Source organism: Lycium barbarum, chromosome 9 (assembly GCF_019175385.1).
Source record: "Lycium barbarum isolate Lr01 chromosome 9, ASM1917538v2, whole genome shotgun sequence".
NCBI lineage: Eukaryota > Viridiplantae > Streptophyta > Magnoliopsida > Solanales > Solanaceae > Lycium > Lycium barbarum.
In genome coordinates this window covers 28321064-28383781 of record NC_083345.1, presented here as the reverse complement: position 1 = coordinate 28383781, position 62718 = coordinate 28321064, and the positions used below count along the sequence as shown (strand labels likewise).

General features: G+C 34.2%; 2 protein-coding genes across 3 annotated transcripts; one reads left to right on the top strand and one right to left on the bottom strand.

The window, feature by feature from the left end:
- Window positions 1-20166: 20166 nt before the first annotated feature.
- Window positions 20167-28049, top strand: LOC132610825 (protein NETWORKED 1D-like). Of its 2 annotated transcripts, none has more exons than XM_060325230.1 (5): window positions 20167-20343; window positions 20762-20928; window positions 21027-21274; window positions 21792-26182; window positions 26801-28049. In XM_060325230.1, the coding sequence occupies exons 3-5, from the start codon at window positions 21172-21174 to the stop codon at window positions 27875-27877; spliced, it is 5571 nt and encodes a 1856-aa protein (XP_060181213.1). In that variant the 5' UTR covers window positions 20167-20343; window positions 20762-20928; window positions 21027-21171; the 3' UTR covers window positions 27878-28049. The 2 variants fall into 2 exon arrangements, with proteins under 2 accessions (XP_060181213.1, XP_060181214.1); XM_060325231.1 differs by having other exon boundaries at window positions 20167-20386.
- Window positions 28050-32876: 4827 nt separating this feature from the next.
- On the bottom strand, window positions 32877-41396 carry LOC132610826 (sulfate transporter 3.1-like). Its single transcript, XM_060325232.1, has 12 exons — window positions 40858-41396; window positions 40059-40266; window positions 38892-39063; window positions 38264-38329; window positions 37759-37872; window positions 36775-36891; window positions 36096-36222; window positions 35104-35390; window positions 34221-34411; window positions 34042-34124; window positions 33440-33516; window positions 32877-33326 (listed from the first exon to the last, which is right to left on the bottom strand). The coding sequence occupies exons 1-12, from the start codon at window positions 41204-41206 to the stop codon at window positions 33144-33146; spliced, it is 1974 nt and encodes a 657-aa protein (XP_060181215.1). The 5' UTR covers window positions 41207-41396; the 3' UTR covers window positions 32877-33143.
- Between the last annotated feature and the right edge of the window lie 21322 nt (window positions 41397-62718).

Genomic DNA, 62718 nt, shown 5'->3' with positions numbered 1-62718 from the left:
CTTTTAGCCGAAGTAAGATAAGGGAATTTTGTGATTATTCTTCTCCCCAGACGTTGGGATAATCCCCGTGCCTGCCATCTTTTTTTCCCTCTTCCATTCATGTTTTGGCAAGTTCTTATATGCCCTTTGTGTGGATTACTTTTCATTACAAAAATTAAGATGTATGCCCTGATTCAGAGGAAATTGATGATGGGATGAAGAAGAAAACTAAAATACACTCTCAGTGAACACCAAAAATTATGTACTGTGGTATCTTTCAAGAATTCTTGATTCTTCGCTCATTTTCCCTGGAACATAATATGATCTAGGAATGCTCATTGCTTGTTTAGTCTTGGATATGGACATGCATTGTGACTGTCTCTGCATTTTGAAATAGGAACTTTACATTGTGTCTGGAATTTTCAGATTATTGTTTGATGCTGCTTTAAATGGTTAAGCTCTTGAATGCAGCTTATAAACATCATTAAAAGACATTAGCTAGGTGAATTAACTTCAGACATATAATCTTGGTGAACTGGACGTAGAAACCTAGTAATATATGATTACAGTTGTAGATATGGGGCAACTTGGGCCGTGCTTCTGGAAGCCCAATTTTGGGTCGAGGCATTTGCATACGCTAAAGCAGCAACTTCTATTTTTTTTGTTTCCCTTGATGTTCAGTATGCATTCAGGTCCCGACTAATTACGCCATGTAAGGCCTATTTAAGGGGTTTTTCATATCCAAGGCTTGAATTCGAAATCTCTAGTTAAGGATCGAGGAATCCTATCCATCTGACCACGATCGTTGTTGGTGAAACTTCCATCTTCAGTATTGCTTCAATGTTGTTGTAACGAATTACATTAGATACGAGTGATTGGGCGAAGGTTTTGACTACAATCCTTTTCCTAGCAATATGCTTTTAGCTTTTGGAGATAGCATCTGGCCATACTCCATATCATGTCTGTCAAAACGGCTCTAAACCTGCCAAAGGGGAGTTTCTACTTTCGTTTTTCTTCCTTTTTAGACATTGGTTTTTTTGTTTTGTTTTGCAACTTCTCTTTGTGTTTCTTTATATTATTGTTATTAGGGCTGAAAATCTAGTTAACAACTTATGGGTCCTTCGGTAGCCCAGTAAATTTTGGCTTGGATCCTTTATGTGCCAAAAAATTTATCAAATAATTATGAAAATAGATTTTGGATTCAGTAAATCAAATGAGCTGTAGTAGATCAATCTCCTACTCGAACTTATAATGTTCTAAATTTGGATCCGCCTAAATAATCTCATTAGTGAAAGGTTTTTATTGCTTTTCCTCGAATAATAAGTACTTTGTCACTAATTTCACCGTAATTTGAAATGTCAACCATTACGTTAAGTGGAAGTGGAGATGATAATTCCTCGTGACTCATCTAGATGAGGTTTCGTTGTTTTTTACGTGGTATCTTTTATTCTTCTTTGTGGTTATTGTTATGTTGTTTCTTTGGTAATGTCTGTATTATTTGGATAATATTTTAAAAAAGTAACTAATCATGACAGTGGGGTGACATTTTCAAACTTTTTAATTATCTTGGAGTTCAATTTACTAATCCTTCCTTGATTCCTTATTTTGCCGAAGTACCAACTACAAATAAACAACGACCTTCGTTTCTCAGTTCAGTGGCTGTCTATTTCAGTACCAAAAAAAAGAATTTCACAGCTATAAGTTAAATCAACCTTAGTGGCTTCTAAATCATAATCACAGTATTTGAAATGTCTTCTTCGTGTAGTCCAAAGCAAAAAGAGTAATAGCCACCTATTTTACACTTCAATATTAGTAAAGAGTATTAACAAAGCACATGGCCAATCATCAATCATTCTCCTTTTGTTACATTAGGGCATTAGGCACCAAGAAAGATTTGTCGACTTAGCAACAACTTAGCTTTGTGAATTTAATACTCCAATCATATTAAAACTATGGAAGGATGAGTTTAGTTATCAAAAAAAAATTATGCTTACGAATCATCATCTTGAATATAAAATTGGAAAAGAGGAATAGCTGGTAAGCCAAAAGAAATTAATTTAGATTTCTTTAGGCTCCCATTGAGTTTGATGAAGTATTGATTATCTAATAATTGGTTGGTCTTCAATATCTAATGATGACCCATTTTTTGCCTTGAATATAGGTTAACTCAACTTCTTCCCTACACTCCCAAACAAGGAAACAACACATAGAGAATAACTCTAAAAGCCTGGGCCCAATTTTTTTTTTTTTTTTTGCTTATAAGCTATTTTTAGCTTATAAGCTGCTTTAGATAAGCTAAGCTAAATGGGTCTAGTTATTTTTTTGGGCTTATTTTAAGTACAAAATGGCTTATAAACTAGCCAGCCAAACACTCAAAAAAAGCTGAAAACAGCTTATATTCAGCAATTTATAAGCCAATCTGAATGGGCTCTAATTCTTTTCCCTTTTGCCAGCTGATACGGAGTATATAAGAGTCACTGAACTTGCTTTATTTAAGTCACATACTTAAACTTTTGATAATTAATGAAATGACATTTTTAAATAAAGCAATACAGCTAAATGATAAATTTATTATAATTTTTAAGATTAAAAAAATAAAGGATAAAAGATGATAATGTATTTGCACATCATAATGGAATTTTGGGAGATACCTCAATCATGAACACGAAGTATATGCGGGACAATTGGATCAGTTTTCCATAACCGAAAAAAATGTTAAAATCAATCAAATCTTTCTATAACAGTCTCTTTGAAACAACATTTCACTGTAACAATTAATTTATTTTTATATTATATTTTTCCTCTTTATAATATTTTCTTAAACCTCTAACAACAACACCCATCACTATAGCAAATTAAGTATACATTCTCGGTCAAATTACTACTCTATAGCAACATTACTCAAATATTGGCCGATTTTATTATTTTCCACTTCCGCTACTACTTACTAGTCATTAATTTCATGATAAAAGAAGTAATAGTATTGTTTGTTGTATAAAATCACATACAAAAATAGAATCTCTAAGATAACTAATAATGAGTCTAATATTTTGAACAAATATTTTGGAATCTTTAGTACTTCGGTTTTGGCAAAGAATATTACATCAAGCATACTTAGGTCAATAAAGATTTTTACATCAGAGAATCTGTATATATTTGTATTCCATTTAGACAAAAGTTCTCATCTTTTAAGGTCAAAGTTTAGAGCATTTATGTAAGGTAATTATTACTAATTAATTAATTAATTAGTACCATTCATACCATATGAAATCTAAATGTGAAGCTATTTCTTTTGAGATTTTAAATTGAATAACTTTTTTTTTAACTTTTCTGTAGTATTAAGAAAAAATGAATTATTTTGTTATAGAATGGCCAAATAAGATTTGTTTGTCACATGATTTACATATGTATAATAACTAATCGCTATAAAAAGTAGTTCGGAATCTTATAAAAGAGAATTTAGAAAAATTACAAGGATAACACATCCTGGATTTGATATGTTCTGCTTCTCTTATATGTTAAGGGAATTTAAACATATTTAGATATAAAAAGTTTTGTTTTTAATCCTATTTTTACAATATAACTTTCCCATAAAAAATTCTAAAGGGGATTCAAATGCTTTGAGCCATTGCAGATAGGAGAATGCGTAACGGTGAATTGTTAGCACATATATTGAATTAGCATATTTACTGTGATAAAATGGTGAGTAGCCAGTTGAGGCGTTTTGATATGCTATTATTTCAATTTAATATTGGCTTCTATAGAGGATGATTTAAGTAGATTCGTCTGGTAAAAAGGCACCCTCTGAGGCAAAGAAAGCAATGATGTATGACATGTGCGTGAATGAATCATAGTTTTCCTGGGCTGGTCACGGTGCTATGATTGAACCATCTAGGCAATCACCAAATTTCCCTACCTTACTATTAAAGTCATTATCCAATATCAAGTCTAAAATAAGCTTAATAAGCAATTCAATTCCGTTTGGAAAAAAGAAGGGGGGATATTCATTGGTTTTGACTTTTTTTAAAAATTCCAAGTTGTTATAAAATAAAGACTATAAAGTAAATACAATAGAGAGAAGTATATAGAGAGAAACTAATTGTCTGTATAACTTCTAAAAATGAACTCCTATTTATAGGAGAAAATAAGTGAACAATTTGGTGGCTATAAGTGAACAACTTGGTGGCCACACATACTTCGTGCCCAAGAATTTTGGTGGGCATCTAACTTACAACACTTCCCCTTGGATGTCCATTAATTAGATGATGCGCCTCGTTAAAACCTTATTAGAAAAACCCCTGCGGGAAAAAAATCCTAATGTGGGAAAAAAAAAATCCTAATGAAGGAAAAAGAGTATGCATATCTAGTAATACGTTTTGAGAGCTGCCTCATTAAAAACCTTACCAAGAAAACCCAATGGGACAAAACTTGGTTAAGGAAAAAAGAGTACAACACGTATTTCACTCCCCCTGTCAAAGACCAAGATTCAGATGTCGGAGTCTTCGCATTCCAATCTTGAATATCATCTTCTCAAGAGTTGACGTAGGCAAAGATTTGGTGAACAAATCTGCAGAATTGTCACTTGCACGGATTTGTTGCACATCAATACCACCATTCTTCTGGAGATCATGTGTAAAGAATAACTTTGGTGAAATGTGCTTCGTTCTATCTTTTATTATGAAACCTCCTTTTAATTGAGCTATGCATGCAACATTATCTTTATATAATACTGTGGGTATTTTTTGAATCACACTTCAAGCCACATCTTTCTCTGATGAAATGTATCACTGATCTCAACCACACACATTCTCTACTTGCTTCATGAATAGTGATTATCTCAGCATGATTTGAAGAAGTAGCAATAATGGACTACTTTGTAGATCGCCATGATACAGTAGTACCTCCACATGTAAACAGATAGCCTGTTTGAGATCGAGCTTTATGTGGATCAGATAAATAACCTGCATCTGCATAACCAACAAGATCTGTGCTACCTTCGTTAGTATAAAACGGACCCATATCGCTAGTTCCCTTCAGATATCGCAATAAATGCTTAACTTCGATCCAATGTCTTCGTGTAGGAGAAGAGCTATATCTTGCTAGCAAATTAACAAAGAACGCTATGTCAGATCTTGTAGTGTTAGCAAGATACATAAGTGCACCAATTGCACTAAGATATGGTACTTCAGGACCAAGAAGCTCTTCATTTTCTTTCTGAGGTCAGAACGGATCTTTACTCACTTCAAGTGAGCAAACAACCATTGGAGTACTTAAAGGTTGCGCATTGTCCATGTAAAATAGTTTTAAAACTTTTTCGGTATAAGCAGATTGATGGACAAAGATCCCGTCTGCTAAATGTTCAACCTGCAAACCAAGACAAAGTTTTGTTTTCCCGAGATCTGTCATCTCAAATTTTTTCTTTAAATATTCAATTGCCTTTTGGAGCTCTTCTGGAGTTCCAATTAGGTTTATGTCATCAACATAAACAGCAATTATAACAAACTCTGATTTTGTTTTCTTAATAAAAACACATGGACAAATGGCATCATTTATATAACCTTCATTTACCAAGTACTCACTGAGGCGATTGTACCACATGCGCCCTGATTGTTTTAGACCATACACCGATCTTTGTAATCTAATTGAATACATCTCCCGAGTCTTTGAACTAATTGCTTCAGGCATTTTAAATCCTTTAGGAATTTTCATATAGATTTCATTATCAAGTCAGCCATAAAGGTAAGCTGTAACCACATCCATCAGATGTATCTCAAGGTTTTCATGTACAGCTAAACTGACGAGTTATCGAAATGTTATGCCATCCATAACGGGTGAATATGTTTCTTCATAGTCGATATTGGGTCTTTGAGAAAATACTTATGCAACAAGGCGTGCCTTGTATCTCACAATTTCATTTCTCTCATTCATTTTCCGCACAAAGACCCATTTGTGGCCAACTGGTTTTGCACCATTAGGCGTTTGGACTACCGGTCCAAAAACCTCACGTTTGGCAAATGAATTCAATTCTGATTGAACTGGCTTTTGCCATTTTGGCCAATCATATCTTCGTCGACATTCTTCGACAGATTGAGGTTCTTGATCCTCAATGTCTTTCATAATATTCAGTGCAACATTATATGCAAAATCATTATCCACCATAATCTTCGATCGATTAAAATCTATCCCATCACCAGAAGAACTCAATGATAGTTCTTTACTCACTTGAGTCTCGGGTTCCCTAATATCTTTAGGATTAATCAGATCTTGAACATCTTCATGATATTCTTTCATAGTATCATTCTGATCATTTTTCATGTTTCTTTTTCTAGGATTTTTATCCTTAGAAGTTAGAACCCAATGGCCTACCACGCTTCATGCGTGTATGAGATTCAGAGGCTATGACACTAGTAGATTTTCCCTTTGGAACATCAATTCGGATAGGCACATTCTCTGCACGGATATGTGACTTAGTTATTCTTTTCAAATCAGTAAATGCTCTGGCATTTGATTTGTTATTTTTTGCAAGTGAATGATCTTCTGGATCTGCTGTTCACATATAGGGGCACGTGGATAAAAAATGAGATAGTGATGAAACTCTCCACACAATTTCTCTTTTGATTTCTTTTCTCTCTCCCCCTAATTGTGAAATATTTGTTTCATCAAATCGACAATTTGTAAATTGAGCAGTGAATAAATCTCCCGTCAATGGCTCAAGATAGCAAATAATAGAGGGTGATTCAAACCCAACATATATTCCTAACCTTCTTTGAGAGCCCATCTTAATGCGTTGTGGTGGTGCTACCAGCACATATACAACATAACCAAATATTTGGAGATGAGCAATATTTGGTTCATGACCAAATACTAATTGTGACGGGGAGTATTTATTATAATGAGTCGGTTTGAGACGAATAAGAGATGTTGCATGTAAGATAGCATGACCCCAGACGGTAGTGGGCAACCATGTTTTCATAAGTAGTGGTCTTGCTAACAATTGTAGTTGTTTAATAAATGACTCAGCAAGGCCATTTTCAGTGTGAACATGAGCTACAGGATGTTCAACTTTTATCCCAACTGACAAACAATAATCATCAAAAGATTGAGACGTAAATTCTCCGGCATTATCGAGGCGTATAGCCCTAATGAGATAATCCGAAAATTGTGCCCTTAAGCGTATTATTTGTGCCAATAATTTCGCAAATGCCAGGTTGCGAGACGATAGGAGGCACACATGAGACCATCTTAAAGATGCGTCTATTATGACCATAAAATATCTGAATGACCCACAAGGTGGATGAACAAGTCTGCATATATCCCCATGTATACGCTCTAGAAAGACAGGGGATTCAATGTCAACTTTCATTGGTGATTGCTTAGCTATCAATTTACCCTGATAACAAGCCGCACATGAAAATTCACCACTTTCAAGAATCTTCAGGTTCTTAAGTGGATGCTCGTTTGAATTTCCAATAATTTGTCTCATCATTATTGATCCAGGGTGACCTATTCGGTCATGCCAAAGCACAAAAATACTTGAATCATTAAACTTCTGGTTTATGATCGAGTTTGCTTCAATTGTACTAATTTTTGCATAATACAGACCAGAAGACAAAGTTGGTAATTTCTCCAAAACATATTTCTAGCCAGAGACATTCTTTGTAATGGCAAGATATTCATTATTTATTTTATTTAATGTCTCAATGTGATACCCATTACAGCGGATATATTTGAAACTTAACAAGTTTCTTGGGGATTTAGAAGAGAATAATGCATCTTCTATAACAAGTTTCGTCCCCTTAGGCAGAAATATAATAGCTCTTTTGGAGCCTTCAATCAATTTTGAATTGCAAGAAATTGTATTAACATTTCCCCTTTTCCTACGCAAATGAGAAAAGTATTTCTCATCTTTGAATATGGCATGCGTTGTTCCACTATCAATCACACAAATATCTTCATGATTGATCATTGATCCAAATAAAATTTGAGGAATTTCCATATATTCTTCAAAATGAAAGAATAGACAAAGTGAACATGAAAGTAGATATTAAACAATTATTAAACAAAGCATTACACAAACTTTATTTACATAACTATTCTAGCTAATAGTAACAACATGGATGAAAATATCTAAACTATTACAGATCCATCACCGATCAGATGATCTATTTTTCCTTCAGGAAGTTCAAAGAAATCTGTCACATCTAGATGCATGGGCTCAACATTATCTTCAGAAATTAAATTTACTCAACATTATCTTCAGAAATAAAATTTACTTCAGCATTCTTTTCTGCCTTTTTGAGGAAGGCTTGATAAAGCTTAACTAGATGCTTTGGCGTACGATAGGTACGTGACTAGTGCCCCTTTCCTCCACATCGGTAGCATTTATTTTCTGAATCTTTCTTTTGCACAGCTTCATGCTTTTCATCCTTCTTTTTACACTATTGGTGGTGAAGGGTATTATTTGGTGCAAGACGAGAATCATGATTAAAATTTCTTCCTCGACCACAGCCATGACCATGATTGGGGCCACGCCGAGAATGGCGAAAATTAGCCTCATTCACTTCAGGGAATGAGGTAGTACCAATAGGTCAGCTTTTATGATTTTTCGTTAATAATTCATTATGTTGTTCAGCCACTAGAAGATGTGAGATTAGATCAGAATATTTCTTGAACTTCATCTCTCGGTATTGTTACTGCAGGAGCATACTCGAGGCAGGAAAAGTGGAAAATGCTTTCTCCAACATATCATGATCAGTGATATTTTCACCACATAATTTCAACTGAGAAATAATTTTACACATGACAAAATTATACGCCCAAATAGATTTAAAATCTTGTAGCCTCAAATGGATCCAATCAAAACATGCTTATGGAAGCACAACCATCTTCAGGTGGTCATATCTATCTTTTAAATTATTCCACAACATAAGAGTATCTTTAGCAGTGAGATATTCCATTTTTAAGCTCTCATCAAGATGATGGCGAAGGAATATCATTGCCTTGGCACGGTCTTGATTCGATGCCTGATTTTTATCTTTGATGGTGTCTGCCAGACCCATCACATCCAGATGAATTTCGGCATCAAGTACCCAAGACAGGTAGCTTTTGCCAGATATATCTAAGGCAACAAATTCACGTTTAGAAAGATTTTCCATTAATTAAGAAAAAAAAAGTCAATACCTTCGAGGCTTTCAAAGTATTTGCTCGAGATGGCAGAGTCTCGTGCTGATAACGTATTATAAAATAAAGACTATAAAGTAAATACACCTGAAAGAAGTATATAGAGAGGAACTAATTGTCTCAATAACTTCTACAAATGAACTCCTATTTATAGGAGAAAATAAGTGAACAATTTGGTGGCCATAAATGAATAACTTGGTGGGTCACACATACTTGGTGCCCAAGAATTTTGGTGGGCATCCAACTTACAACACAAGTCACAATTTTATTACCACTTTATGTAAAAAAAAAAATACAGTTTGTAGAGGGGAGGGAGGGGATATCCTGGCCCTCTAGAGTAATTTGTGGGTCTCAAGCAAGCATCAAGCCCCTTCTATTTGAAAACAACAACAACAAAACTTAATCCTATAGTGGTAATAAAGCTAAAGAGGTCAAGGTGGCTCCAAGTTTAGCACACTTGGTCTCTTTCTCCTGACTCGGAAGGATGGCAGTTGCAATCTATCAACATTAAGTAAATCAAATGTCATCTATCAACATTAAGTAAACCTTTGATTTGTCATGGCATAATATCGAACCATATATAGATATGTGTATCTTGTAGCTGGTGACTTAAAGAAACCATTTTGTCTGCAACTTGATTGTCCTCTCTATAACAGTGTTGAAATGAGATTCCTCTATCATACATCAGCCTTTGAATTTTTGTAACTGTTTCTTCAATCAAGGAACTGTCCATTCATATCTTGGGTGCATTTAAGTAGGAGTAAAGAGTCGGTTCCCCCCCCCCCCCCCCCCCCCAAATGAATGTTATGCCTTGCCAATACACCATTCAAGTCCAAACAATATAGCAACAACCTCTGCCTAGTTGCTGCTTCCTTGGCTAGAGGGGGGTCGTATACCATCAGGGCTTTGCCAGAGTGATCCCTGACCACCCCTCCACCACAAATGCTATCCTTGTAGCTCCCATCACTGTTGAACTTGACAAAGAGAATAGTCGGCTTTATTATAGCACTCTTTTGGAAAACCTTTCCACTAACTTGAGATTATAGAGTTTGCATGTGTCCTCCCATGTATTTTCAACAACTACCCAATTTGAAATGTTATGTAGTAATTTGGACTATGTTAAAGAGATTAGGCTTTTGGACCTCATCACTGATGGCTTTTTACCACCAAATTAGCTAGCATACCTCGACCCCCACAATTCTCAAACAATGATAGGTGTCATGATCCTGCAAACATAAGCAGCTAAAAAAATTTCGCACTTAAAATTTCAGCACTTAAGAGCTTGTTTGGCCTAACAGCGAAAAACTACTTATTTTGAGAAGTGCTTTTTTTAAAAGCGCTTTTAAAAAAAGTACTTTTCGTGAGAAGCATTTTGTGTTTGTCCAATTCATTTGAAATGTGCTTATGACGACTTTTAAAAAACAGATTGTGTTTGACTAATCTTCTTAAAAAAGTGCATTACGAAAAAGGACAAGACGTTTACCATTAAGATTGTTTTACAAAGAGAAATTATTTTAAATATCTATTATGGAAGACTTCAATTAAATTTTTACTTTTATTTAATTAAAATTTAATAATGCATATTAAAATTTTCAATTAATATAATACATAGATAAATAAAAAATAAATATTAAATATTGATATAATATCAACACGATGATTTAAATATACTAAAAAACTACAACCAAAAAAAATTTAAAATCATTCCACAAATTAAAATTTAACACAGAGAATTATTGATTAGAAATTAATGGATTAATGAGGGATATGCTCGGTAAATATGTATTTATGGCAGAGATATTGTTGTTTAGAAAAAATTAATTTTCTGCTTCTGGTTCTCTCCAACCGCAGAAAAACTACTTCTGCTTCTACATAAAAGCAGTTTTACTAATTAGCCTAATACCTCAAATATCCAAAATAAGTGTTTTTTCTCGGAAAAAAAAGGCTTTTGGCCTCAAAACCGCTAGGCCAAATAGGCTCCTAGAGAGCATCATCCTTGGGTTCAATCTAGAGAAAGGAATCCCAATCATTCCAACCAAAATACTCCACAGCTTCTGGGCAAACTGTCCCTTATAGAACAGATGCTCACAGTTTTTCTCTCCGGGAGTCATGAATGGTTCAGGGCGGCAACAACAAGTAACACTCAAATCAATACCAAATCTCCCAATTTTGTCTACTGTTGCCACTTTATTGTGTGCTGCTCACCAGATCATAAAAGTTATTTTGTAAGGAACATCCCTGTGCCAAATATTTTTGTCAAAGACTGAGATCTCAATTTTCTGTCTCAAAGAGTTCCAGGTAAAAAAAAAAAAAGAAAAAAAAACTGATAATTTACCATTTGTGCTAAGAGACCACACTGCTATGTCATCTAGGTCCTGATTGAGAGCAATTTAAACAATATTCACCAAGGTCTTGACTGTTTTAGGGGTGGGTTTAAAAGTGTTGTCCTGTCCCATCACCATTTCTATACACCTTACAGACTCTGGTGTTGTCATATTTTGCATCATCAGGTAGGTTGCTATTAAGGGGACCAAAGTTTGTCCAATTGTCATACCAAAAGCTAAGATTGCCTCTTCCTACTTTCCACAGAATATATTGCTCAACTTCAAACTTGATCATAGATACTGCTTGCCAACTGTGGGACTGGCCAACAATCCATCTCTTAAACTCAAGGTGGTGGATGTTGCAATATTTAGCCCTGCAAAACTGAAACCAAATAAAGTTAGTAGTTCTGAGTTTCCACCATTGCTTTGTTGTGAAAGCTTTGCAAATATCATCAACTCTTCTAAAGTTAGCCCCTCCCTCTCTTTCTAAGGAAAACATAGTTTATGCCAAGCTATCTAATGACGTCTAGTGTTGTTGTCTTATCCATACCAGAAGAATCTTGCAAGGTATCTTTCAGTGTCTTCAATGGCTCATTTAGTCGGGTGTACTGCTGCTAAGGTGTAGATGATCAAAGCCAAGAGGACATGACTGATGAGAATAACTTTTCCTCCAGTGGATAGAAGCTTCAAGTGCCAGCCTCTGACCCCGTTGATAACTTTGGGGACCATAGAAGAGAAGAATTCATTCTTCTTTCTCCTAGAGTATAAGGGACATCCCAAGTACTTAAAGGGGAGTGGTTAAAATTTCATCCCTTTAAGTGTCTCCAATCTATTGATGGTTTCCAAGTCTGTCTTAGCAACAGAGAAGCTACATTTTGTCTTGTTGATCTTCTGGCTTGATATAGACTCATATTTTGCCAAAGTTTTAAGGATTAATCTAACAGATGTTCTACCACCATTGCAAAATAAAATGGTATCATCTGCAAAAGCAAGGTGGTAAATTTGAGGGCCTTGGGTGTTCATAGAAAAACCAATAAACCTCTTGATCCTATTCAGCTTGTCGAGGGATTGAGAGAGCAATTCAACTGATAACACAAAAAAGGAAGGGAAAAGGGGGTCACCCTATCTATGTACCCTTCCTGATTTGAAAAAACCATGCCTTCCTTCATTTATAATATGAGAGTACCAGGTTGAGATGAATCTCAACACAATATCCACCTATCTTTCATCAAAGTCCAGTTTCCTCAACATGTTGTAGAGGAAAGACTAGGACACCCTATCATGGGCCTTAGCCATATCTAGTTTCATCATTAAATTTTCCCCATTTATTGGTTTCCCAATATCATTGACAATTTCCTGAGCTAAGATAATATTTTCAATTATTTCCCTCCGCTTCACAAAGTCACTTTGATTTGGGGAGATAATTCTAGGAAGAGCAGTGAGCAATTTAGAGATGATTTTGTAGGACACATTACATAAGATAATGGGCCTTAAGCCAGTAAAATGTTGGGAAAATCAACTATAGGAATCATGACCAAACAAATATGAGTGAAGAACTTTAGGAGAGGGGCACCTTTAAAAAAAGCTTTCACAGCAAAGAAAATATCATCAAAGATGATGGACCAAGAGCTTTGGTAGAACTTGTCACTTAGTCCATTAGGGTCAGGGGCACTGTCAGGGTCAAGTTAGAAAACAACTTTTATCTCTTCTCTGATTAGAGTGGAAAACAACATTCTATTGTCCTCTTCAGTAACTAACCTCTAGATCACATCCAAGGAATTGGGATCCTCATATTAGTTCAACAATTAATTTTTTATTGACAGTAAGCTGAACTTTAAAAAAGTTCAATCTAACTAGTAAATACATTCTAAAATATTAATCAAAATTCATTTAGTTTGAATTTTGAGAAGAATATTGAAGTTATATTGTAAAGTGAAAAATAGATCACTAGGATTTTAACCTTGAGGTTGTGTTAAATTTTTCCTAACAACATATACAAAAGTAAACAGTATGGTTTAGTTCAATTTTTCAGTTTCCCATGAAACCCCTAAACACATATAAAGGGTAAAAACTTACTCACACAAGGTGTTCACACCAAATCAATATAGCTTATCATGGTTAAGTGAACTAATGAAGTAAACATTCATGTTAATAAACATTCATGTTAATTTATGATTAAGTAAAAGAACTCAATATTAAAATACATGACATGTATGTATTGATTTGGTGTAAACACCTAATGCTACGCAAAATGTTCAATTTTCAAAAGATCATTCTCGGTTGTTATTCAAAAGGTCCTATATTGAACATTTTGAGGCAATTATAGTTCATAGAAGGTAATTAATTCTCTTTGGTCAATAAAAATAGATTTCAATGTTTTTTTTAATGAGTTTAACCAATTTATCATGAAAGGTACATAAAAAAAATAGCGTGTTGATAATCCTGTAAATATAAGTTATCTTCCTTCGTATGTAAAAGGAGTATAAATAATCAATTAAATTTTGGAATGCTTCATGACGTGGTCGTGCTTCTTTTTTGAAGTACTGTATTTTCTTCATCTTCTTTTTCTCCCCACTAGGAGATACTGTATATCACTGGATTTGCTTTATTTAAGTCACATGACCACATTCATTTTTTTAATAATTAATGAAATGTTCTTTCCTAATAAAGTACTAACTAAACGATAAATTTTAGAATTTTAAAAAGAAGATAAAAGATCATAATGAATATGGAGGGAAGTGAATATATATGGCAAGAGCTTAAAGTTAATTATACACATAGACGATTATAAGTTTTTGAATATATATGCATTAATTAAACGAATTCAAATCGTTAATCCCCTCCAAAAAGAGTATAATGGTTCTATACATCAATTAAATCAAAATCTTAGCTCCATCTTTGTGTGTATGAGCTGTTCACCTTTTAATTCGCAGGGTCCAAGATAATCTTATTTGAGGAATGCATATAAAAGGATATAAATCATGAATATAGCTGTGAGAATGCATTATTAGCATACTGAATTAGCATATTTCATGATAGAATGGCGAATGTTAAACGTATAAAATTAACACTATGCTTATAGCTTGTTTAACAATTTTTTTGATTTTCCATTCGGTGTCTGGTATTTGTATTGACTCGACTAAATCTGAATTTGTATTGGAAAGTCCCACATTGAAGGTAAAGTCTAATAAAAACGATTTCACATTCAGGGTTTGAATTTGAAATTTTTAACTAAGAATTAGACGTTTTGATATGTTATTAATTTAAAATATTAATGGCTCGTATTATAGAGGATGATTTACTTGAAGATGAAGTAATTTTTTCTGAAAAAAAGACAGAAGCAATGATGTAGGCATGTGCGTGAATGAATCATAGTTTTATGGGGAGGACAATTTCCCTACGGGATGAAAGCAACTCATATGAGTGACCCATCTAGGCAATCACCTAACTATTCATACCTTTCTATTAAAGTCATCATTCAATATCAATTTTGAAATTATTTTAACAAGTCATTCAGTTCCGTTAAACAAGTATTTTAAAATATTGATCGACGTTCATGTAGTTTGAATTTTGAACATAAAAAATAATCAAATACTTTACGATGAAGTGTACTTGATTTCTCAAATCTGGATTGTTTTAATTTCTCTCTATGTTAATTGAAGATCAAGAAGATTAGAATGGTAAAAATGTTAACGGCTCTATCAATAAGTTTATCAGTTAAGTTGATCAATTTGTTTGAATAATAGACTTTATGCTTTTTGAAGTTTGTTTTTGAGGAACAATACAATTGTGTGCTCATCTTTTATTCCATCGCGAATTATTTGATTCTTGTTGATGAAATGGACAACTCAAGAATCAAGACTTTGAGTTCCTAATTCTTGTCCCATTTCATTATTCACTTGACATTGCCCAAGAGGCAACTTGAAAGATAAAAGCACCAACAAGGCTTGATGTAAAGATTGAATAAGATTTTTTCACCTTAATCAGTAATTTCTGTTCGAGCCTTAAATATGAAAAAAAAAAAAAATTCACCTTAATCAGTAATTTCTGTTCGAGCCTTAAATATGAAAAAAAAAATCATTTCAGGAAGTGTTTTGCCCTTAATAAATCTTATGTGATGCGAATTCAAATTAGCTAGAGCCCAATACAAATACTAAACATATAACGGAAAATAAAATTTAAAAAAAGTTAAAAAAACAAGAGGGCATGATAAACGTGGGCCATATAGAAATGAAGAAGAATATTGTGACGATTGAAGAGCCGTGAGCGTTGCCACCGGCCAAGCCGCCCCACTTTTTTTTAAAGCACACCAACCTGTAGCTGTATGTATTCTACTTTCTTCATCATATTCTATTTCCACATAAGCACATTTTGGCACCAACCGTAGAGTGGGTAGATGCTGACCAATATTTCTTATTTATCAGATTTTAAATCTTATACTAAGACCTCTCTATACCGCATATAATAATAACAACACCTTTTTATAACAGTTAAATTTTTTTGAAATAAATTTTTTATGTTATATTTTAATTTTCTATAATAATATTTTATCTATAACAGCAATAACTAAGTGACCAACTTTATAACAACGCGATCTTTATAAAATCACCCTGCATATAATAACTATCTTCTTTTTGATAATATAATTATTAACCATCTTTATAAAAATAGAATATCTATGACTACCAATAAGAAGTGTAGAGATTTTGGCCAAATATTTGATCCTCTACTATACCATTTATGACAAAGATATTATATATATATATATATATATATATATATCATTAAAGATTTTTCTCCTTATATAAAGTGTGATTAAGCTAAAATTTAGCAATTAAAAATAAAAAAGTAGATTTTATGAATCTTTTTTGCTATAACAATGAAGTATTATTTAAATGTCAATGATGTTATAGGTGTATTGCAACCATTCTCTATAACAGAAAAAAAAAAATCGGATCCAACAATGCTGTTATAAAGAGGCTTGATTGTATATTGATCGTATAAAAATATTTCTATAATTTGATCATGCGAAAAGAATGAAATTATCTACTATAATAGATTAAACTATGTCTATAGTGTAAAAAAAAAAAAAAACAATTACTAATAATATTTTATAATTAGTATTAATAGATAATAAAAAAGGTAAATTACCTATTATAATATATTAGACTATATTGCTAGTAAAAATTATTTTACCGGTACTACAGTATAATTTAAAACACCACTTTAAAGAATGGGGTATCTTTTGATATATTTTATTTCATCATTTCAACGATGCATTTAATTTTTGCGTACAATTTATTAGTCTATTGTCTGCTGCTTCTTATGTCAACGTTAACATTTTACTAACGCAACTTTTCTCTCTCCTCATAATGCACACAGTGAATTTTATAAATTTCTTTATTTTTTACACTAGAGAAACTAATACAAGTGGTACACACACTACATATAGTGTCTTATAGCAACCACGAGGTCACAATTGTTACAAATTCAATTCTAGTGACTTTTTTTATTAACGTTTTTAATTTTGAACTTTTTTAATTTCCCGTTGAGAAGCACTGGAAATAGGAGGAGTTGGACAAGTTGGAAATTCCGAATTGTTTTTTTAAGGATGGAATTATTCGCCATTAATTAGAAGATATCTTGAGTTCTAATCTTAAAAATGAAAAAGAAAGAAATTGCGAGAAAGTATTTCTTTCTTTAGAAAATCCATAAGATGCGAATTGAAATTAGTAAAGCAGTTATTACTATAGAAACTTCCATGTGATACTAATTAAAATTAGTAAAATTAGCGACTACTATAGAAAATTTCATGCGAAAAGAAATTAATAAAGAAAGTGAGTATTAATGGATGGTTTATTATATAAAAAAAATGGTTGAATAGATGCGGAGGAAATGAATTTTTAGTCCTTTACAAACTCTTTTTAGTTTTATGATTTTTTTACAAGAGATTTTCATTTCTTTCACATAAGAGATCTGGAAAAAGCACATAAGAGATCTGAAAAAAAATATTTGCTTTAATTCAAATTGTAAGAGGCCAATAGATCTTATTTTCCCAATAAATGTGTAGTTATTACTATTAGAGTCAAAATTTTGGGTCATTATATACAAAACATCTTCCAAATTTGTCCAAACCGAAGGGTAATCTTGTCTTTTACATGGTTCCTCATACAATAAATGAGAAAATACACAAATACTCCCCAAAGTATACTCGAATTAATTATAACGCACCCAACTTTTGCGGGTGACCTATTACCCCAGTGACCTTATTTTTTCTGTATTTTTGTACCATTTTTCGGCTGACGTGGCACAAAAAAATTTGATGCCCAGTTGCCACTCTCCGCCACATTGGTGCCACGTCACTGTCACGTCAGTGCCACTTTTTTTTTTTTTTCATTTGATTTTTCTTTTATTAATTATATTTACATTAATTAACCTCTAATTAACCATTAAACCCTCCATTAATTTTATCTTCTCCATTACTAAACCCTTCTTCTTCTTCTTCTTCTTCTTCTTCTTCTTCTTCTTCTTCTTCTTCTTCATTTCAAGAAATTAATCAACCCATATTCTTCCTCCATTAACACAACACACACACATTCAAGCCATTTTCTTCCTCCATTAACACACACACACATTCAATCCATTTTCTTCCTCCATTAACACACACACATTCAGCCCATTTTCTTCCTCCATTAACACATGCATTCAATTTCATCATTAATCATAAATATCTTTTCAAGAAATCAACAAACCCATTTTCTTCCTCCATTAAGTTGAGGGGGCATTTGACTATTTTCTCAAATAAACGATGAAGAAATTGCACGAACTGCCACAAATATTGGTTTGCTTTATTTCTTCAAAATAAACAATGAAGAAATTGCACGAACTGCCCTTCAAATGGACTGGTTGCTCAAAAATGTTTATTGCACGAACTGCCCTTAATTGTTTATATTGTTTATTTCTTCAAAATAAACAATGAAGAAATTGCACGAACTGCCCTTCAAATGGACTGGTTGCCCTTCAATGTGTGTGTGTTAATGGAGGAAGAAAATGAGTTGAATGTGTGTGTGTTAATGGAGGAAGAATATGAGTCGATTAATTTCTTGAAATGAAGAAGAAGAAGGGTTTAATGATGAAGAAGATAAAATTAATGGAGGGTCTAATGGTTAATTGGAGGTTAATTAGTGTAAATATAATTAATAAAAGAAAAATCAAATGAAAAAAAAGAAAGGAAAAGTGGCACCAATGTGGCAGTGACGTGGCGTCGATGTGGCAGAGAGTGTTGCACACTCTCCACTGTGCAACTGAGCATCAATTTTTTTTTGTGCCACGTCAGCTAAAAAGGGTACAAAAATACAGAAAAAATAAGGCCAGAGGGGTAATAGATCGCCCACAAAGGTTGGGTGCGTCATAATTAATTCGAGTATACATTGGGGGGGGGGGGGGGGGTATTTATGTATTTTCTCGACAATAAATGCATAAAATTGGAGATGAATTGATTAAATGACCCTTAAAACATATAACAGATTGCCTTTGTATTATGTCAAAATTTATACATGGGGTCGTAATAGGGTCATTTGTCATTTTTGTAAGGGAAAATGGTCAAATATACCCCTCTACTTTAGTTTAATAGTTAAATATACTATTCATTAGTCAAAGTAGACAAATATACCCCTTCCGTTAGTCAAAGTAAATAAACATACCCCTTCCGTTAAGAAAGTACACAAATATATCCCTCATTAATTACCCGATTTAATTTAAAAAAAATCATGCCCGACCCGCCCCGACTCGCAAACTAAATTCTTTCCACCCAAATATACCCACCACCACTACAACCGACCCAACACAACCACCACCATCACAACCAGTAAATTCTTCATAACCATCCTTAACCACAACCCCAATTGTTTTGTGCCTAAAACTTCAAGAGATTGTTGATTTTTAGTTTTTAATTTTAGATTGGAGGGCCGTTGTTTAGAAAGGAGGATTGTGGCAGGGATTTTCTTGCCTTTTTGAGCCTAAAGCTTTCATTTTTATTGATTTTAATGTTGCTAGCTACCTGGATATGTGATACAGTGATACTTGAAGAAATTTATCTCAGTTTGCTCCAAGTCAAAGCTCTCTGTTGGATACCTAAGTATTTTATAAAGTGTGAAATATTATAATAATCATGTTTGACTGATGACAATCATGCTTTCTCTGTTATTTTGCATATGATATTTAATACTGTATTAAGGATTTAATGTATTTACTGAGGTCGAATGATCTTTTTTGTTTTGTTCAGTGATGTCCGAGGACATGGCTAAGGATGGTTATGAAGAATTTACTGGTTGTGGCGGTGGTGGTTATGTTGGGTCGGTTGTGGTGATGGTGGGTATATTTGGGTGGAAAGAATTTAATTTGCGGGTCGGACATGGTTTTTTTTTAAGTTAAATCGGATAATTAATGGTGGATTTGGGGATTCTGTCAACTGAGGGGTATATTTATGTACTTTCTTAACGGAAGGGGTATATTTATCTACTTTGACTAACGGAGGGTATATTTAACTATTAAACTAAATTAGAGGGGTATATTTGACCCTTTTGCCCCTTTTTGTAAAGACCTTTTAATTAATTCCTCAAAATTGGACGGACGTTACTCTTAACTGTGCCTACTTTTTGTCATTTTCTTGTCCTTTTTTGCCCTTTGGTTTTGAGTTCTTCCCTATTGGACACCTTTAAGCTCTCATACAACAGTAGTTGGTACCACAGCTAAGCCAAAAGAATTCCAGAGAGATCTAAACTGCAAACATGGGTTGATTCACAAAAACCTAAACTAATAAAGGACTTGTTAATCCCAATTTTCTTTTTTCATTTTCGTGGTAATTTCTTACTCTCAAAACCATGGATTTTCTCCATGATCATGTTGGTTTTTTTTTTTCTTCTAAAATCTATTTAGTTTGAGTTTTTGTTGACTTTCAGTCAACAACCCCTTCATGGCTTTCTAGTTGTTTCTTGATCAAGTTGTGATTTTTAATTTATACTGAATTTTTTTTTTTACGTTTGCTTCTTGATTAAGGAACTACTTTTTGGTTCTAACTAGTTTTTTTTCCCTTTATTTGATTCATTGATCTGCAAAGTTTGCTAATTTTTATGCTAAAAGACCCTTTTAATTAGATTATAGCTCTTTCTGTTAATATTTCTGGGACTTGGATTTATTTAGCCTCGACTGCACTAAATTTTCATATTGAACTGTGTGGTTTAATTACTTAATATTCATCTCCTTGCTGTTATATACAGGGACTAATATATCAAGATATATACAACCCATCACTGAATGTTGAATTGGGTGTCTCAAAGGCCATATATTTTTCTTGGCTCACATTTGCTTAAAGTTTGAAAAAAAAATTGAGGAGCAATCTGCATAATTTGTAATATGTAACTTGGAATTGGATTTCCGTGATTAGGTAAGTTTCTTTTTAATCAGGGGTTTAACAGTATGATTCTTTTTAAGCTGTGTGGTTTTGTTCCTTAATCTTCTTTTTTCTTGCTGTTATATCTACAGGGACTAATAGAACAAGACTTATAAATTCCAGAACTGAGCATTGAATTAGGGTGTCTCAAAGTTGTAGTATATTTGTTTTTCCTGGCTCACATTTGCTTAAAGTTTGAAAAAAAATTGAGGAGTAATCTGCATATAAACTGGAAAGATGGCAGCTTTGTCGCATCAAGATTCTCGACGTATGTATTCTTGGTGGTGGGATAGTCACATCAGCCCCAAAAACTCAAGATGGCTTCAGGAGAATCTCACAGGTACTGCTGTTTTCTTTCTTTGGTTACTTTGGAATTTTAAATCTGCACAAGTCTTTCATTGTTTGTTTATGTAGAGTTATCTTAGGTGAAATCTAGGTGCTCATTAATGGAGGAATTAATTATTCTAGCTCGACCTTTGTTTCCTTTTAACAAGACATTACTTAGCGTGAAGCATTGATTTCCTGCCAATGTACTGAATGAATTAGTGATTGTCTAAATTGTTGTGGAAATGATTGAGGAGATCTCTTGGTTCGCATGATCCCCATCAGATTACAGAAATGGTGACATCGTGTTACTGATAAAAAAAGAATGGCATAAACAGTGACATCTGTTATTCACAAAGTGGAGTTGTTCTTCAATTCTTAACATTCTCGTGATGGCCTTAAACCTCAATGACTTAGTGCAGTTCAGTTTATATTACATTTCTTGAAATGATTCAGCAACCATGAATATGTGGTTCTCTTTTTCCTCAAGTAATTTCTTTCTCATTAATACAATTTGTTGTTCACTTTGCTAGATATGGATGTCAAGGTTAAAGGAATGATCAAACTCATAAATGAAGATGCTGATTCTTTTGCAAGGAGAGCAGAGATGTACTATAAGAAACGTCCGGAGTTAATGAGATTTGTAGAAGAATTCTATAGAGCATACCGTGCATTGGCTGAAAGATATGATCATGCAACCGGGGTAATCCGGCACGCCCACCGGACCATGACAGATTTAGGACTTGGAGACGATTCACCTGCTGGTTCTGATCCTCAAACACCAGAGCTAACTCCAATGCAGGGTCTTTTCGACCCTGAAGAGCTGCAGAAAGATGATCCCAAGAGCAATGCAGCATTCACAGATGACTCACATTCGGTGATGAAAAGAAATGTATTCAAGCAGCGCAATAATTTGTTTGGATCTGGAAGGGTTGCTGACGGAAGGGTTAGGAAGGGTCTGAATTTTAGTGAGGCAGAGGAGAAGGGAGTGCAGATCAATGAGAGCAACGGTATCCAAACCCGGGCTCTTCCAGAGTCAGAGCGCATGGTTGAATCTGAGGAGATTCTGAAGTTAAAGAAAGCAATTGCCCAAGTGGAAGCTGAGAAAGAAGCAGGCCTTATTCAGTACCAACAGACGTTGGAAAAATTATCTCAACTGGAGTCAGAAGAATCTCGTGCCAGAGAAGATTCCCGAGGATTTGGTGAACGAGCAAGCAAAGCTGAAGCTGAAGTCCAGACACTAAGGGATGCACTTTCTGCATTGGGAGCTGAAAAGGAAGCTAGTCTTCAGCAGTATCAGAAGTCCTTAGACAGGATTTCTGAGTTGGAGAATGCCGTGTCCCGTGCTCAAGAGAACACTGTTGCAGTTGGTGAACGAGCTAGCAAGGCTGAGCTTGAAGCCCAATCTTTAAGACAAGATCTTGCAAATGTAGCAGCTGAAAAAAATGAAGCTCTTAAGCAGTACATGGAATCTCTTGAGATGATAGCAAAGCTGGAGAACAAATTGCAGTGTGCTGAAGAAGATGCCAAAAAATTAACTGAGAGAGCTGAAAAAGCAGAAAATGAGATTGAATGTCTCAAACAAGACATCCTAAAATTGACTGGAGAAAAAGAAGCTGCAGCTCTGCAGCTCCAGCAATGCTTGGAAACCATCTCCACTCTAGAGCATAAGCTTTCTTGTGCCAAAGAGGAGGCTCAAAGGTTGAATGCAGAGATCAATGATGGAGTTGCCAAGTTAGAAGGTGCAGAAGAGCGCTGCCTTTTGTTAGAAAGATCCAATAAATCTCTTCACTCTGAGCTGGAATCTCTGACACTGAAGATGGGTGCCCAAAGTCAAGAGCTTACAGAAAAGCAGAAGGAACTGGGAACTTTGTGGACTTGTGTACAAGAAGAACGTTTGCGTTTTGTTGAAGCTGAAACTGCTTTCCAAACTCTGCAGCATCTGCATGCCAAAGCTCAGGAAGAAATGAGGTCTCTGGCTTCAGAGCTTCAGAACCGGTTACAGGTGTTAAAGGATTTAGAAACTCATAATCAAACATTGCAGGGTGAAGTCCAGAAGGTTAAAGAGGAGAACAAGAACCTCAATGAGATAAATGTATCATCAGCTATATCCATGAGGGATATGCAAAATGAGATATCTAGCTTAAGTGAAGCGAAGGGGAAACTCGAGGTAGAGGTTGAGCTTCGAATGGACCAAAGAAATGCTCTTCAGCAAGAAATCTACTGCCTTAAGGAAGAACTCAACGATAATAACAAGAAACTATTATCTATTGTGACACAGGTGAAGGCAGTGGGCCTTGACCCAGAATGTTTTGAATCATCTGTGAAGGAGCTGCAGGATGAAAAGTCAACTCTCGGAGAAACTTGTGAGAGGGAAAGAAGTGAAAAAGTAGCTCTTCTGGAGAAGCTACAAGTGTTCGAAGAGCTTCTTGAGAAAAACTCCATTCTGGAAAATTCACTGTCAGATTTGAATGCTGAACTAGAAGCTGTGAGAGGCAGTTTAAAGGCACTAGAAGACTCCTTTCAATCTCTTCTGGAGGAGAAATCTGCACTTCTCAATGACAAAGCTACTTTAACTAGTGAGCTACAGGTAACCATTGAGAATCTGGAAGAAGTCTCAGCTAAGAATACTGTTCTGGAGAATTCCCTTTCAGATGCTCATGCTGAACTCCAAAGCTTAAAGGTAAAATCAAAGAGCTTAGAGGAATCATGTGAAGTACTAGTCAAAGAGAAAGCAGATCTTGCCCATGAAAAGGCAAGTCTATTTTCTCAGTTGCAAGCTGCTCAAATTGCACTGCATGATCTTGAGGGAAGGTATACAGGATTGGAACAAAGGCATTCAACCTTGGGGAAAGAGAAGGAATTGACACTTCATGCATTAGAAGAACTGAGGGTTTCTTTGGATGCAAAAAATTGTGAACATGACAGATTTGTCCACACGAGTGAGGTACGGTTGGCTGGCATGGAATCAGAGATGCATCTTTTGCAGGAAGAGCGTCAATTAAGAAAGCAAGAATTTGATAAGCTTCTAGAAAAAGCTATGGAGTCTGACATTCTCAACTTCACCTTAAAGACATCTTCCCTTGATCTTGAAGGAAAGGGCTCTTATTTGCTGAGTGGGTATCAGAAGCTTTTTGAAGCATCTGCATTATCTAAAACTTTGATTTCTGATTTAAAGCAGAAGAATGTTGAACAAAAAATTGAAATGACATCCTTGTTTGATCAAGTTAGTACTCTGAGAAATGGGATATTCAAGTTGCTGAAGGCTCTTGATATTGTTCCAAACCATGCATGTCAGGACAGGAAAGATCAAGTACATCTTGACAATATTTTTCATAGAGTTGAAGTTTCTAAAGAATCCTTCTACAGAACTGAGGAAGAAAGTCATCGAAGGGCTATTCAGATGAATGTTCTTGTCACATTGCTGGAGCAATTGAAACTAGAGGTCCAGGCTCTTGATGCTGAAAAAACAATTATTAGCCAAGAGTCAAACTTCAAATCGGAGCAATTATTGGCGTTGCAGAGTGAAGCGGCTGCACTCAAAGAGGTTAATGAAGAACTGAAATTGATAATAAAGGAGAAAGATCACAGGGGGGAAATGCTAGAAACCGAAAATTGTAACCTGGCAAAAGCATTGCAGTTGGCAGAAGATGAGTTGAAGATTGTTAAAAGTATGGTGGATCAGCTCAATCTTGAAGTAAATGTTGGCAAAAATCTGTTGTCTGATAAGGACACTGAGCTTCAGGGGATGGAGCAGAAGCTTTATCTTACTGAAACTGAGAAAGCTGTTTTGCATCAAATTTTGAAGAGTGAAGCTGCTGCACTCATAGAGGGCAGTGAAGAACTGAAACTGAAAATAAGTGAGAAAGATCACAGAGGAGAACTGCTAGAAATTGAAAATTGTAACCTGGCAAAAGCATTGCAGCTGGCAGAAGATGAGTTGAAGACTGTTAAAAGTTTGACAGATCAGCTCAATCTTCAAGTAAATGTTGGCAAAAATCTGTTGTCTGAGAAGGACACTGAGCTTCAGGGAATGAAACAGAAGCTTTATCTTACTAAAACTGAGAAAGGTGTGTTGCATGAAATTTTGAAGAGTGAAGCTGCTGCACTCATAGAGGGCAGTGAAGAACTGAAACTGAAAATAAGGGAGAAAGATCACAGAGGAGAATTGCTAGAAATTGAAAATTGTAACCTGGCAAAAGCATTGCAGCTGGCAGAAGATGAGTTGAAGACTGTTAAAAGTTTGTCAGATCAGCTCAATCTTCAAGTAAATGTTGGCAAAAATCTATTGTCTGAGAAGGACACTGAGCTTCAGGGAATGGAGCAGAAGCTTTATCTTACTGAAACTGAGAAATCTGTGTTGCATCAAATTTTGAAGAACTTGAGCAGAGAACTTATTGGGAGTAAAATAATTATGGAGGACCAAGAAAAGAAGATCCTAAAGTTGTGTGCTGACAGTAACCAACTGCGTTCAGAAAATACACACCTTTTCGAGGTCAGTCAGTTATTGCAGGAAGGACTTCAGCAATCGTGTGGAGAGCTTGAAAAGCTGAAAATGCACGAGGAAGCTTTGCATACTGAGATCCAGAACCAGTTGAATGAGATTGAGACATGGAAGTTAGAGACGGATGTGCTTTTAGGGGAGTTGCAGGTCTCAATGTTCTACCAAATCCTTTACGAGCAGAAGATTCATGAGCTTTCAGAAGCATGTCAAAGCTTCGATGTCCAAATCACTTCAAAGGATAAGGACATTAAACATCTGAAAGAAAATGTGAGCACTTTGGGTACTGCAAATGAAGACCTTAACACTCAGTTAGCTGCATATGGACCTGCAATCCTCTCTTTGAGTGAATGCATATCATCCTTAGAGAAGAACTCCTATTTACACGGGAAACCCAAAAAGCCTGATAATGAGGAAACAAAGGTAACTGCTCTTACACATATGTCCCCTGCTTGACTTCTCTTGTCAGTTAATGCTAATTGTCTATTTGTCTGCTGATATATTATATGTATGCGTGTCTGTATATATGTTATAAAATTATATGCCACAAGATGTTTCTCAATTGAGGAAAGATGCATTTTCAATTGTATTGAGTGGAAATTATTTCAACAGTTGTATCATCTTTTATCCTCTCCATCCGTGTGTGGTAAGTTGCAAAGTTACTCTAGTCACCACCCTGCCCGGCAGCTTTGCCATCTTGCATTTTCCTCTTAAATGTGCATCCTGTCTAGGTTGAGCACTCTTAGGTTTGTTCATTTCATGCTTGTAGTGTCCGGTAAAAATACCTGAAACATTGTTAAATCTTGTAGTGTAGGATAAAAATACCTGAAACATTGTAAACATTTGTGTACAAAAGTGGACCCGTGCAGGATGCTTCTGCAATATGAAATTTTCGGAAATTAGATTAATGCAGCGTTAGCACTGCATTCTAAAGGTTATTTTGAAGAATTTAGACCTTAGCAATATGTAGAAAATAAGGTTTCCTTTTTTTTTTTTCCTTTTATATGTGAGATAAAGATTATCATCTTGGCTTATTTGCAGGACATTGTAGTAGCTCATCCAGTTGACAACACTCGTTCGAAAGACAATGAAAATGCTGTGGCAACCGATGCATTTTCTGATCTGCATGGATTGGAAATAAGGGTTCGAGCTGTTGAGAAGGCATTGGTTGAAATGGAACAGCTTGTGGTGCAGGAAAATGTGAACATGCATAGCAAACTACAGGCTGCAATGCAACAGATTGAGGAGTTAAAGTCAGAGAGCAGCCTGCATAGAAGAAACTCAGCACTTAGATCTGAAATCCTTGAGGCAGAAAATGGAATTTTGACCAAGGACATCATGCTGGACCATGTATCCGAGTGTTCATCCTACAGAAATGGCATGAGAGAACAGGCTGAATCTAATAATCAAGTTTTTGACCTATGGGATGATACTCCAAATGCTGAAAATGATATTGATTTCCATAAACGTGCTATATCAGTGAAGAAAAAGCATCAATTTCCTGCCTCAGATGTGCTAGGTGAGAAGGATTTGGGTGAGGGCAAATTGAACATCTCAAAGAGATCAACTGAGTCCATTCAAGAGGGAAACAAGAGGAAGGTTTTAGAAAGACTTGATTCCGATGTGCAGAAACTAAGTAATCTTCAGATCACAGTACTAGACTTGAAGAGGGAACTTGAGATTACTGAGAAGGGAAAAAGAGGTAAAGCTGTAGCTGAATCAGAAACTCTCAAAGGACAGCTAAATGAAGCTGAGACTGCTATTCACAAGTTATTTGATCTTACTGGTAAGTTGATGAAGAACATGGAAGACAGCTTTGGTTCTGCTGATATGAAGTCTGCGTTGGAGTCGGAAGAGATTGAAAATGTTAGTAGGAAGAAAATTTCAGAACAGGCACGGAGAATATCCGAGAAAATTGGACGGTTGCAATTAGAAGTTCAGAAGTTGCAGTTTGTTTTACTGAAACTCAAGGATGAAAGCAAAGGAAATAGTAGGGCCTCCGAGACAAAAAGAAGGGTTCTACTGCGAGATTATCTTTATGGCGGGGTTAGAAAGAACAACAGGCGAAAGAAAGCACCATTTTGTGCATGCATCCAGCCTCCCACTCAGGGAGATTGAAGTTTTAAATGACGTGCAGTTTACATATGCTAGCTGACTAGTTTATAGTTCATTTTTCACTTGTGTCCATATACTTCTGTAGTTTCAGTATGAATATACTCAGAACCTTAACCTCTGGGAGAGAATTTGCTGTATATTCGCGTCCCGCTAAAAGATGTGGCCTTTTTAGTGATGATTGTTTTCTTGTTTGCTCTGAGCTTGTCTCAAATAATTGGGTTGTTCCTGTACATATTACTTCAACCTCAGTTACTTATAGACCGGGATTTGGATCAATCCTGATTGGTCATATGTATATTTTTCTCATGCCTAGTATATTTAGAAAGCAAAATCTCTCGTAAAAGAAAACAGATGTTTAGGATGAACCACAAGAGCGAAGAAAATACCAGAGTAATATATGATTGCCTGATCTTTCCGATTATTATGAACTTTTACCTATAGTTATGTCTTAGGTAACTTGGAGTGTAAATATGTTTTTATACAGTTGGTGCATAAAAGTAGTTTTTAACTCTTTTTTATTTGTTAATTGTAATCTAGAGTATTACATTTGTGGCTTCGTAAAACCCAATGTAGCAAGCTTTACTACATAATTGGCGATAGTTTGAGTCGTATCTCCAAATCCACATTGGCCCAAACTGTTGGCACCTTTGCAATAGTCAAGCAACAACAGAAAGGGCTGGGAACGCTTGTATAACGGCAAATCTCGTTATATACGACAAAGGCATAATACCATTTAACAACTATTCTCTAATGGAATTATCACAATTAACTTTGTGAAGTCAAGAAATAATGTATCAGATCCACTTACAAGAGGCCTAACTAGAGAGACATTTGAAAATTCATCTAGGAGATGAGACTATGGCCGAAGACAAGTCATCATGATCGTAACTCTACCTTAGAAAACTAGATATCCAAAATGTAGGTTTAAGGAGAACAAAAAATTTATGAATGACGGTTCAACATTGCCGAAGAACTGTTACACCTCGCACTTTCAGAGCATGAGCATGCCACGTACTTCATTGTATTAATGGAGTATCGGAGACGTCCCATGAAGTTTTGGGAGGTACAAGCCATGGGAAGTACGTAATAATGAAGCACAGGATGAATTACGATCTCGTAAGTCGTAACCGGGAAGGACAACCTTGAAATCAAAGGACATGACCATTATCAAGTATGATTAATGATAAATATCATGTATGGAGAGTTCCGGAAGATTTCGAGACCAAGCAAATCGAAGAAAATAAATTTGCCGAAAATTTGGAAAAAAGTTGGCAGAATTTTGGATAGAATTTTGGGTCAACTTTGGAGGGGTATATCTCCAGGTATATTAGGAGTTTTAAGGTGTTTCAAAATCCTAAAATGAAGTTCGTCGAGTCTAGTTTCCAACGCAATAAACTGCTCATCAAAATGACATCGGAGTAACGAGTTATGGTCATTTTAAGACAACCCTCTAAACTACCAAATGGCTTCCGCAGGTCCCACTTGGGAAAGTCAGTTCCACCGAATTTCAAGAGGTATAAAAACCCCCATCAACCCATTTTTTCAGCATTTTACACTCCTATAAGTTCTAGAAATCTCCCAACACATCCCCCAAACATTTATAGCCTATTAAATCGAGAATTTAGCAAGACTACACCAAACTAGTCCATGAAAGGTGATTGTTCTTGAAGAGAGTTGGTGTGACTAAAGTTCTTCAAGTATAAGGTATGTTCTTCATCCTATCTCTTATGTTGAGTTGATTTGAAGGTTTAGCAAGTCTTAAAAGTGAAAATAGTTATGGAGAAAAGGTCATAAAGTGTTGTGCTGTAGTTGTTGTATTTATGGACTGTTTTGAGCATGTTGTGGCCGTGTGTTTGGGAAGTTACGTGTATATGGATGGTATCTGATGTTGTGGTGTGTTGATGAGATTATGCTCCTTAATTGGGAAGAAGGGAAGTGTATATTGTTGTTGTATGTTGAAAAACATTGTGTGGGATGTTTTATGGAATATTTTGGTATTGATGATGATGTTTTTGATATTAGTATTGTTGTTTTGTTGGTATTGTGATTTCGGGCTAGGGATATAAACAGGGGAGATGCTGCCCGAATTTTAGCAGATTTTAAAAGGAATTAATTTGAGGGCTTAAGACGAGCATAACCTAACAGTGCTATGAATTCTCTTGAATGTAGATTTACGAGCTTGGAACGATAAGCGTTAAGTAATAGGAGACCAAAAGGGTATGTAAGGCTAAACCCTTTCTTTCTAAAGGCATGATTCCTATGTTATGAACCATACATGTTTTCCATAACATCCTTGTTCCCAAAAAGCTAGAAGTTCATGATTCTCAAAGTTCTTATGATGCCAAAGATAGAAGTTTTCTATGATGATAAAAATGATGATGATGATCCCGTTATAGAAATTCCAAAGCTTATGATTTTAATGCTATTATGAGATTATTGAGCTTATTTCATGTTTTTTTATTCTATTCATGGTTGTTGATCTCACCTTATAATAATTGTTCTTTCAAGCTAAGATATAGCAATGATGATTGTTCCATAATATAAATCGGAGGTTACCGACCTTACGTCACTTCACTAAAGTAGTAGCTTTTATTTGAACTCTCATGCATGCTATGAGTATAATAGATGTATATAGATATTTTGTGATATTACCGAGTTCTATTATTTCATTTTGCTTATGCATTGCACTTATTCTCATTCTTCATGTACATATATAAGGCACAGTTGAGTGGGGGTGACACTGTGGCCTTTGTTGTGATGTGTATATGTAAGACACAATTGACAGGGGTTGACGCTGTGGCCTTTGTTGTGATGTTTATATATAAGGCACATTTGACAGGGGGTGACGATGTGGCCTTTGTTGTGGTGTGACGTAAATATGTATAAATGAGACACATTTGACAAGGGGTGACGATGTGGCCTATGTTGTGGCATTTCTATAGATATATGTGTTTTCCTGATATATATAGCCATACTGATTCATTTAGCTTCTCATATTCACTGGCATGTCTCAGATGTCTTCCATGATTTTATGTACATGCTGATTTAAAAAGGTTAAAGTTGCATGCATAGTATCCGCCTTAAGATGCAATCAGATGTACATGTAATCCTTATCTCCTATTATGTTATATATTTCTTATTATGTTGTTATTCATGCCTTACATACTCAGTACACTATTTGTACCGACGTCCCTTCTTGTGAACTCTGCGTTCATGCCCGCAGGTAGACACGTATGCGGACCTGATCCGTAGGTGCTTTATCAGCAGATTTTCAGGAGCACTCCACTTACGTCAGAGCTTCCGTCTATTTGATATTAGTCCTGATGGTCTATGTAGAGGCTCGTAGACATGTGTGTACAGTGAGACGTTTCATAACCCTATCAGTTCATATTGTTGTATAATATTTTAGTAGCCCTGTCGACTAGTGACGATGAGCATAATTGTTGAAGATTATATAGAGATGTGCCGTTATATTGTGATACATGTCCTTGCATATTATGATAACCATGAGCTATCTTTATGGCCCACCCAAAAATGATTATGAGACGTATGTTTAGAGGTGATCAGTGTGTTAACTCCGGGTGCCCGTCATGGCCCTCTAGTTGGGTCGTGATAAGAACTCAACTCATTCTCGTAACAAGAAAATGTTCACAAACAAGGATAAAGCATTATACTCCCTCCATCCCAATTTATGTGGCACTTTTCGCTTTTTGAGAGTCAATTTGACTAAACTTTGAAGCTAAATTGGATTAGACTAACTCAATATTTTAACATCAAAATTTATATATTTGAAAACTACATGAAAAGTTCTATAAGTTGAAGCTTTTCTCATATCAATTTGGTGAAAAAATTACATCTTAAAATGTTGATTAAAGTTCATGTAGTTTGAATCTCGTTAAGCGAAAAGTGCCATATAAATTGGGACAGAAGGAGTAGCTTTTTAATGGTTCCTAAAGTTGATATGAAAAACCAAATAGTGTATCTATGGGTTACACGTTTAGGATCACCTATATGAGTGAGAAGTGTTAGCCACTTCAAAGAGAATGATCGTAAGACCAATTCTCTATGCACGCAGGAAACCAAGCGGTGTTCATCACTGAAACGAACATAACAATGAAGACTAAAGATGGTCAAGAATTAATTATGTGTTTTATATTGTCAAGGTATACACCAAAGATCGACGATTCAAGGATATCATATCTATCGATAGACCTAGTATATCTAATACTTATTTACTACGAGAAGTTCAAAGGATAACCTATTTATCAGAGACAATTAATTCCTAATATCTAATCTTTTGCATGTTTAAAAGTATATGCTCATTTCCCATTCATGTGGGGGATTGTCGGATTTTTGGTGTGAATGAGATTCGAACCCATGATCTTTAACTTGGGTTGTGAATGAGAAATGAAGCAATCTTGTCCCACGTACTTGGAGGAAAGAGAAGAATTTGTTGGATATAAACAGAAAAGCACTTCTACACTAGCTTAAAGAATTGGAAAGAAAGTAAGCCCTCACGAGATGGCTCTACTTCAATAAACTCAGATTATTTGATTGATTGATTATTTTTTTGACCAAGAAAATATTTTCTTTTTATTTTTGTTCGTACCTTTTCTTCATTAAGGCACTAGGCTCGTACCTTTTCTTCTTTTTATTTTTGTTCTTCCCTCTTCTCTGCATTATTAGTCGAAAGGAATAGAGTCCTGTGGTTTATTTTGTTCTTGGTGTCCAAGGTTGTCAGAATTTGAAGTGCAGCTTCTCCAACAAGGCAAACTTCATTCCATTTTCGGAGGAAATAATTCAATACCTCGAATACTGTGAGGGGATTAAATTCCTTAAGGATACACAGTGAATTTTTTTACTCAAAAAATTATCTTTATTTAATTTAGATTTCTGCTTATATGTTCTGGTTTGAACACAGTGGATAGCAGGGATCAGACTATACAATGATACAAATGATCTCAAATAGTTGGAGAAGCAGAATTGCAGATGACCTAGTAGGTAAGTAAAATTTTCTGGCAATCTTGAGAAGCTATATATAAACGTACAGGTAAAACACTTCCTTTAATAAGGCTTAATACCGTGTACATAAATGATGGGGAAAAAAGACCCTTCCGACTCTTAATCCGGAAGGTGTGTCTAGAATTTGGCCCACAACTCGAAGCTCCAATTAAGCCAATATGTTACACAGCCTCGTTATAAATTCGACGCATCGCAGTAACATAAAATATATATACATATTAAATAACTGCGGTGTTGAAAAGAGGTATCAAACGTTGTTGCTAAATGAACCATCTGTGCCAGATTTTGGTTTGCAGGAATGAAGCATGTAGTTGCATGATTCCACAGCTTCCCCCACAGTTAGAAATATCCATTCTTGTCCTAGTGTCTCTATGAATTTGGACTTGTTCAACTTCTTCATTACCTCTGCCCCTGGATTTGCCAATACAAGCTGCAATCCAACAAAAGACCACACATTATATTATACTTTTGTTGCATAAATATTGGAATTAATTAGCAATTCATAAGTACTTGCAAAAGATTGATTTATCAAAAGAGGCTTACCTTGAGATCTCTTCTATCAAGATTTTTCTTGACTTCTTCTAGCATGCTAATTCCGCTAGTATCAATGTTGCCTACAGCTGTCGTCATATAAAGAATATTAGTACTAAGTTTAATTTTTGTGCGATATCACATATCAGTGTATAACGTCTTTTCATACAATGACCTACAATAATAGATAACTCTTCGTATCAAGCCCCATATGGTAACTTGGAAAAATAGAACGAAAACCAACTACAGCCAATAAACTACACCGAGAGATAAATTATCTATATACTGTCACTTTATATAACGTAAATTATTTTAGCATGTCATAGTTTCTTTTCCTACTTAGGATTATTAAGAAATTTTCAAACTTCAAGATCTTTTTTTTTTTTTTGGTTTTCCATCGGTGTTTGGTATCAGTTTTGGGGCATGATTTATCCAGATTCTTGCCGCATGAGACCCATTAAATGGGCAACATTCGCTCTTTGCCAAGATTTTTTCTATTCCAAAAGCTCAAATCTGAGACCTCTAATTAAGAGCAGAGGAATCCTACCTATCCTGCACAACTCTTGGTGGTCAAACTTCAAGATCATAAACACATAAATGAGAAGGTAATTTACCTCCCATGTCAAGTATAACATATTGCAATGTCTCTCCTGAAGATTTTAGCTTGTCTTCCTCGTCGTTAATCCACCTATAGATCCTATAAAAGTTGAAATAGACTTCGCAATTAGCGCTTGCATCATTACATGAATAACGAAGAATGTAGTTTAATAGATATTTTAGAGTCTAAAATTACCTCTCTCTTAAGTAGCTAGAATTGGTAAAGTAAATAGGTGCACCAAGGTCAAGTATGAGAACGCCCTCAACAATGTCTGTGTTAGGGTAATGCTCGACATTTCTATAGATGTTGGAATCAGGAATGTTACCAAGTACTAGTGTTCTTGGCCTTGCTATAAATAGCAACACCCTCAGCAACGACAAAGCAACCTGCATGTGCATTAAAATTTTAAAGCAATTAAGAGTAAAATCTTTGCCTAACTTGAAATAAAGATAAGTCAATCTAAAGAGTACGGCGTATTTGTTAGAACTATATATAGAGTTCATGTTTTATGCATTGACAGTGTAAAAAATATTGATAAAATCAAGTTACTTGTAAGGTAATTATATGTGAATTCTATGATAACCATTAGTTAGAACCTGGTAAAACTAATTAACCGACTATCACAAGTTATACTAAACTGCTAGTAATATATTTCACAGTCAATCTTACGCCAAGGAGAATTTGTTTGAAGACTTCAGCTTTTATACATAACTAGGTCACTCAAAAGAGATAATTGCAGATAACTATATCTATGATTTAACTTATATATGTTGACCTTATAATTTCTATTTATATTATCATGTGATTTTACCTATTGTACTATGTTCTCTGTTTTGTTGTTCAAGTAACTAGTTCCATTTATTATTGACCTTTCTGATTCAATATTATTTGTGCAACAATTCTTTGCACTACTAGTATATAGAAGTTAAACTCCTATATATAATTAATGTTTATTTGTAACACGAGAATAAACGGTAAGAGATCTTTTACAACATGTTAAATTAATCCGATAGTGTATAAAAAATATGTATGGTGTGAATGTAGAAAACTTAAATAATTGTTAGAAAGGGATACGTACTGCAATGACTAAGCCAATTTCGACACTGGCAAAGACGACACCAAAGTATGCACTCATGCACACCAAGAAATCAAATTTGTCGACGTGCCAGAGATGAATTGCAGCCTTATAGTCGATGAGCCCGAACATTGCAGAAACTATTATGGCTGACAACACCACTAAGGGAGTGTAGTGGAATAATGGTGTTAGCACTAACAGTGTAACCATTACTGCCAGTGCCATCACTATGTTTGATACTGCTGTTTTGCATCCTGCATTGAAGTTCACTGCTGATCGCGAAAATGGACCTGCACTTTCACTTTTCTGATTAGCAACTTGATCACATATATTTTACTTAGATATTATATTAAATGAAACAAAAAAGAAAAAACAAGTTGCTGCAAATCATATGTACGAATATGGTAGAGCTGCCAAAGCACGCTTCTCGTCATCGTTGCTTTTCAAATCTAATGTTTTGTTAATTGTTTATGTTTAAAATATATGTTATGACAATGTGAATAATTGTTACTTAAAAATTTCTGACGTGCCATATACACAGTGACAAAATAATGATGTGGCGATTACATGCGTGTCATCGTCCGGCGCCGATAATTTAACTTTTCGTTGATTTGTATTTTCTAGGCAACTAAAATATAGTTTAGTGGCTTTACTGTTAAATAACCCATTTTGTGACTTTAGCCATTACAAATTGTTAGTTTAGTGGCCTTAGTGTGACAAAATTAATTTTGTGACTTTAGTGTTCCAAATAGTAAGCCTGTTAATATTACTGTTATAGAATATAATTTTTGTGACGTTAGAATTATATATAGGGAGTAAGTTTAGTGATATCAGATTAACCCTTTTCTTATTATGATAGGTCTTTTCTCGTCACTTTCTGCATTTATTTGCTACTTTTATGTGTGTGTTTTGGACATGATGGTCCATAAAATCATGTGCTTTCGGGTAAAAGCAGCTTTCAGGGAATAAAAAGAGAGAGTTAGGAAAAAAGTTACCAGTAGTGAGGTAGCAGGAAGTGCAGGAGCCAACGATGTTCATCATACCAAAAGCGATCATCTCTTTGTTTCCATCTATATTATAGTTCTTGTACATTGCAAAGCTTCGACCCACTGCTATTCCTTCCTGTGTCATTAGTCCCCATCAAACTTTAATTTATCGTCTTTTTTACCCTCATGATATCATGATGAGTATAAGAAAATCTTCATTTTTAAACAATGTTAATTAATTCTTACAATAAGTATACAGTAGTATACAAAATCTTAATTGGTAACTATCGTTGAAAAGTCCTCGAATCTGTAAGTTCGTGACATGACTCTATATGGTATGAATTGACTATTTTTAATATTCTTTCCATCCGTTTCGAAGGGTGAGCAATGTTCATTACTCTTTACATGACACAAACCACCAGTCTGTACGTTGATTAGATATGTTGCTCGGACTTTTGAATATTGTCAATGGATGCGTTTTGAATATCCTCTGATAATCGTGTATATTTTTAAAATCCGACATACGTACGATAATATTTTTGAAAAATTCAAGCAACATTGTTGATTAGTGGCAAAGGTGTTTACCACTAAAAGCAAGCCTCACTAGTCAAATTTTAATCACTGTCAAAGATAATTTTGACAAATAATGCAAGTAGGGGGAGAATGAGGACAAAAGTGGAAAGCTTACAGCAAGAGACACGACACCAGTGACAATGCCTGTTTTGATAGCGATTGAGAGATAAGGTGCTCCAAATGAAAAATCCGTTATTGACACTGGATTCAATCCTTTCTTCAGCTTCCCTACCTGATCATAGTTTCATTCACATAAACCATATCCAAATATCACTCACATAATGCACTCACAAATTATCACTTGCGCTTTTTTTAATTTTACAAGTAGCAGAAGAAGAAAAGGTAAAAAAAATAAAAAAAGGAAGTGGACCTTTGATGGGAGATCAAACTTGTAATAAGATTCAAACAATATCTAAGCTACATAAAATAAATTAATATATAACCATTAAATTGCAACTATAAATCAAGAGAAGGTGTCTTTTTTTTTCTTCCTTTTTTTAACTCACTTACCTCACTGTAAAATTACCATAATATATTTCACCAAAAGAATCATCAACTGCAATAATTCAATAAACTTCATTCCATCTCAATTTCGTTGTCTGATTTGATTTTTTAATTGTGAAATAAGTAACTTGAGGAAAAAGAATACCATCACTTTGAAATGTCTGTTTGAAATTGTGTAAAGATAATCGCCATGATTCAATGAACAGAAAATTTGCTGGGCCAGTGTTCTTTAAACATTTAATATCAGTCAATCATGGCAATTGGTAGGTCGATCATTTCGAGTGAACGTGTGCAATACTAAAACCACAAGAATCACAATGCAAATTTAACACTCCAAACTCAATAATCCAAATAGCAGAAATATCACATCAGCAACCCCACCCCCCCTCCCCCAAAGTATTTATGTTGTAAAAGTATACTAGTCATAGTAGTTCACCAGTCAAATTGAAATTTTTAGCCAAGTCTAGAACGTTTTTGCATCGTTTGTTTTTTATAAAGTCTAGGTATTAATTGGCCGAGCCAAAAAAACGGTGATTGTAACTCATATTATAGACCTTCTAGAAATTAAGAAAACAAAATAAATTAAAAGACTTACCACTTGAACACCGTGTTTTTCAGCGTGAGTGAAATAAACAAGAATAGTTCCCAGTATGACGGAAATCAATGGAGCCATTGCTGATACCCAGAAAAACTTTGGTCTTTTTTTGCTCTGCATGCATGCATTTCCATTAATATAGTAGTAACCAACATTAACAGTTTCCACTAAAATTGCAGTGATAGCATAATTTTTTTTAAACTGTCAATATATATAACTTAACTATTTATTTTATAAATAATATAATTTTGTAAAGAATTTTTACACCGTCGAATATGCATAAGAGTTAAACTATATAATAAAGAGTTTAAGTTATATGCACTGTCGGTGTAGATAATATTTACACGAGTTATTTATTAAATAATTACATACAAAATTTCTTCATATTAATATTTAATTATAAAGAAACGTGATACTATAGTGTATATAACTTAAATCATTAACAAATTGTTTTCAAGGTACTATATATTCATGTTTCAAAAGGTCAAAGTAAGTGGTAACTTACGAAGAATCTAGCCGCGAGCAGGTAGAAAATGAAACAGAAACCCAACACCGCACTTTGCCATCGCCACTGCAATAATTATTTTGTCAGTAATCATAAGCAAAGTCATAAATACAGTAAAAGAAAAACTAATCCTCATGACTTTTATGTTCACCTAAAATTGTACGTACGGTATAGTAGTCTTTAATTACTGAATGAGGCTTGAGAAAGATTAATTGTTGCATATGAAACAAGTGTTACGCTCTCCTTAATTTCAAACCTAAAATGGAAATAAGAACTGAGGCACCTCCCCTACCACTTGACATTTCAAGTGTGATACTCTATTCATAGACAAGACCATACAATAGCGGAAGCAGATTTATGATTTAATTTTTATGGATTCAACTTTTAAGCTTTTTAGTATTATGTATATTAAAAGTTATGTGTTCATATTTACTAGTTATAATAATTATGGTAGATTTTTAACGAAATTATCTACGCGCCAAAAGTACTAAGTTCAGATGAACCAGGGATGAACCAGATAAAGAAAAAGAATATGCCATCATAGAAAAGTATGGGGGAAAAGGAGGTACTATAACATGTTATACTACAATGACAATTTTTTTTATACAATCAATCTATATTTATGTACCTCATGCGTTTGGGTAAAAACGGAACGCAAGACGTGAACGATATCAGTGGACTGAGTAAAATGGTTAAGACCAAGTATCCCCTTTAGCTGCTGTAGTATCACAACTGTGGCTGCTCCTCCCATGAATCCCACTATGGTTGCATGAGATAGAAAATCCACTATAAATCCCAGCCTGCAAAATTATTAACCCAACTAACGTTACCATCAATTGAAGTTTATGTTATATGAATTGACAATGTAAATAATATTTTTGCACAATCAGGTCAATTTCTTAACAAGTATTAATACTTAATATGATCAAAATGATAATTAACCTGCTATCAAAAAATAGTGTAAAAAAACAGTACATTTAACTTAATTCCAGTGATTAATACATAGTTGATGGTTAAAATGGAAACAAAACAAAACTACGTACAATGGAAGTAGTAAAAAAGAAGAAAGGTCACTGTCTATCTACTCCCTTCTTCTCAATTTACGTGAATGTGGAATTTAAGATAAAACCATTTTTTTTTTTTTTGAAATTTGTAGTCTGAGATAAGCCATAAAAATTTATGTGGCTATAAATGATTTAGTTAGAAGTAAAAGGGGAAGATTAAAGTTAAATTATTATAACTCCCTCTGTTCACTTTTACATTTCAAGTTTCGCTTCTTAAAAGTCAAATTACATAGATTTTGACTAACATTTTAAAATGTATTTTTTCATCATATTAATATGAGAAGAATTGCAACTTATAGTAATTTTCGTATATTTTTTTAATATCTAAATTTTAATTTTAAAATATTATATTAATCTAATCTAATTTAGTTCTGAAGATTAGTCAAATTGACTTTTAAGAAGCGAAACGTGACAGGTAAAAGTGAAGGGAGGGAGTAGTAAATATTTAAAAAAATCACAAACTGATTAAAAAGAAAAAAGTGTCATATAAATGGAGACTAGAAACAAGTACTCTTTCCGTCCCAAAAAGATTATCCTCTTTTGACTTGACACAAAATTTAAGAAATAAAGGAAGTCTTTTGAAATGTGTGGTCCAAAACAAGCCTTAAATATTTGTGTGTCATCTCATAAAATTAAATTGTTTCTAAATATAGAAAGGGGATAATTTTTTTGAGACAGACTAAAAAGAAAAGGAGGATAATGTTTTTGGGATAGAGGGAGTAATTAATTACCTGAAAATGCCAAGGGCGGCTTCAAATACTCCGGCAAAGAATGTGGCGGTTAAGGCAAGATGAAGATAAAGTGTTGGATTGTCAGTTGGATTAACTTCATCGCCTAACATTGAAGCAATGAGAAGTGATGCTACTGCAACTGTCCCAACTGCTAAATCTCTTGAACTTCCCATTACTGCGTACACTAGTGGCGGAACAAAACTCGAATCTGCAGTTGCCAAAATAACCAACAAATCATAAATTAAATACTCCCTTCTTCCACTTTATCATATCAAGAGAAAAACAATTTTATTTTTTCTGTTTTACAATTAACATTAAGTACTCATTCCTCAAATTATTTCTCAAATTCGTTAAATCTATACATCATTAATATGGGTATTATGGTCAAGTATGCACTTCATTTACTGCTTTTTAAGGGGCGTGCAAAGTCTATTGTGATAAGTAAAAGTGAATGAAGGGAGTAATTATTAAAATCTGAACCTGTAATTGCAGAAGTGCATTAGTTTCGGTGGTGAGAATTTATGTTGTTCAGACTTTTCAAAAATGTTGACAGGTGCGTGTCGAATCTTTCAAAAGTATAATGCAATTCACTGACATGGGGTGCATGCGACAACATTTTTGAAGAGTCCGAACAATATTTACAAATGTATAATCCAATCAAATCTAAATTCCGGATACACCTTTATTATTGTGGGAAGACAGCAAGTATATACCCAATGAATTAATTAAGGTGCTCACAAGTTAGCACAAACAACAGTGTTATATTAAAAAGAGAACTATACCATAGATTATGACTTACATAGGCCAAGAACAGGTGGCAAATTGGCAAGTTTTGCATAGCTAATTCCCTGAGGAATGGCAAGACTAGCAATAGTAATCCCAGCGATAAGGTCAGATTTGAAGAAACCAAAGGTGTAACGAGGACCCCATTCGAAAATTGGAAAAAAGTACTGAAGACCAAGCATAAATTTCCTGAGAGGTGGCTGGTTCTTGAATTGCCTAAGTGGATCATCAGGAAACAATGTTTCTTTTACTGTGTTCTTTAGAGACTTGAAAAATGATTGTGGTGGTGGAATTTCAACTCTGTGTGCTTTTCTTCTCTCCCCATTTACTGATAATGGATACTCATCATTGTCAGCGTTACCCATTTCCACACACTCAATTTTACTATATTTGTAAGCAATACTTTTGTACTGCAATTTCTAGAGTTGTGAAGCTTTAAAGAAGATAGTTGTATATTGGTTAATTGGACTGGCTTGGACTAGAAGGGTGCTTTATATAGAGAAAATGAACAATGAAATGTGAACATTTTTTCAGGTGCACCAAGGGCAATGAGGGACCAAATTGTCTAATTCTTGATTGATATTGATACTTCTATTTCAGCATTAACTGCCACAAAGACGCAGTTTTAACAGCTGTTTTTTTATTTCAGCACGAGGAAGCAGAGTGCTGGTAACGCACGATTCCACTTCTGTGCCAAAAAAACTTTATGCGGGTCAACAGATTAGGTAGTTGAAGTCAAAATTTCAAAATTTTTAAATTTTAAGAAGGCATTGTTAATCCTAAGTGAGATCAATGATTTGATCACGTAAGTTTAACAAGCTTAGGTCAATAGATTAAATTTACACTTCACAATATTTTTCATGATGACGCAGGCTTCACAGTAAACTTAACAAGCTAGACAGTATTGCCGAGTTCGCAAATTAAATGACCCAAAAAGTGGTTGTAGGAACCAAAATAACGCAATAAAAAAAAAGTTACCAAAGTAATCTTTGCGCACTAAATTAGTGCGCAATAGGGGTTATATTTTTTTGTACAATTTTAAAGTTCTCAAATTCATGTTTTTTTCATACCTTGACCAAAGATTAGTGATGTTTCAAAACTCTGAAATATCAATATTTTATATAGAACTTGATATCTTTTTTTGCGGACAATAATGTCGGCTCAATACATCAAGTATACGTAAACGTTTAGATCGTCGTTTTAGGGGTTATAAAGTGCCCTGAAGTAAGTTTTGTTTGTTTGAAAACTTGTTATCTTTAGGTTTAAGTGTTTTATTTTATAGAACATTAATTTACTGCGTTAATGACGTCATTAAAAAAACTATTTGAATAACGCAGTAAATTAATGCGTTATGCAAGTCCCATAAATTTTTTATCCAGTAGATTTAAGTAGTTATAAAAATAAGATAAAATTATCAAATAATGAGTATAAGGAGAAAAAGTAGCTGTAAATTGGTGAAACTTTAAATGGTCATAACTTTGCGCTCGGACGACCGATTTACGTGATTCTTTTTTATTTTGCGTATTTTTTCGAGATCTAATGATAAAAAATATATTTCAAGATGGTAATCCCGGGGTAATGATGTTTTGAATGTCAATTTCAAGGCTCGAAATTCAATTTATGAAAACAAGTTAGATAGCATTAGTGAACATTATAAAAAATAAAAAGTAACTACGTTGTAGCTTTCACCAACTTGGCTTGGTGGTTTACTTTTTTTTTTTTTTTTTATGTCAACCACCTAGGATCAAATCTAGGTGGAGCATTGAGAAAACAACTTGAGTGCATGATGCATGATTTAAATTAAGTATATTTTTTGCATATCTATTTCTTAATGATAAATATTATTTTACTCTTTGTTATCGTTTATAATTAACTCGCATGACATGCTAAAGTAATTATAAATAAAACACTTAAATCTTTAGATAACAAGATTCAAACAAAACAAACTTATTTTGAGACACTTTACAATCCCCAAAATGACGATCTAAACGTTTAGGTATACTTGATGTAATGAGCCGACATTATTGTCCGCAAAAAAAGAAAACAAGTTCTATATAAAATAGTGATATTTCGGAGTTTTGAAACATCACTAATCTTTGGTAAAGTATGGAAAAAACGTGAATTTGAGAACTTTAAAATTGTACAAAAAAAGATAACCCTTGTTGCGCACTAATTTAGTGTGCAATAGAACTTAACTGTAAATTTGCAGTTCAGTCCTATTGCGCACTAATTTAGTGCGCAAAGGTTACTTTGGTAACTTTTTTTTATTGCGATATTTGGTCTCTACCGCCACTCTTTGGGTCATTTAAGTTGCGGACTCCAGTATTGCGGTTATGGATTCGGCCGAACCCATTAGTTTAGACTCAAGTTTTTTTATTTGCATTGAAAATTTTATTTAATAAGTATAAATAATCTATTCAAAATCCAGTAAATAGAAATAATTGAGATTCAAAATTCATAAATTAAAAATCTAGGTTCCACCTCTGCCTTTTTCTTTCTTCGCCTTCCCTTCTCCTTCGTCCCTTTACTTTTTTTCTTCTTTCTTTCCAATAAATCATGAGCACACAACTAAAATTGAAAAATAATGAAATATGTGCTACAGAAAATTGAAGATTCATTGTTTATTTGTGGTTGAAATTAAGTGGGTTATGTTTCGTTGAATTTTTGCTGTCTATCCTTAATTATTTGGATTGGATTGGTTTGGTCGGAGAAAAACGATCCAAAGCACCATTGTTGAGTTTTGTTGAGCTTGAAAACTTACTTTTTCAAGAAGACAAAGTAGGTCTATTAATTTTTGAAGGTTTAGGTTGAAACTCAACTATAGAAAATTATTGGGATTGGCATTAGAAAGTTTGTATTAAATTTGAAGTCATTTGGAATTGATTTGGTTCAATTTTAAAGCGAAAACATGTTGGCAAATTTCATGATCATTAAAATTTTGCCACAGATCCTGACGGACAGTCAAAATTTCACCAAAAATATCGAAAGAATTATCAAAAATTTGATTAAAAATCCTATAAGTCATCCAGGCATTCGGCAGGAGAGTGTTTCTAATTTTTAGGGTGAACATTTTTTTTTTTTCAAGACTATTCTCAAGGGGATTAAAATTTAAACAGTGTCACCGAAAGATGCAAATCGCCCGAAACTATCCGCTATTGTTATATTGGAGGCGGACTTCCTTTTTTCTTTTTTCCCCCACTTCCTTTTTTGGTTATTCTGGCAGTATTTCTATTGCTTTGATCATGAATCCTCTTACGCGTTTATGCTGCTTTAGGGAGGACATAGTCTAGTATTATACAAGTGGTCATAAATTTATTTAAATAAATATGTCCTTATCCAAAAAAAAAAAAAAACAATTACTATTTAAATAGATATGTGTCTCTAGAAGTTCTGAAATTGATGAAGTGACTGATTTGAAACAACTAGTGCCGACCAGCAGGGGGTCTGCTATTTCATCGAAGGGAAGGCGGCCGCGGACATTAGTCAATTTTGACTTTTGACACCGATAATTCCAAGTTGCTTACAATCATCTAAACCTGTCAACCTGAATCATAATGAAGCAAATTTCATAATTATTTGTGTTTTGAACTCTATTTTGTCTATTTTAATGATATTAAAATATGCCAACCAAATTAAAATATGCTAATCGACAAAGTCCAATGTCTAAGAAATTGTTTATCAACCGCTACTAGTTATTATATCCATATGAAGAAGATTTTTAATTCAGCTCCATGCAAATATGATAAATGAAATGAATTTCACATTGGTGAAGGATGAGATTTATGGACATGTGAAGGATGAGATTTATGGACCTTTTATGTGGCTCGGACAATTGTCCTTCCTTTGAACGGGCAATTCTGCGAATTGCCCTTCTTTTGGGGTGGTCTTTAAATTTTGTCCCTCATATTTGAAATCTTTAAATTTTGCCCTTCGGCTAAAACCCACGGGTTCCAGGTTCAAACCCCCACACAATAAAAATTTTAAAAAAAAATCGCAAGGCAGAGTTTAAATTTCGCTATGCCCCACCGGCATAAACTCGTGAAGGAATTACCAAAGTTATGCCGGACCCGGCATACTTATGCCTTATGAGCAGACTTGGCATAAGTATGCCGGGTCCGGTATAACTTTGGTAATTCCTTCACAAGTTTATACCGGGTCCGGCATAAAAGTTTGCCCATTAAAAGTATGCCCCCACCGGCATAAACTTGTGAAGGAATTACCAAAGTTATGCAGACCCGACATACTTATGCCAAGTCTGGCATACACGCGACCCAAACCTTGCCTTACAATATTTTTTTTTAATGTATGCTTAAGCGGGGGTTCGAACTCAGAACCTCATGATTTCTGCGCGAGCGCTCAGAGTTTCAATATGAAGGACAAAAATTAAAGACCAACAATATGAGGGGCAAAATTTAAAGACCACCCCAAAAGAAGGGCAATCCGCGCAAAAAAAAAAAGGCCTTGGAACTAGCTTTTGAAGTGTAGATTAGGCCCAAGACCCAATTTGACAAAAAACGAGAATTCCTCAACTAATTAGATACATCCCTCTAATATCCCAATTGAGACAATAAATGTTGCAAATGTGAAAGGAAGAGGTCCATACATGAATTTTCTATCTCTTTATTAAGTTCAAGGCGTGATTTTGTCTCTGCCAAAATTGTGAACAATTTTTTTAAAAGCTATGATATAATTTGTACTAAAATTCTAGTGATTTTTCAAGACTTGAGGCAAGGCGATCCGACAGAATTTATACACATTTGTTTCCAAGGTTATGACTCAATGTATACTAAAATTTTAATGATTCATTAGGATTTGTGGCAAGCTAGCCCATCATCAGAAACTTTGATGATCAGCCGGAATTTATAATTATTCCTAAGTAATATCATAATGTATACTATATTATGGTGATTCTTGAGGACTTGTGGCTAAGGCTGTCAATCGTGGCGGGTCGGCCCGATCCCGGACCTGTTAGAAATATTGAGGATTGGGATTTAGGGGGTAGCGGTATGGGGAAAATCCCGGTTGGTTTTCAAAGAATGTGGGAAATAGATAAGTATGTGGAAGCTGGGAGTAACACCAAGTGGTTGCTGTGGTGTGGTGGTTATTGTGCCACTCCTGCACACTGATGTCCCGTACCATCCTGGGCAGTAACAATTTGTTTTGCACAATTTTCTATTTTTTCTTTTCTTTTCAAATGGAGCCATTGGGACTTGGGAGGGGGTAATCAATAGAGATATGATCATGATTTTCTTTTACTAGACGGTCTATGCCCGTGCTGCGTACAGATTCAACACTTTAAATTATAATGTATTTATGCATATGTAATTGTGTTTGGATAGTGTGTGTATATACACGAAGCATGGATTTTGTGCTCCGTATCTAAAATTTTATTATATTCGTGTTTGCTACGAAAATTTATTAATACTTTTTAAAAGAGAAGACTTGTTTAAAAGAAAACTATTTTTCTCTCTTTGAGATAAAACAATAGTAATATTTAAGCATCAGTTGATACTTTCAATTTTAATTCGATTAATTTAAAGGTGTAAGATACTTATTATTTTTTGTCAAATTTTGATTTGAATAATTCTAATTCAAATCATTAAATTAATTTTTACAAAAAATGCCTGTTAAAAAAGTTTCAAAAGAAGTTTGTACCAGATGGAATTCTGTATACGAAATGCTTCTAGTTGCTCATGAATATCAAGTCCCCCTTGAAATGGTATTTAATGCACATCGTTATGATCTCGGTTATCATATCTATATATAATATAAAGCTAGGCATAAGAGAGGTGATGTGGCATGCCTCTAAAGCCAAGAATGACATTTATCTTTTTTCTCCTTTTTTTTGGCTTTTTTCTTCCCAATTCCTCCTTTTTTGCCTTTTCTTCTAATATATTTCTCTATTTAATCCAATTGTAAGAATTAAAGCCATTAAAACCTAATAATTATAACTCCTCCGTTTCTCCCGTTCATGAACGGAATGCATTTCCTATTTATTATTCTATTCTAATGTTTCATATAACTGATTCTCTCCCTATTCCCCACTAATTAATGGTCCCTAAACATCTTCCATTTACGTATAATAATCCCTATCATGTGAAGCTTTTGTCATTTTAGCATACGAAGGGTGAGAAAGAAAATGAAGAAAAGGTTAATCAAATCATATGGTTGCTTTCACGTATAAGAATCATGGTTGGCAAAGCTGCAAAGAATCTAAGGGTAGGAATGTTTCTTTTAATTTTCTAAATTAAACTCCTTTCGTTTTAATTTATGTTGTTTTTTATTTTTTCGAGAGTCAATTATTTTTGTAATCTTTGTAGCTACATTGTATTGTTTTAACTCAAAAGTTATACGGAAAGTACTACAAGTTGCATTTCTTTTCATGTTAATACAATGAAAAAATACACATTAATATTAACATGTTGATAGAAGTTACATAGTTTAAAATGTTTGTGTGGCATTTTTTGGTCTTCCAAAAGTCAATTTGACTTTGAGCTAACTTGTACTACATTAATTCAATATTTTAAAATTAAAATTTGTATATTCAAAAACTATACGAGAAGTACTAAAAGTTGCATTTCTTCTCATGTCAATACGATGAAAAAGTATATGTTAAAATGTTGATCGATAGATTGAAATTCGAAAAGCGAAAAGTGTCACATAAATTGAGACTGAGAAAATAGATGTCTTTGATCTGATATACTTAACAAAATTTGTTTATTTTCTATTTACGAAGAGTTGCTTGTGCTTTTACAACCTATCACAACCAACAAAATCACAATGCCAAATTATCTACCAAGGTATGATTACTTAAACTGTAAATATTTTTTTCTCTTTTTTTTTTTTTGGGGGGGGGGGGGGGGTGTCACTTTAAAGTTTCAAAATCTGATATCAGGTGTTTAAGGTGAAATATCCATTTAAGCTTTTCAGAGTAAGTAACAACTTCTTATAAGTATATTCCTGATTTGGGCAGTAACAACTTCTTATAATTATATTCCTGATTTGTGCTTGTAGGGATGAAGAAGAAAGCTGAGATAGAGGAAGATAGAAAAGCAAAGAAAATTGAGCAAATTCAGAAGAAGATGGTGTAGAGTCTATGATTAAATTATTATTACCGTAATTTTTTCTCTTTGGCCAACCGTCCCTCTTCCTTAGTTTCTCTATTTATGTACTCTATTGAAGAACTTAAAAAATGCTTTTTTAAATTCTTTTAATTACACCTCCCTGCTTCCTCTTTTTTTCTTAAAGTTGTATTTTGAAAACGTAATGGGATGAGAGGACAGGAAAGGCAAATCAAAAGGCTGGGAAAGAGAAACCCGATAATGAGACATTCTCTTTTTTTTTCTTATATATATAAACACACGCGTATTTCGTTATGTTTAGTTGTAGTTGGTTCTTGTGTTATTTTTACTATGGTAGATTTTCGCTACTATTTTAAAAATTTTGCTACATGATGAAAAAAATTGAAATGCTAATTAATAGAAACAACATAAATGCTAAATAATAGAAACAACATATTTTAATGTTTATAGAGAGTTTTCTTATAATGCTGAAAATTCATTTCTTTCACCTTGTGAGTTGTGACTAGCATAGAGAAGATTACTCACTCCATTTGGAATATATTTTTGTATTTGGTTGTATTAAAAAAGTTATTTTTTCAAACGAGATGTTTATCAAAATTAAGACTATAATTGATAAACGTAATTTCTACTCTTAATTGCTATCCATAAATCTTGTGTCTTTCGTTTTTATACTCCTAAACATATTTATTTAATGTATAAAAGATTATAGTAAACAGATGTAATAATAAGATATAGCGTGAAAACTCAAAAGTCTTTATTAAGAAATCATTGTATGCATGTAGAATTAAGTACTCCGATAAAAGAGAGGAAATTAAAACGAAAAATTATACTTGCAACTTAATACAATAAATTGCAGTTTCAACATATGACCTCTTATTCCATTAACTTCATCACCCATCCACCCTAAATTTTTATTTCTACTTTATCCCTATGGAAGGCATGTACTTAAAAAGAGTAAAGAATTTTTATTTTGTATACGGGAAGAAGATGGAAGAACAAATTAAAGATCTACTCTTCTATGGCACTGACACTACTCCTTTCATCAAAATAAGTAATTACAATCTATAGAACTAATGTTTGTATGTATATATTTTGAAATTTTGTGCAGCTAACTGGAAAAAAATTGATATCAGATAGTTTATAGAATTTAATTTAGATACATATATATAGTAGATATTAAATAAATTCTTTAATTTTATTCATAACCGCGCGAAGCGTGGATAGATTCACTAGTAGTAGAACAAGATTGAGATGATATTGAAGATTATATTGCAACAAGAAAAAAGTCCAATATTTATTATCCTACTATTGCACAAATTATTATTTTATATTTGTGGTCTTTCAAAACTATTTGCAAAGTATAGAGAATTAAAAAAAAACATGAAAAAGCCGTTGATAAAATGGTTGTGAAATTTAAAAAGTATTTTTTTTCCTATTTCCCAAGTTTATTTAATTTCTCGTGTATTTGTCTTGTATTTAAAATTAAGAGACGCTAAGGGAATTTATTTAAATTTAGCTATTGATGAAAAAAAAAGTCCTAGTGTTGAAAAAGGTAAAGCTAGCATGCATCCTCAATTTAAACCAATGTATGATAGGTATAAATCTTTTGAAAGAAATGAAGTTGAAAATCCTTCGCAAAAATAGGAGGCTTAAATTAGGAAATAAAAAATTTGAAAGTTCTATTGAATGAATAAACATAAAGGCTTGAATTCTTACTTGAAATTATTTTTCTTTTTATAAATACTAATAAAATGCAAGTCTTTATATTTTTTATAAAGACTTGAATTTAATTTAATATTAACTAATAAGTTCAAAAAACTAGCCGTTATAAGTTCAAAAAAAATAGCCGTTGCAAAATAAACTTAAAGACTTTAAAGTTATAAGTTATAAAATATATATGTTAATATTAAGTTATAACTAAATAACTTTGAAGTTCATAAACGTAAAGGCTTGATTTCTTGCTTGAAATTATTTTTCTTTTTAAAATTACTAAAAAAAAATACAAATCTTTATCTTTTTTTATAAAGACGTGAATTATCTTTAATATTAATTAAAAATTTCAAAAAAACTAACCGTTATAAGTTCAAAAAAAAAAAAATAGCAATGGCGAGATAAACCTAAAGATTTTAAAGTTCGAAGTTATAAAATAAAATATATATATATATATATATATATATATATATATATATATATATATATATATATATATATATATTAAGTTATAACTAAATAAGTTTGAAGCTTATAAAATATATATGTTAATATTAAGTTATAACTAAATATAAACAATTTACATTGAATTATTAAGTTTGATGTTTATTAAAAAACCAAAAAAAAAAAAAAAAAAAAACCAAACCCGTTTGACCGGACCCGTTCCGTCCCGTCCTGTTCCATCCCCCTATGTAGTGGAACGGGTTGGGCCTCCCCTAAAAACCCGCCCCGTCCCAGTCCTGCCAGTCCCGGTCCTCCTTGGGTCCCTCCTTTTTTTCGTCCCGCAACACATCCTGTCCCGTTAAAACAATCTCGTCCTGTCCCATCCCGTCTCGTTCGACAGGCTTACTTGTGATTGGCAAGTCCATTTATCATAACTCATGGTAATCTCCTTAAAACTTTTTATATTAAAAGCTTGTTTGGATAGGCTTATGACCTTTGACTTATAAGCCATAAGTAATAAGTTAGAAATTTTAACTTTTGGCTTTCGACTTATTTTTGTTATTTTGGCTTAATACAAGTGCTAAAAATCATTTTTTTTTTTAAATTTTACTATAAAATTTCTTCAAAGCTATTTTAGCTTAAAAATACCTAAAATAAGCTAATCCAAACTGGCTCTAATCTGTCATGAGTTATGGCAAGACAAGTCTTCTGGTTATCCGCTGGAGTTGAACTCCGAGTTTTGCCACGAAAATTGTTCGGCACAACTTTTTAAAAAGGGGATCAAAAACATAATTAAATAGTGGGCTGAAATGATCCTATTTGTGTAAATCTCCTGTTTTCGACTCCGGCGACTAAGTAATGTAAACCTTTGAACCAACAACGAAAAAAATAATAACAGGTGATCATGTAAATTAAAGATAAAACTCGATTTGTTATAAGTACATCGTATTATGGATGTTCATTCAAAGAAACGATAACCTGGATAAGCTTGCAATTGGATAAATTTGCAATCAAGCAGGCAGCTTGCAAGAAGCTCATACAGGCAGGTTGCAAGCAGCTCCCTGAAAAGTCTTGCAGCAGCTTCCTCAGGCTTGCAATCAAGCAGGCAGCTTGCGAGCAGCTCAAGGCAGCTTGCGAGTAGCTCACGCAGGCAGCTTGTCAGCAGGTTCTGAAAGGCCTTACAGCAGCTTCCTGAAAAGCCTCGCAGTTGCTTCTTTTCTTCTATAAATAGGAAGTCCATTCAGTTCATTTGTACATCAATTCAAAGTTAAATAATATATTAATTTCTCTCTATATACTTGTCGCTGTTATATTTACTTTATAATTTTTATTTTATAATACGTTATCAACATGCGATTCTACCATTTTGAGTTTAATTGTCTATTCCAGGTACAATTCTTAGAGATTCTTGAGATTAAACTCATCTCGACAATTTGCTGAATGTGATCAAGTACCATAATAGATATATGGGAAAGCATATCATATGGAGCTTGACACGAGTCCAGGATAAGTATATATCTTACTTGATAATTATTCACTTCGTCAAAATTGAATTTGTGGTGGTATTTGTTTGAATCACTACTAAAGTCTTGAAGATACCACACGTTGCATCACTGGAAACAAATGAGAAGTTCTCTTTTGCTATTTTATTTTTACGGTGATGGAAGAAATTAAATTAATGCTAAATCCTCCATGTGTTGAGGTAAGTAATTTTTTCTACTAATATTGCTTACAGTTGTAGCACTCCGTAAATTCGGGTTAAGTGTGAATGGATAAAACTAGTATTAAGATGGTATTTTAGCTATATGAATCCATTTGAGATGATTTCGTGTGATAAACAGTCGTTTTGAAGTCAAACCAAATAGTGAAGTTCATAAGAGTTCTCAAACTTGTCTAAATTTCGGTAAGTCTGAATTCTACGCCAGTTTCGTGAAAGTTCGTTGAGAATTTGAGAAAACTTCCTTCATGAAAGTTGTATATATTTGAAATACCTTTTCAACGATATATGGTGAAGCTCAAACGAAGCTGTGTACTAGAAGTTATGCCCATTTTACTAGACATCATCAGTGTAGTAGAAAACTAGGCGTGCGCGTCGCCCTGCGCGTCTCCGGGTATGACGCCCTAGGCCAAGTTTTCAGAAAATTCTAAAAGTTTGATACCGTTGAAAATATTCCATGTGCGACATGCCAGGCCATTTTATGCTTGAAGTGATTTTTCCCGAATTTTATAAAAGCCTAAATTCGTAAAACTTTTTTCCATTTCGCTTTAGCCGGTTTTTTTTAGGGGAAACAACCCTAAAACTTCCCCAAAACATCTAAGGTAAGTTTTTGATCAATTCCAATCATTCCTTCATCATTCTAACATTAAATTGACACTAGTTCATCTTCCCAAACCCGAGATTCTTGAAAACTCAAGAAAGGGGAAGAAAGGGATGTGTGGAATTTTGTCTAAAAGGTAAGATTTCTAATTTGTCTGGGATTATTAATGTGGTTGGGACTAGTGTAGAGCATACTACATGAGCAGAATTCACTAATGATTCACATGAGGATTCAAGAACAAGTTTTAAGGCTAGAAAAGCCTTAGTTTTTTGAATAAGGGTAGAAATCCCTAGATTTGATTAAGGTTCTAATCTTTATCATCTAAATCAATTGTAGAGTGATTTTTTAACCTTGGAAATTCTGTTGGTACCATAATAGCAGAATTTGAGGTATGTCTCTTTTGAAAACCTTCTTTGGACGTTTATCTCTTTTCGAACATACTCTTTCAAATGTTTGAGGTGTTGTTTGATAAGGTTTATGTGCTGAGGGACAAGCCTGCACTAAAACTTTATGTTTATATGATCTTCACTTATGAAAGGATGATTGAAATTGAAATATTAACTGTAACGACCCATCTGGTCATTATTGGACCTTCTGCAGCCCGTGTACGAAAACCCAAGGTATCGTCATAATATTAGTCCTCGGGAAAGTCTTTAGTGTAATATTTACTCGTAGTTGAAATTAGTAGGAGTAAATAGTTATGGGCCCAAGGAGTATGTCCTCACTGCAGCGGGCAACTAACTGCCATAGCGAGCCCGCTGTAGCAGTGGATCAGTCCGTTGCAGCGGTATGCACTGACCAGGACCCGCATTTAATGATCTTATTTTGGGATTTTACAACTTTTATCCACAAACCCCTATTCTAAGCCGTTATTAGGGTATTCCTAGCGTAAAACACTTGGTGACGTGGGAAAGATGGCTCTCCAAACATCTCTCGGGTTATCTTCCTTAAAGATTTCTCTATCACGTGTTCCGGCTCGAAGACGAGATGGTAGATACTCCATGAACATTTGTGAAAACTATTCGGAAGCGAGGTAAGTTATGGTTTACTTGAGTTAGACTTTGATTTGCAATTTGTATATATATTATAGAATTTACAGGAGAAAACATGATTAGATCTTCGGACATAGACTTCAGACGAGTATTGTTTAGGTTAAGATGAATGTTGAATTCTGTGGTGGTGTGCCATTAGGCAAATACATGAAATAAGGTGCATAGTTAATATGCAAATAGGGGAAGCAAGTAGTGGTTATGATTTGTGATTAATGCAATTAGAGGGTGGATATGTGCGATTACCAAATTGACCATTAAGGTCCTGTTGCACCATGGGTGGGGAAAGACCTATTCCTAAATTACGGTTGTCCTTATTGGAGTATTCATGTTATCATTATTCTAAGTACTGAGCATGTGGAAATCGTTAGTAATTACTCCTTGTTGATTCGAAGTGATTCCTTATTCATACTATTGATGAGTCGAGTCTGGGTCGGGGTATGACTGTTGCATGATGATGGGTGTTCGCTATAAGCAGCTTCTTAGAGTATCGCATTTGTTAGGGAAGTGATATATTAAGTCTTGTCGTGTCTCGTTGTAGGGGGACTTGTATTCTTGATATTGATAAATTGATTCGTGAGTCTTGATATGACTTGTGGAATGGTGACTTGTATTCCCTATTATTGATTATTAATTGTTCAAATTCCTTAATGATTGTGGAATGGAAAATACGTTGTGAGGAGAAGGATATTATAAATATGAAAAGGCACATTTGAAAGGGTGAGGATGTGGCCTAGTTAAAGGCTCGTAATCCGAGGTAAGATTCCAGAGCGAGGGTACATGGACACCATGGGTCCCCTGCAGGCCATGGCTGATGGGTCAAACATTACCATTTAGCATGCGTATATGGATACGATACTAACATTGATTGCATTTTACTTGTGTGTTCATATATTTGTGGCGGAGGCAGAGGTGATCCCGATGTGATGTCATATAGTTATAGTTCATTCTGGTAAGTTCCAATTGGTTTACTCATGATGCTGGAAATCAGGCGTTAACAATTAACCTCATGGTCCGTGATAAATAAAGAAAGATAAGTTGACTTGGCCTGCTAGTGTGGCTAAGGGCGGGAAGTATGTTGATTTGTTATCATTGATTTACTGTTCATTTTTTATATTTGATAAGTCGGTTGAGTCTGGCGTCCATTGTGGAGTGAGTGTTTGAATGAGTCTAATCGCTAACTTCAAGTATGTTAAAGTAAGGGAAATAAGGTAAGAATTAGCAGTCCCACTGTATGTCAGTGGGTAGGAAGGTTGAGCCCTGTTCTTTACAAATTGATGCAGTACAATTGGTCCAGAAGTCTGTCTTAATATCATTGTTGTTGTCTGTTGGTCCTTACTTTCTAGTATTGCATTAACATGGTGATGAGACATAAGTATGTTTATGTCAGAACTATTTAAGTGTGGGTAGGAGTTAAAAAGGGTGTTGCGACTGTTCTCGTCTGTTTATTTTACTTAATTTTATATCGTGTTGCGTGAACTAATCTTAGTCGACCTATGATGCCTACCAGTACGTATGGTGTACTGATGTTACACTTGCTACATCCTTTTTGGGTGTAGATATGTTTCAGGTTTTGGTTAAATGTTTCATTAATTGCAGTGGCGGATATCGTCCTTCAGCTTCTGTACATCTCATTCCGAAGGCCGAAGTTATGTTTTTTACTTATGTTATCTCTCTGTAAATTAGAAGCTCCTGTACCGTTTTAGACTAGATCCTTGGGAAAGTTAAATTGTTTTTATATGATTAAAGAAATACCCTTGTAATGTTTATTCCATTCTCTATTCACTATTGCCGGATGCTTTCGTTTTCAAAACAATGTTACAAAGGGGTTGGGTTGGTAAGGGTTCGCCTATCGAATAGTAATATGGTAGGTGCATGCACGAGCCATAATTTGGGTCGTGATATTAAGCTTTGGTTTTTGAACTTGAATTACCCCACAAGGGACGGTTAAACTTGAATTTTTTTGGAAAGCTTGGATAATTCATGAGTTTGCTCTACGGATGGATTGTGTTGAACCTGAAACTTGCTTAGTGACTCAATCCTGGTTTCTAAACCTATAAATGAATTGATGTACCCCTATTAATGGGATGATGAACAGAATCCATAAAGAGTGTTTGGTTTCTATGCTATGACTGCGGTTCGGCTATTATGCCATGATTTCTACTGTTTGTGTTTTGCCTAGCTACGAGAGAGGAAGGGTGGTCACTATGGATCCTAGTGGGGTTAGCCTAGCCATTCGGGAAGAAGAGTGGCCATCGAGGGTTCGTCACCCCAGTGTGATATTGCACTAGCTATTCGGGCGTAAGAGTAGTCATTGAGGTGGATAACCCCGATGTGTTGCTTCTATACACTTTATGGAACCTTAATATTGACTGGGGCATGTATTGACATGTATTGTACTTTGGTTGTCTGTGAGTGAGTTGTTGATGATCTTGACTTCATGATTAAAAAGACCTAAACGTAATAGTGAGTTGAAGCTGATTTATTTCTTCGTGAATGAATTCCATTAATGGTTTTGTTACACCTTGTAGTTTTAGATATCTAGATTCGTCGTACGTTAGTTGTGTTAGTTTTTGGACACCAAGATTTGTCTTCAAGGTCATATGAGATTGGACATGCTTAAATTATGCTTATAAGGGTTTAAGTTCATTTTTGGTAAGTCGTGGAAGGATTAGGGAATAAGTGAAACGAAGCAGAAAGGTTGGTCAGAAGTTGTTTTTGGGAAATATAGAATATGAACCATATAATTGAGATATGTTCTGTATTTTAAGATATGGACCATATTTAAGGATGTTAAAAATTTATAGAGACCAGAATTTTTGAAAAGGAAAAGTACGGACCAACTATACGGTACGTATAAAATTATACAGACAACATGTTGGCCACATAAAGATGGTTGTATAATTTTATATGGCCAGTATATATGGTTCATATTTTCCAAGTAGGTGGATTTTGCTGATTTTACATATTTCGACCCCTCTTCATTTTAGACATAACCCCAAGTTCAAGAAAGCTCTAGAAAACTCTCCCAACATAAGCATAAATCAAGATCAAAGTGATGATTAAGGTACTTAGGGTTTCAAAGTGTGGTTGAAACTTGTCTCTTCTTCTTGTAGAAGATTTGGAGGGCATTTCAAGGTGAAGTGATCTTTGAATTAAAGTGTTCTTGAGTTCTTTAGGTAAGATTTCATGTTATTTTCATGTTTATGAGTTTTTGTGGTAACTATGCTAAGATTTGAGGGAAAGAAATTGAAGAAAAGGTCATAAGGTGTTGTGTTGAAGTTGTTGTTATGAATTGATTATGAAAACAAGTTTTGGGATTGAATTGAGTATAATTTGAATGTAATCTCTTGGTTATGGTATAGTCGATATTTTTATTATTATTTGGGAGTTTTTTTAGAGTTGGTGGAAGTAGATGATATAGGGAAAATGTTGCCCGATTTTCATTAGCTTATCAATTAATTTAGTTTGACCTTATGAGAGTTTCAATGACTTAATATTAGTATGAATTATCTTGAATGTAGATTTATAAGCTTGGGAGGATAGACGTTGAGTGGTTAAGTAGACGACGAGGTATGTTAAGGGTGTCCCTTTCTTTCTTTTGTCATGATAATGATACGAACTTACACAAATGATATCCGTAATGACTCCACTCTTAGAAATGTTAGGAGCTTATGTTCTTGATCCTCTTATGATAATATTGATTTTTATCTCATGATTATTGATCTTGTCTTAGTGATCCTTCAAGGTGAGATATATTGATGGTTATAGTTCCATAATGGTAATTGGAGGTATACCGACCTTACGTCACTCCGATAGAGTTGTAACGTTTATTTGAGCTCTCATGCATGCTTTATATATATATATATATATATATATATATATATATATATATATATATATATATATATTGCTATTTTCTGACACCGAGCCGCGCTATAGTCGGCTTGGTATGTGATGAAAGATGAAAAAGATCAATAAATTCAAGAAACATAAGACTGAAATTCAAGAAAAAGAAAAGTCCAAGAAGCTCAAGTTTGAAGATTATTTCCAATTCTTGTTTCTTGAATCCTTTTCTAAATAGGTTTCTTGTTTCTTGATTTATATTTTAGTAGGATTTAATTTCCTATCATTAGTAGGACTTTTATCCTAGATCTAGTAGGATTCAGTTTTCTTTATTCTTTTCTTTGTAGAATAGGGATTTTACTTTCCTTGTTTTTAGCTATTTCCTTTCTAGAGTAGAATAGGGATTTGTAGTCATAAAAGAAGAGACCCTAGGCCTATATAAAGGGTTCTCATGACTTGTAAATACACCATTCACATTTTAAGCATAAACCTAAGTTTTGTAATAGAGTTATTTTCTCTATTTCTTGTTCTTTATCCTTGTTTTTAGTTCCAAGCAAGGTGGTGATAGTCTTTATCTTATTTTCAACTTGCGTATGGTGTTTCTTTATCACGTTAATTGATTTCAAGTGGTGACTTAGGAACTTTATTTGTTCTTGATTATTCAAGAACGCGTTTCTTGATTAAAATTCGTTCTAGTTCATACCCAGAACCCTAATTTTCTTTCCATCATTCCGCCTTCAATACTTACTTGATTTAAACGATTCAATAGTTATTTTCATAGTTCAAATCGTCATTTTTCTCCTCATCTTGAAAGCACATAATTTCGAGAACTATAGCTCGATTTACGTTCGTTTCTTGAATCTGCCCATCAAATCGCTTCAAGAACAAGATCCTGGTCGATTGGTTCTTTGTTAACTCGAAGAATCACATCAATTTGGTATCAGAGCCTATTTCACACCACGATTTACATCAATTTGGTATCAGAGCGCAGTCGAGTAATTTTATGGATTATATGCCAGAAAGAAGAGGACGTTGGGTTCAAGAAGGTGAAAAGAAAAAGGAATCTTTTTTCCGCACTAGATGTACCTCACATGGTAAGGTATGTTCGGTGATCATTGATAATGAGAGTCATACTAATGTTGTTTCTAAGGAGATGGTTTCTAAATTTGGCTTGTCAACCAAGCATCATCCATATCCTTACGGCATAGAATTTGAGAATGGTGATGGCTTAGAGGTAACTCGTCAATGCCTAGTTTCTTTTTCTATTGGAAAAATATATAAAGATCTTGTTTGGTGTGATGTAATAAAGATGGATACTTGCCACTTATTACTTGGAAGACCATGGGTGTATGATAGGGGGGCTAAATATGATGAATATCGTAATACCTATTCTTTCACAAAGGATGGAAGAAAAATCAATTTAGTTCCCTTGAATCCAGAAGATGTTGTTAAAAACTCCAAGTATGTTGACGATTCTTTTGTGACCAAATTACAAATCATTGGTCCCATCAATGTGGAACAACAAACGGAGGGGAAGAATGAATTAGATCCACAAGTTGAGGATTTACCTCCAAAGTTTGATGAGGATCCATTAGAGCATCCAACCATTTGTGAGATTGAGTTTCCACCATTAAGAGCTTTTGAAAAGAATATAGATTTTGGTTCTTACTCCACACCAACCAAAGCAGTGTATTGCATAGGACCAATAGTCTATGACGATTTTTAAGGGAAAAAGGACGAGTTTCTGAAAAAAGAGTATGAATGAGAGTTTAATATATGATGTAGTTCAAGCAAGAATTATTCCTCAAAAGGATGAACCTTTGCAAGAATTTGTCAATTTAAGATCTCTCAATTTTATTGAGGTTAATGGCTATAACCATGTCAAATTTGGGACTAGCAAATGTGTCAAGGAGTTCTTAAGAAGACATGATTTGATCTCCAACCTTGATCCAAAGGTAGTTGAATTTGATTTATATAAAGGTTTTCATGGCACTATCTCGGATTTTTCATGCAAACACCACATAGGCACGAGAGTTTTCAAGATTCATGAAGATAAAAAAGAAATAAGTTTTGATCATAGCTTAAACATTGAAGATAAATTTAAGATGATATATTTGAGAAATCATGGAACAAATTTACTACTAACAAAGTGGGATTTGGTTCGACCATATGCAAAGCTTGTTGACAACATGATGAAGGTCTATGACAAGCTAGAAAAATGCAACTTAGAGCCTGGTGAGTATGGATTGTTCCCAATTTTTTTTTGCTAATCTTTCATCATTTATGGAGCCTTTAGACTCGAGGACGAGTCTTTCTCAACAAGGGGAGAATGATGAAAGATGAAGAAGATCAAGAAATTCAAGAAAATCAAGAACCACAAGACTGAAATTCAAGAAAAAGAAAAGTCTAAGAAGCTCAAGTTTGAAGATTATTTCCATTTCTTGTTTCTTGAATCCTTTTCTAAATAGGTTTCTTGTTTCTTGATTTATATTTTAGTAGGATTTAATTTCCTATCATTAGTAGGACTTTTATCCTAGATCTAGTAGGATTCAGTTTTCTTTATTCTTTTCTTTGTAGAATAGGGATTTTACTTTCCTTGTTTTTAGCTATTTCCTTTCTAGAGTAGAATAGGGATTTGTAATCATAAAAGAAGAGACCCTAGGCCTATATAAAGGGTTCTCATGACTTGTAAATACACCATTCACGTTTTTAGCATAAACCTAAGTTTTGTAATAGAGTTATTTTCTCTATTTCTTGTTCTTATCCTTGTTTTTGGTTCCAAGCAAGGTGGTGATAGTCTTTATCTTGTTTTCAACTTGCGTGTGGTGTTTCTTTATCACGTTAATTGATTTCAAGTGGTGACTTAGGAACTTTATTTGTTCTTGATCACAATAGGACTTAGGAATTTTGTTATATTATTATCTTGACAGCCTTGTCGGCTTGTATATTTGAGGTTCAGCTTGATGACATATGTGTATATACATCTTTTGGGTTTGTGTCCTTTCCAATTTATGATGTCTATTAGTTAGCATTTTGGCCCATACTCAGGTATGATTACATAATGCATGCATGTCCTGAGGTGTTCGGTAGGTTAGATCTGGGTGTCTGTCATGGCCCTCATGCTGGGTCGTGATAGGTTTTCCTTAAGTTGATGATTTATTCTATCTCTGAATTTTGAACTATTTTTATTGACACTGTTTTACCGATCCTTATTATACTATTTTGTTATATTAACTATTGTCTCGGACACACTCGCTAAGTACCCAATACTCAAGCATACCATTGTTTTTTTTATGGTGTGTTAGGTAACGTTGAGGAGCAGGTTCGTGATGCGCCTACGACTTAAGAGAACTTGCTGCTTTTGAGACTATTTGGTGAGCCCACATGATTGTTCGTGGGGCACCATTCTATCATTACATATTTATTTCAGTTTTCTGGGTTGCGTCCCGATGAGTTAGACATTTATTTATTATCTTAGAAGCTTGATAGATAGTTGTCAGATTGTGAGTAGTGTATTGGAGTCTCGTATGACTCGTTGAGGCATTTTTGCCATGTTTCACAACAAAGTATTTTGATTTGACTTCCGCTGAGTTATCTCTAAGAATGATTATGCTTTCATTCAATTATAAATGACTTGTTGTAAAGACAGTTGTTTAACAGAAAGAGTAGGTGTTCATTGATTACAATAAGGTACTTCCGGTGTCGTTCATAGCATCGGATGCCTGTTATGTTCAGGTCGGGTTTGGGGCATGACAACAGTGGTGGGACCCATGAATACGTGGCGTACGGTCAATTTTTCATACTTCATTTGGTAGCCCAGATTTGTGTTTTGCTACTAATATTATAATAATTACGTTGGATTTGTTTGATTTACGAAACTTGAATGGTTCGTTTGATTATTTATGCCTCAAAGTTGTTCCTGAAGAATAATATTGTTAAGAGGGATTCTAATATTTATTTCATATCCTTTAATAGCTAAAAATGAGAGTTTACAAGAAATATATGATCACTAGAAGTGATAATATTTCTTAAGTCTCATGATGATTAAATTCATTTATGCCTACTGAAGTGGTAATATTTTTATAGTCTTGTAACGTTGTGACAAAAATCGAAGATATGTTAGAGAAAAATTCTCTACACTATATATATGCCTCGATTTGCTCTGAAGTAGCAATTTCTTAGAGGAGGTTCTAAGCTATCATAATTTGATATGCTTAAGGCATGTCTAGATATGTCTCATTCTTGAAGAATGAGAACTTTTGATAAATTATACAAATACAGATCGATTCCCTTAAGTAGTAAAGCTTATAAATATAATCGTGCATTTAGTTGTGAAAATATCACGACTCATATCCAGAAGAGGTAAAATAATTGAGAAGAAATATTATTAATATCCTATGTTTCACTCTCGAAGTAGTAAACCCAGAAATTTGCTCCTGAAGTAGCAAAATTTCTGGACCCTACTCCCGAAGTAGTAGAACTTTGAACTCTACTCCCGAGGTAGTAGAACTTTGAACTTAGCTCGCGAAATAGTATCATTTCGTACTCTACTCCCGAAGTAGTAGAGCTTTGAAGCTCTACTTCCGCAATAGTAAGACACCGAATTCTACTCCCGAAGTAGTAGAACTCTGAAATTTACTCCTGCTTCGTGTCATTTTGCATCCTATTCTTATGACTTTTATCGCTTAATCTATGATGAAATCGTCGTATTTGAGCTTATATCATTATATTTCATGTGTATAGTTATGATGAAGACAAATAATGGAAAATCGGGCTAAAAGTTGTTGATTTTGGAGCATATGATAATTACACGAGGTGACGAGTCGAAGACCACAAGTGATGAACTAAAAGGAGAAAATTGAAATGAAGGTCCCGCTTTTCATCTGCATCGTGTGAAGAAAGCGGACAAAACAATCTTCTGACCAAAATTCACCATTAGGATTTTCTTCCACGTGGTGGAAGAAAAGCGGAACCATGCTTGCACTATCCATTCGCATCGCGGAAAGAAAGCGAGTTTCTGCGCAGCTTTCCCGGTTCAGCTGGGATTAGGTTTAATTATCTTTTTTGTTTTAACCCTAGACTATATATAGATGTTTTATGAGCTATAAACGTGTGCCAGGATACTCTAAGACTTGTAAGCCGCCGTTTCACTTTCTCTCTATAGGTTTATTTTATTTTTTTCATCTTTTCAACCCTAGTTTCTTCATGAATTCTTGTTGTTCATTAAGAATCATGGGTAGCTAAATTTCTTAATTCTACGGTTGTGGCGAAAGACATGATAGCTGGTTTGGCGACAATTTCTGTCAATTAAATTTCCATAGTTTGAATTGCTTATTTATTCTTGATCTTAATTGTTTGATTATCTGGCCAATAGTTGAACACTATCTGTGGCGTGTGAATTGAACTAGGGATAGGGAATTTGCATGCG

Excerpts from the sequence above, each read along its gene's own strand:
- LOC132610825 (XM_060325230.1), top strand. The coding sequence starts at position 21,172 with ATGGCAGCTTTGTCGCATCAAGATTCTCGACGTATGTATTCTTGGTGG. Across the intron at positions 21,275-21,791 it reads GCTTCAGGAGAATCTCACAG|ATATGGATGTCAAGGTTAAA; the intron begins GTACTGCTGTTT and ends TCACTTTGCTAG. Across the intron at positions 26,183-26,800 it reads CTGATAATGAGGAAACAAAG|GACATTGTAGTAGCTCATCC; the intron begins GTAACTGCTCTT and ends GCTTATTTGCAG.
- LOC132610826 (XM_060325232.1), bottom strand. The coding sequence starts at position 41,206 with ATGGGTAACGCTGACAATGATGAGTATCCATTATCAGTAAATGGGGAG. Across the intron at positions 39,064-40,058 it reads GCCGCCCTTGGCATTTTCAG|GCTGGGATTTATAGTGGATT; the intron begins GTAATTAATTAC and ends ATAATTTTGCAG. Across the intron at positions 34,125-34,220 it reads TCTAGCTACTTAAGAGAGAG|GATCTATAGGTGGATTAACG; the intron begins GTAATTTTAGAC and ends CAACTTTTATAG.